At 37.8% G+C, this 72,089-nt stretch overlaps 1 protein-coding gene and 1 long non-coding RNA gene across 2 annotated transcripts; both read left to right on the top strand.

Moving 5' to 3' along the window:
- The first annotated feature begins 33,406 nt into the window (after positions 1–33,406).
- On the top strand, positions 33,407–34,637 carry LOC104089105 (uncharacterized). Its single transcript, XR_004505074.2, has 2 exons — positions 33,407–33,495; positions 33,792–34,637. It is a non-coding gene; the product is annotated as an uncharacterized lncRNA (long non-coding RNA).
- A 6,179-nt stretch (positions 34,638–40,816) lies between these two features.
- LOC138901060 (uncharacterized) lies at positions 40,817–43,258 on the top strand. The gene is made up of 5 exons (XM_070188786.1): positions 40,817–40,924; positions 41,568–41,611; positions 41,968–42,445; positions 42,524–42,715; positions 42,782–43,258. Exons 1-5 carry the CDS (start codon positions 40,817–40,819, stop codon positions 43,256–43,258), a joined length of 1,299 nt encoding a protein of 432 aa, XP_070044887.1.
- The last annotated feature ends 28,831 nt before the right edge of the window (positions 43,259–72,089 follow it).

Genomic DNA, 72,089 nt, shown 5'->3' with positions numbered 1-72,089 from the left:
CTTGTTTGCATCACGTGCATTTGACTTGGGGGACTCAACACAGGGGTTGAGTCCTTCTAGGACAGGTGTACCCCAAATTAAAAGACCATCCTAATGCATCTTACGTGCTACTTGTGTATTTGTTTGTTCGGCTTGCATGTTGACTGACTTCTAGAATAGGGAAAGAAAATCAAGAAAAATAGGAGAGAAAATTGACCCGGTTCCTGAAAATACCGGTATTTTAAAAAAGAGAAGAAAAAAGATCCTGAAACTCTGCCGAATTTTTAAAAGGTTGTCGCAAATGAGTCCAAATTTTCAAAAATGACATTTTCCCCGGTCCTGAAAAATTGGACGAACTACGCGGGTATGATTCTCACCGGATATGAGATACGTAGGTAAACCTCATCGGTTCTGGCCCACAATTTAAAAACAAAGATCCAAAGATATTTTTCTTTACTTCCTTCTTTAGAAAGTCTTTCTTTTAGACCCCGATTTTTAAGAAAATACAAAAATATCTTCCTTTTAATATTTTCTCAAAATCCAAAAATATTTTCATTCTTCTTTCGAAAATTGAAAAGAAAATTCAAGATTCAAAATATTTTTTTTTCTTTAGCATTATTTCTTTCATAAATTCAAAATAAAAGTCCAAAAATCGGGAAAAAAAATTAAGGCTGGAAAATTCTCTCTCTAGAATTTTTTCTCTCAAATTTCCGCCGTCACTGTAGTAGTGAACAGTGCCAAACAGTACCGTGAACAGTGACTTCGTTACTGTTCATCACGGACAAGCTGGAGCTTTAGGCTTCAATGGTCATAATGGCCGGTGACCAGCCATCCTTTCCGGCTAGTCTGCCCTCTCCCAGCGTTGCACAACAACATACAACAACTAATTCCAACCCAGCTCCTCTAGATTACTCTAAGATTTTGAAACCAAATTCTTTAAATCCTCCAGCGATGGCTACTGCTGCAACTTCAATTCAACCCATTCCACTGCGACGAGTAGTGTATTTGAATGGCCAACCAGTGGTTAAATTCACAGAGGCATAAGTAGATCGAATGAATGTGATTGAAGGCCTTCAATATGCTGTTGTTAGCAAGCTTTCATATGGATCTCCAGAGATTCACGAGCTTCGCTAAATAATTCCAACTCAATGTGGTATCAAAGGTGAGTGTAATATCGGATTCCTTAGAGATCGTCATGTGTTAATTAGATTAACTCTATGGCAAGACTTCCTCGATTTCACATCGAAGAGTACGTACTACATCAAATCCAAAGATGGGTATGAATACCAATTGCGTACTCTTATCTATGATGCAAAAAATTTAAGGCGGGTGAGGAAACTCCGATGGTGATGGCGTGGATTTCTTTTCCTGGACTGCTGCCTACCTTTTTTGTAAAGGAAACTCTGTTTTCTTTGGCTACAGTTGTGGGAAGGCCAGTGTGTCTTGACGCGGCAACTACAAACAAAATTAGGCCGAGTTGCGCAAGAGTAAAAGTTCTTGTCGATTTGTTGGCCGAACTACCTAAAAAGGTGCGATTGGATATTGATGATGAAGCTACTGGTGGTGTTTGAATAGAATGGGTGAGAATTTAGTATGACATGCTACCAAAATATTGTAAAGAGTGTAAACTACAAGGACATGATGAAATTGAATGTTGGCATTTGCACCCCGAGCTTATTGAGAATCGAAGCAGCGAGAAAAGGAATGATCTTGCTGAGTCGAACAACTGGAATACTACTGCTGATGAACAAGGAAAACCCAAAAATCACACTACCCCTTTAATGATTCTCACGAGTGAAAAAGTAGTCGGGAACGTAGGTGAACAGTGGAAGGAAGTTCGGGATAATCGGGGAACCAACAAAAATAACAAAACTCAGGTACAAGGGCAAACTAGCAATGCAATCATGCCAGTTAATGCTGGTGTACAGCAGGTGCACACTACTAATAACTTTGCACTGGTGGAGGTCAAAGAAGATCAGACAAACAAGGTTCAAGCAAGGAATAAATTTGCAGTATTAGAGGAGGAACAAAGTGATATAAACGAGAACAACCAACTGGTTTTGGTGGGGGAAAAACCAGTCTTCAGTTTTAAAGATGGTACTACTCCTTCTGGGATTCAGTCCACAATCAACTGGGTTCATAGAAGGTTTGGGACTAGCAAAGAGGAGCTAAAACAACTCAATGAGATCACAAATCAATCTTGTCATGAGATTCCATCTCAAACATTTAAAGATTCTGGGCAGATTGAGGATCTTGATGAGGTAAACTCTACAAAGGTCTTATGGAGCGATGCAGTTGAGGTTAAGGATGATCAGCTGGGAAAAACTAAGACAACAGAACACAAAGTGAAGAAGGACAACAAGCCAAGCTCACCTGGTAATAGGCTGGCGACGCTAGGCCTAAAGCCAGGCTCACCAGGCATTAGGCTGGCGATGCCAGGGCTAAAGCCAGGTTGCCCAGGCGTTCGGCTAGCGATGCCAGGCCTAAAGCCGAGTTCACCTGATGAGGCAGCTACAGTAAACCCCAACCTTAGTGCGACTGGAGAGATTTTGGCCTATGTAGATGGTGTTTTGGTGCATGCATTAGAGAACAAACTTGATAGAGATGTTGATGTGAAGATTAGGGATGATATAGTGGGTTCAGACCAAATTTCAGGCAATGGGAAGGGTGGTGATCTCACTAGAACAGTGCTTTCAGAGCAGACTGCTACAGTAACTCCTAGGCTAGGGAGTATCTATGAGCTACAATTCAAGGAGTATGAGCAGGCTGATGAGCGGCCAATTATTCCAAGAGCATCTGGGGAAATAGAGGAAGTGCTTATGGAATCTTGCACTGATCAAATTATGCAGCTACATCTTAATGTTCCACTTAAGACTCATCTACAACATTTACATGATTTAGTTACACACAATGTGACACCAATTGATGAATACTTATTGAGACAAAATCCAATGGAGGATGAAGGAGATGATGAATCAACTGCAGAAAACTTCAAACAAGTGGCTAGGGAAGGGGATTTATCACCCACAACTAGTGCTAAAGGAGGTAAAAAAAAACTAAAAAGAATCAGAGTAAAGATCCACCACAACCTTCAAGAATAATGCCCAGGAGGGCAGCTTCTCTATCTAAACGATGATGATCAAAACATTAATATGGAACATAAGGTCTGTGAATACACAACGGGCCTTTCCTAGGGTAATCAACATGAATAGGGAGCATAATTTTTGTGTAGTTTCATTGATGGAGCCTTTTCAAAAGAAGGGACTCACTGATAGATATAAAAGGAGGTTGAATATGGAGACTGCTTATGCAAATATTAATAGGCAAATATGGTTGTTCTTCGATACAGTGGTGGAATGGGAGTTAGTGGAGGATACTGAGCAACAGGTGACTATGAGAGTATTTCACCATGACCTGGGGCAGCACATGATGATGACATTTGTTTATGCAAAATGTTCAGCAATGGAGAGGTTGGATTTGTGGGATCACTTGTATTACTTGGAAAGTGATATGGAATTACCATAGTTGGTAGGAGGGGATTTCAATGTGATATTTCATGAAGATGAGAAAATAGGGGGACTTCCAGTACACCCTCCTGAATATGAGGATTTTGTATTTTGTGTAAACTCTTGTGGTTTGTTTGAGCAAGGGTACAAAGGAAGTCCATTCACATAGTGGAATGGGAGATCCAATGCTGAGTGTATATTCAAGAGATTGGATAGGATTTTTGTGAATTTGCCATTTCAGAACATGTTGCCAACTATTGAAGTTGAGCATCTAATCAAAACTGGATCAGATCATGCACCATTGCTAATGACATGTGGGGTGCATACAACCAATTTTGTCAAGCCTTTCAGATTCTTGAACTTTTGGACAAAGCATGCTACATTTATGGATGTGGTGAGGCAGAATTGGGAAGCTGATTTCATAGGGGATCCGTTTTTGATGTTCAAGCAGAATATCAAGAGGGTGAAGGCAACATTCTCAAAATGGAGTAGGGAAACATTTGGTGATATCTTCAAGCAATTGGCTATTTTGGAGGACATTGTTAGGGTGAAGGAGATGTTGTTTGAAGAAGAGCCTACAACTGAGAATAGGATTGTGCTTCAAAAGGCTCAATCTGAATTGAAGAAATACTTGAGTATTGAGGAGCAGTATTGGAAGCAAAAAACTAGGATGACTTGGTTTGCTGAAGGAGATAGGAATACAAGTTTCTTTCACAATCATGTTAATGACAAAAGAAAGAAATTACAACTGAAAAGGATCAAAAGTGGCAGTGGAGTATGGATTGAAGACCAGGAGCAATTGGCTACAGCTGCAGTGGACTTCTATCAAAAACAGATCACAAATGAAGGTGATGCTTCTGAATTTTCCTTGCTCAATAATGTACCTTCAATGGTCACTATGGATCAGAATTTTGAACTTAGCAGATTGCCAACAATTGAAGAAGTAAGGGCAGCAGTTTTTGAGCTTAGTGGGGAGAGTGCTAGTGGTCCTGATGGATTCACTGTCCTATTTTATCAAACATGCTGGGATGTTATAGGTGCTGATATACACAACATGGTGCTACACTTCTATGGAGGGGATGCATTGCCTAAATCCATCACTCACACCAATCTAGTGTTGCTGCCCAAGAAACCTAGAGTTGAGACCTTCTCTGACTTAAGACCTATCAGTTTGAGCAACTTCATTAACAAGGTCATGTCTATGGTGTTACATGACAGATTGGAGAGTTTTTTGCCATCTCTAATAACTCCTAATCAATCCGGATTTGTAAAGGGTAGGAGTATATTTGAGAACATCTTATTGACTCAAGAAATTGTCACTGACATAAGGTTAAGTTGAAAGCCAGCTAATGTGGTGATAAAGCTTGATATGGCTAAGGCCTATGATAGGGTTTCATGGAAGTACTTATTTTATGTGCTAAGGAATATGGGATTTTCTATACACTTCATCAACATGGTGTGGAACTTGATGTCAAATAACTGGTATTCAGTATTGGTGAATGGGCAGTCCTCAGGGTTCTTTAAGTCGACAAGGGGTGTGAAACAAGGGGATCCCCTATCTCCAGCATTGTTCATTTTGTCAGCTGAGGTACTTTCCAGGTCTTTGAATAAGCTCTTTGAAGACAAGTCATTTGTGGGATTTGGAATGCCTGAGTGGTCTAATCCTTTAAACCACTTGGCATATGCTGATGATACGATAATCTTTGCATCTTCTCATCCTCCCTCTTTGAGCAAGATTATGGCAGTGTTGGGGAACTATGAGAAGATATCAGGTCAGATGATCAACAAAGATAAGAGTTCATACTACATGCATTCAAAGGTTGCTAATGGATTGTTTAAGGCAGTTGGAGCTATTATAAGATTTGCAAGAGGTAAATTCTCCTTCACATATCTAGGGTGTCCTATTTTTTACACTAGAAGGAGGAAGGACTATTATGAGGATCTTATCAAGAAGGTGAAGGCTAACTTGCATTCATGGAAAGGAAAGCTGCTATCATTTGGAGGAAAGGCATCACTCATCTCTAGTGTGTTGCAAAGTATGCCAGTTCACATGTTATCAGTCCTTGATCCACCAAACAGCATCCTAGGGCATCTACATAAGACTTTTGCTAGGTTCTTTTGGAGCACAAAGGAAGAAGGGAGAAGCAGACACTGGGCTTCATGGCAAAATCTTTGCCTTCCTAAAGAGGAAGGGGGCCTAGGTTTTAGGTCCTTACATGATGTCTCAAGGGCACTGTTTGCTAAACTATGGTGGAGGTTTAGGACCACAAAATCTTTGTGGTCTAATTTCATATGGAATAAGTATTGCAAGAAGGAGCCACCAACTGTGGTGCATTTTAGGGGAGGGTCTCATGTTTGGAGACAAATGCTGAATGCTAGGGAAGAAGTAGAACATGAGATCGTATGGGAATTGAAGAGTGGAACAACTAATATTTGGCATGAAAATTGGACTGGATTGGGTGCACTTTATCACGTATTACCTGAAGACTTTCCAATCAATAAAGATCTTCAGGAGGTGGCAGAACTGCGGCAAAGGGAAGCATGGGATGATCAGCTGCTAGATCAAACTTTCAATGAGGAAATTGCAGAACATATAAGGCTAAATGTGCATTATGAAGGCAGTGAGGGATATTGGGATAGGCCATACTGGATGCCAACTCCTTCAGGCAAGTTCAGTGTTAGCAGTGCTTGGCAAATATTAAGGCATAGGGCTGATCCTAATCAGGAATTCAAGTTAATGTGGATTAAAGGTTTGCCATTCAAGATATCCTTCTTCTTGTGGAGATTGTGGAGGCAGAAAATAGCCACCGATGACATGTGGAGGAGGCAAGGGCAAATGGTGATGTCTAGGTGTTGGTGTTGTCAGCAGCCCCAAGAGGAATCCATTGAGCATATATTTGTCACAAGTCCTACTGCCTCTAAGGTATGGAACTTGTTCATGGGGGCTGCTGGAATTTCTGTGCAATTGATTCAATTGAAGCAAGATTATAAGGCATTGGTGGTATGCTCAGTGTTGTCCAAAATTAAAGCCACTATTTCAAGCAGTACCAGCTATCATCACTTGGGAGCTTTGGAAGAGAAGAAATGCAGGTAAACATGGTGGTTCAGTGTCCACAAATAGGGTGATTCATGAGATAAATAGGACATTGCATCAACTGGCAAGGGTGAGGTATGCTTGGATCCCTAATATTCCATTGTTATGGCCAGACATGATTCAATACTTTGAAGGATATAAACCTATATTGATCACTACAAGAGTAACATGGCAGCTTCCTTTTCATGGTTGGTACAAATGTAATACTGATGGAGCTTCAAAGGGCAATCCTGGACCTAGCTCCCTAGGCTTTTGTGTGAGGGATGATGAAGGTGATGTGGTGTATGCTAGGGCAGTAGACCTGGGAGTGACAACTAATGTGGTAGCTGAAGCTAAGGCTATTCTTCAAGGGTTGGAATACTGTGTGGAGCATGATCTTCACCCTCTCATATTGGAGACTGATTCATTGGTGATGAAGAAGGCGATAGAAGGGGAATGGGATCCTCCTTGGGTAATTGCACAGGATGTGAAGAAAATTATAGAGATGAAGGACAACTTCAATGTGATCTTTCAACATGTGTTCAGAGAAGGCAACTCAGTGGCGGATTTTATAGCTAACATTGTGTTCTCTTTTGCAGGTACATCTGAGTTTCATTCATTCTCTGAACTGCCTAGTGCAGGGAGGAGGTTGGTCAATCTAGACAAATCTCAATCACCTAACCTTAAGGTTAGGATAGCAAAGAGAAGAACCCCAGACTGATGGCTTCACAGGATTGGACCCTGCACAAACCTGCATGTTTCTTTGTCTCATTCAATATGATATTAAGGTGCTTTCCAATGGTATTAGCATGGTCCCATGCTCATTCTGGGGGTGCTTTGATAGTGTACAGAAAAAATGTGATAAGCAGGTGGGGGATGGTACAATTTATCCTACTTATGATATGTCCAAATGCTAAGGAAAATGCTGAACCCATCATATGGTATTTTAAGAGATTGTTGAATTATTTCTCAGTGGTATTAGCATAATTTCATGCTCAATCTGAGGATGGTTTAGCAATGTTTAGAATGATGTCTACATTAAAGGTTCTAGTAGGGAAGGATCTGAGCTTACAAGATCACAAAAAGGCACAATTTCAAAGCCTGGCCTTTGCCTTGCAAAGCCTGCTTAAAGCCAGCTCATTCCTGGCTTTTGCCTTGCAAAGCCGGCCTAAAGCCAGCTCATGCCTGGCTTTTTCCTTGCAAAGCCTGGCTAAAGCCAGCTCATGCCTAGCTTTTGCCTTGCAAAGCCTGCCTAAAGCCAGCTCAAGCCTGGCTTTTGCCCTGCAAAGCCTGCCTAAAGCTAGCTCAAGCCTGGTTTTTATCTTGCAAAGCCTGCCTAAAGCCAGGCTCCTCTTCTATACATTAATTTTGATGAGTGAGCACATGATTAATACTTGGACAAAATCAGTCCACTGCATATGGAGATCATATAGTAGCTACACTTGGAAGACTATGCTGGCTTCAACTCTGTGGTGGAGATGTTTGGAATTCATTTTAACCTATGGACAATATACCCTGGTGCCTGGTGAGAGATTGATAGGTGTTGCTTGGTATTTGCCAATGATAATTGGATTCACATACACTAATAGGAGAAGGAAGCATTCAACTTATCATATTGTAATAGCTAGTTTATTAGATTTTAGCTTTTCTATCTTTTTAATAGCTAGTAGCTTCATGCAACTTCTATTTTGGTTTGGACATCTTGTAAGCTTTGGACCCATTTATAGTTGCCAAAAAAAAAGTGCTTTGGAAAAAAAAAGTCCAAAAATCCAAAAAATATTTCCTTTCCTCTTTAGAAGTTTTTCTTTCGAAATTCCAGAAAATATAAAGTCGAAATTCAAAAATAATATATATATTTTCTTTCTTCTTAGAAGTCTTTCTTTTCAAAAAATTCTCAAAAAACAAACAAACAAATCAAATTCCAAAAATATTTTCTTTCTTCTTTATAAGTCTTTCTTTCGAAAATTAAAAAAAAAATCAAAATCCAAAAAATGTTAGTTTTTACCTTATTTCTGATCTTCCCGAACTACGCAAGATCTGATTCATATTCCCACATGATACGTAGGCAACCCACTTCAGGTTCGATCGAATGAAAAAAAAAAAGAAAAAAAGAGAAAATAAAGAAACAAAAAAAAAGGAAAAAAAAGAGTGTTTATTCTAACATGCTTGTTGTTTTGAAAAAAAAGCTAGTTAAAGGTGGTTGGTTTGTTGGTTTGCAATGGCGAGTCCAGGATCCTACGGAAATAAAATCATCTTCTCAACCATTGGAACAAACACAACTGTTGTTGGTCTAAGGTCACGGAAAGGCAAATAGGCAAGTTGGCAGTAAAAAATAAAAAAAAATAGAGACAAATGTGGGGTTAACTTTACCAAATTTAAGCAATAGGACATGGACTGCTCGGGATGATTGTCAAAATTTGAGTGTTGAATCCAAAGCAATCAAAACGGTTAAATGCCGTAATAATGCTGATGTGCGAATGTGTGGCTAAGATGTCGCTTAGCAACTGGAAAGTCACTCCTCTTTTAGCCATGGTAGCTTATTGTCTTTTTTTCTTCTTCTTTTTGTGTTATTGGATCCTGCTATCCTTTATTCAATAAAAAGCAGTCAGTCATTTTGTGTCCATTTTTGTGCATAGTTCTTTTCACGCTAGTTCTAGTGATATGACATGCATGCGAAATTTTTGGTCAGATCTTAGAAAACTGATTTAGTCTTGAATTGGATAATTGAGAAAGAGACACTTTTGAAGATGAATAGAGACATTAAACATTTGAAAAATAAGCATGAACCAAGTTTACATGGAACAAAAGTAGTTATGCTCATAATAGTTAAGGATCTCTACCTTTTGAATCATTGAGGAGATCGGGCTTAAGGATAATCGGACGGGTTGAAGTCTGTTTAGCACTAAGAGATAGAAAGTATTTTTCAAAAGAAGGTGTATCCCAGTCAACTTGAAATGGATCAGTTTATTGGCAAAATGCATCTTCTACATCAAGACAAAATCGAAGAAAAGTCACCCAAATCGACCAGGGTCATTTACTGCGAGGAATGTATTGATCATACAACTTTACACTAAAAAAATACCAAAAAGCAACATGTCCATCAATGTCGTAATTGTGAAGGGCTAACATGATTGGCATTCTCGAGGCTGGGAGGCCCTTTTTCTGCTATCCAAATACTTTATACCATTCGTTACCCCTTTCGAGTCTATGTTATTTTCTTTGACCACCCTCTTTTGGAATCAAGTTTAGAGTAAAAAGTCTAAGAAAAAAAAAAGAGAAAAAATGAAAAGAAAAGTCCATGTCCCAAGAGTACAAACTGGGCAACTCTTAGAAAGTTCAAGTGAAAACAAAAGAATAAGAAAAGAACATTCAAAGTCCATGCCCCCAGAAAATAAAAGTTGGGTCAACTTGTTTTGAAAAAAAAAGAGAAGAAAGAAGGAAAAAATGAGAAAAAAAAGAAAGACAAAGAAAAAAGAAAAACAAATATTAGGTCAGATGTTTGAACTAAGTTAGACCTGATTCCTTTAAAAAAGGGATATGTAGGCAGCCTTATACGGTTCGGTCCAACCAAATAAGAATTCAAAAAAAAAAGAAAAAAAATCCCAGTATCAGAAACTGGGGCAAAAATTTTATTTCACTTTTGAAAGAGTCGATTCCAAGAGTTGTAAAGTATACAACCCATCATATTGAGTCTACTTAGAGCCTCCACGCCGACCTATCTTTCCAACCCTATCCAAAAACCTTCCAAATAAAGACATCTCGATATGCGTTCAAGAATGCCAAGAGACGAATGCAAAGAGCAGCAGTTGTCACATGACATAGAACACTGTCAAATTGCTCACAAAAAAAGAAAAAAAAAGAAAACAAAAGAAAAAGAGAGAGTCTTACTAGTGAAAACCCTCACGGACATTGTAAGATGACGGTAAGCAGAGATGTATAAATGAGAGAGACTTGTTGGTGAAAACCCCTCGGGGCACCACTAGTCGAAAGTGAGTCATGAAGTTGATGCAAATGATTGGCACGAGCAAGCCCGACTTCAAAGGTCATAAGAATAGTAAAAGGAAAGATTGGATTAGTTTGATAGATCGTTCATTAAGTCCAAAATGCATGTCATGATCATTAAAGCTAGTTATCGCAAAATAAAAATAAAAATAAAATAAAAAGAAGGAAAAAAACTCTTATTTTCTTCCTAACAGGGGCATTTCTTATTAATATTGTTTCTTTGCATCATTGTGTCCTTCACTCTAAGTTCGTCCTTGTCAAAACAAGCAAGAAAAAATTTTAAAATCTGCTACCAGCTTTTCAGTTGCACAAAGTAAATTTGGCCAGCGCACTTAGTCGTTACTGTCAACATGCCTTGAGGGTTCATGAAAATATTTGCCCCCAAAAGACTCTTGTCAACCTACTGGGCGCAAGCAAAGATAACTGGTGATTCTCTCTGATAGACAAATTGCTCAAAAAGCAAAAAGACATTCAAGACATAGAAAAGGTCACCTAAGAAAAGATCTCAGGTTAGGATAAGGCTGATTGAGCCACAAATACAAATGGTACTGGGTGTGAAATTATTATGGTTGATGTAAAGCAAAAATTCTCTTGAAACTGACTCAAGCTGATTGAGCAAAAGCCAAGTTGCCCAAGACTCAAGGCCGCAAACCGACCACCACTTTTAAAACTGACAAAATTTTCTTTGTTTGAAACAGGAACAAAGCAGTGCAAGGAATTTGGGTTTCAAAAAAAAAAAAAAAAGAAATAAAAAGAAAAAAGAAGAGAAGAGCCGACAAAGATAAGTTTCTCAAATCTTTGCCTTTATTTGTCTTGCTTGTGTGCATAAATGTTGCCATTGCTCTTCACATTTTTCCTCCTAGGATAAAAAGTCCTAGTCTGATGGATTTTATCCCAATAAAAATCTTAGTCTGATGAATTTTTCTCCTAAGATAAAAAACCTAGTCTGATGAATTTTCTCCTAGGATAGAAATCTTAGTCCGATGAATCTTTCTCCTAAGATAACAAAAAAAGACCTAGTTTGATGAACTTTCTCCTAGGATCAAAATCTTAGTCTGATGAATCTTTCTCCTAAGATAGAAAACCTAGTCTGATGAATTTTCTCCTAGGATAAACGTCTTGGTCTGATGAATCTTTCTCCTAAGATGATAAAAAAGATTTAGTCTGATGAATCTTTCTCCTAAGATAAAAAACCTAGTCTGATTAATTTTCTCCTAGGATAGAAATCTTAGTTTGATGAATCTTTTTCCTAAGATAACATAAAAAAGACCTAGTCTGATGAACTTTCTCCTAGGATTGAAGTCTTAGTCTGATGAATCATTCTCCTTAGATAGAAAACCTAGTCTGATGAATTTTCTCCTAGGATAAACGTCTTTGTCTGATGAATCTTTCTCCTAAGATAATAAAATAGAGACCTAGTCTAATGAATTTTCTCCTAGGATTGAAATCTTAATCTGATGAATCTTTCTCCTAAGATTGAAGACCTAGTCTGATGAACTTTCTCCTAGGATAGAAATCTTAGTCTGATAAATCTTTCGTCTAAGATACCAAAAAAAAGAAAAGAGACCTAGTCTGATGAATTTTCTCCTAGGATCAAAATCTTAGTCTAATAAATCTTTCTTCTAAGATAAAACCTAGTCTGATGAATTTTCTCCTAGGATCAAAATCTTAGTCTAATAAATCTTTCTCCTAAGATAAAACCTAGTCTGATGAATTTTCTCCTAGGATAATAAGTTAAAAAAAAAAAAGGGAAGTCTGGATATTTTTTTTTAAAACGGGTCAATTTTCAGTTTTCTTAAGTTATCAATCTTTAGTTTTCTTGAAATCAGGGGTCCCTCCTTAAGAATAGGGTCAGTTTTTAGTTTAGTCAAACTTAATTTATAGTTTTCCGCAAGCTCAATCTCAAATCTAGGAGACACACTTCCTAGTTTGGGTTTTTCAGATTTTTATTTCTTTAGGAGACGTACTTCCTAATTTTAGGTTAAAGATTTTACCCCTAGGAGACGCACTTCCTAGTCTAGGTCTTTCAGGATATACTTTTAGGAGTCTTACTTCCTAAAGTGAGATTTCACCCCTAGGAGACGCACTTCCTAATTTGGTTCATTCAAGTTTCACCCCTAGGAGATGCACTTCCTAGTCTGGGTCATTCAGGTTTTTTTGTTAGCAGACGTATTTGCTAGTCAAAATTTTCTTGGTTTTACTTACAGGAGACGCACATCCTAGTCGAGTCTTCAATTTTACTCTCATTATTTGAACCTTCATCAATAGCATAGGTAGGTTATAGTTCGGCTAATAACTCACAAATCTTCCTAGTGTAAACTGGGGCAGAAAAAGTTTCTTTTGTTGTTTCTGTTTTACTGTAGTGGCAGGCGCCCACCTGGAGAACGAGAAAATTTATTTCAGTGTTAAGTCAACATCAGGCACCCACCTGAAAAATGAGGGAATTCATTTCAGGTTCTAAGTCAGCATCAGGCGCCCACCTAGAGAGTGAGGGAATTCATTTCAAGTGTTAAGTCAACATCAGGCACCCACCTGGAAAATGAGGAAATTCATTTCAAGTTTTTAAGTCAGCAGGCCCCCACCTGGAGAATGAGGGAATTTATTTCAAGTTTTAAGTCATCAGGCGCCCACCTGGAGAACGAAGCAATTTATTTCAAGTTTTAAGTCAACATCAGGTGCCCACCTGAAGAACGAGGGAATTCATTTTAGGTTTTAAGTCAGCATCAGGCGCCCACCTGGAGAATGAGGGAATTCATTTTAGGTTTTAAGTCAGCATCAGGCACCCACCTGGAGAATGAGGGAATTTATTTCAAGTTAGAGAGGCATCAGGAGCCCGCCTGAAGAACAGGGTCAACTTTTAGTTTTCAAGTTCAAGTTAGAGACAACAGGATCCCGCCTTAAGAATAGGGGCAATCTCCAGTTTATCAATTTAAATCAAAAGTAGCGCGAGCCACCTGAAGAACAAGGTTGCAAGCTCAAGTCTACCGCAAGTTCAAGTTTATTTCAAGTGCAAGTAGCAGGGTGCCCGCCTGAAGAATAAGGTCAACTTTCAGTTTATTTCAATTTTCAAGTCATTGGCAGGCGCCCACCTGGAGAATGAGGAAATTCATTTCAAATTTCAAGTCAGTTGTAGGCGCCCACCTGAAGAAAGAGGGAAGTCATTTCAGAATTCAATTCAAGTTAGAAGAACAGAAGCTCGCCTCAAGAATGCAAGTCGACAGTCCGAGATGACCAAAAGAAGAAGTCTCAATCCATAATAAAAGAAAAAAAAGGAAATTCAAAATGCAGAAGCAGATGAAAAGATTTGGGCTGCTCAAGACATAACTGAAGTCGCACGCTTTGCATGTCCCATCTTGATCCGAAAAGACGAAGAAGAATGAACTAGCACCTGCAGCTAGCAAGCATCGAGGTTCAAATCAGAGTCTGCATGAAGAACCAGCCAAGATTCAAGATCAAACTTCAAAGATTCATAGATAGGAATCTTGTAACTCGTAGCTGATAGGCTTAGTTAGTCTTTTTCATTTTGACTTTGGTGTAATAAGGAGCTCAGCAAGCAGAAAACAGCAGCAGCAACAGTGAAATCACAGTTTCTCGGTAGTCCCAGCTACCTAAACTTTCAGAACTACACTGACCTGATTCCTTTATAGCCAAGGATATGTAGGCAACCTCCGAAGTAAGGTTCGATCAAACTTTTCAAAAAATGCTTCCCATGGAGTATCCAAACGGGCAAATTTTTTTCGTAATTGCTCACTTTATCTTTGCCCGAAAACTCTTCATGTTTTCGAGCAAAGAGGGGCAGCTGTGAGCACCTAATTTTTACTCTAATATAAAATTACTCCTAAAAATCCAAAAAATAGCTTTAAATTATTTTTTTATATTTTTACTTAGTTTGCTTTGTACGTATTCATGTTTGATGCATTTTTAAGTTGCATTTTAAATCCTAAAGAAAATACAAAAACATTTTTAATTTTTAAATTTTTTAGATTTTAATTGCATAATCAATTGCATTTGTAAAACACTAAATATCAAAAAATATATTAGTAACTCTACATGCATTGCTTAGCTAAATGAATTAGTTAATTATAAAAAAATAGGTCATTAGGCTAATTTTACAAATTAGTTGGAATTAGGAGTGTTAAATAAATTGATTAGTCTTGCAAAATACAAAGAAAGAAAAGAGAAGGCTATGGGGTCTCATTACAGCTTTGGGCCAGGTGCTTCTAGTGGCTCATTTTCCTTCCATTCGCCCCAGCCCACTACCCGCCGGCCCAATATCCCCCCTTCACTTCTAAAATACACCCTAGTTCCCCTCTCCATCAGAGGAGACCTAATTGGATCCCCTTCCATCTAGAGACAGAGAATCGGCGCCCCTCTCTCTCTTCTTCTATCTTTGGCAAAATCCCAAAGCTCTTGGCATCCTCATTCATTTTTCTCATTTTACATTCTGATTATCTTATCTTCACACATAAGAAATTTGACGTGGGGGATATAAACACAGAGAGGAGGATGACATAAAAGTTTAAGGGGAAGGCAAAAAGTGAATCTGGGTTTTACAAGAGGGAACAGACCAAAACAAAAAAAAAACAAAAACAAACATACAAAGAGGGCGTTTGATGCTTGGATTCAAGGAGCTTTTCATCATTATTTTCTGGGTTTCAATTTGGTTTTCGACCAAATATTAAAGTTTGCTGATGTTTGGTAATCATAGTTGAACTCCATCCTCCTTCGTTTTAGCCTTTATTTGGCAATCACAATACTGTTCACTTCCTGCTAACTAGGTATGTTAATACCACTCTGTAATAATGATTGGTCTTTCTTGAATGATGAATTTTTGGTCTTTCTTTGAGACTCATGGCATGCTAGTTAAATACATATTCACGTGATATGAATAGAACCCTATTTGTTTATGATGCGATTTGGAGGACTATTTGATGAACTTTTTTTTTTTGCTGAAACTTTATTATTGTGTGTTTGTGGGTTCAAAGCTAGGATTTGTTTTAAAATTTTTGAAATCGCAGTGTTGTTGGAGTTTTATGCTGGACTCAAAGTATCTGTACGTATTTGATAAAGATAGAAAGAGGCGATCTATCCATAATTAGTATGAATGTTGAGATTAAGCAAGAACTGATGTGAATTATTTTGTTTAAGACTTGTTAGCTGCGATTCCATGTACTACAATGCTTCGCAGAATAATTAGTAACTCATCGATGTACATGTTTTCTTCATATTAATCCATAATCCACGACCTTGTAATCAATCTTAAATTTAGGAAAGAATGAATAATTCATGAACCTTGTAGCTTGCTTTAGTCGCGATTAATAATAAAATATCGTGACTATGAGTACGACTCCTATGGCATAGTCATGATACATAACCCCAATTCGAGTGTGCATTTCATGCGACTCGATTCTAACTTCAAATAATAATTAAAATTAACATGTTGTAAATCGCGGGTGCGTTTCACGTGGCGCGATTCACAATATGTACAAAAACAAGCGAGTGCGCGACATCGTAGCTTATTTAAATAACCATAATTTTTTAAAATAATTAAAAGCTGTATAGAAGCATTAACACATAAAAAGTTCTAAAACATGTAATAAATCAGATAACTAGGCCAAGTATTAATTGTTAAGCGACTGTGCTAAAACCACGGAACTCGGGAGTGCCTCACACCTTCTCCCGGATTAACAGAATTCCTTACACGGTCTTCTGTGTTCGTGAACCATAAATAGAGTCAATTTCCTCTATTTGGGATTTAAAATAAATTGGTGACTTGGGACACCATAAACTATTCCAAGTGGCGACTCTGAACAAATAAATAATTCCATTTCGATTAATGTCACTTTAATTGAAAAACCTCACCTATCCTTTCGGGAAAAAGTAGGTGTGACATAAAGCATTCTAGCGCATTCATGATTTGTTTCTTTCCTAAGTTTGAGATTATTGTGAAGGCCATGAATTATGGAATTACTTATGGAAGAAGTGTATGATTTTAGATATTTGAATAAATAAACCATCGTATACCAATACTTTACAACCCAACAATTGAAGCCCAAACTCATTAGGGTCCAAATCTTCCAAACTTTAAAGCAAGTTTGAATACCATATTTCCAAAAACATGATTAAGCATATAGCATTTAAAGACTAACTTATATTATTATTTATAAAGTTTAAAAGTAAATAAATAAAATTACATTAAATCAGATAAAATGAATAGAGGGAAGAATAAACCTTTAATGCAAAATTTTCAATTAAATGAGTCTCCAAGAACAGATACAATGACTCAGACGAACGTCAAACAAGCATAAGCGACGAATAACATCAAACCTAGTGAACGGAGCTCCAACGGAATTCTCGACCTCGACTATTGACTCCACTTTTTGGCGTGTAAAAAAGGATGTTATGAATTATTTTTGATGGATTTTGGGTGATGATTTGCTCGATTGTCTGAAAGAAAGACGAAGAAAGAATGACACGAGTAGAAATTCCCTTAGCGTAGAAGAAGAAAAATAATTTCTCTCAATTCCCTTCTCCCTTCGTTTTTTCTCCTTCTCCCTCCTCTCTCCTCACATTTCTCTTCTATTTATAGAAAATAATCGGAATTTGTTCAGATTTTTATTTTATTTTATTATTTTTTAATTAAAAAAAATTCCCACTTCCCATTTTTCTTCTTTTTCTAAAAACAAATAATTCTCCACTTTCCTTTCCTTTTCTTTTTTTAATTTTCCACTTTTTACTTTTCTTTTTCTTTTATTTTTCACTTATTTTACTTTTTTTGTTTTGATTTCCATTTATCTTACTTTTCTTTCTTTCTTTTTTTTAATTTCTACTTTCTTTTACTTTTTTGTAAAAACAATTTCAGCTATACTTTTATTTTTTAATTCCAACTTCTTTTACTTTTCATTTTTTAAATTTTCACATTTTTTTAATTTTATTTTTTTAATTTTTCTCTTTCTTTTACTTTTAAAAATAAATAATTTCCACCTACTTTTACTTTTACCTTTTTTATTCCATATTTTTAATTTTCCTATTATTTTATTCCCATCCAAAAATTAAAAATAATATTTATTTTTTCTTTTTTTTTTAAATTTATTTTATTTAAAAATAAATATAAAAAATAAAAATAATACTAATAGTAATTATTTGATCTTTTAAATTATTTTTAATTCTTACCCTATATAAAAAAAAATGTAACAAAGCTAAAAAAATATATATTAAATTTCTAAAAATAATTACAAAGTATAAGATTCAAATATAGTCAAAACTTAGGTGCTCACAACTGCCCCTCTTTGCTTGGAAACATGAAGAGTTTTTAGGCAAAGACTAGGTGAGCCATGTGACTAATTTTTGACCAAACCGTTATTTAAAAGGAAAAGAAATAAAAGATAGGGTGCAATCGAGTCCTGATTTTGGACAGCCTACATATCCCGGGTTATAGGGGAATCAGGTCGCGTGTAGTTCAAGGAGAATAGTGGAATGATGGGTTGAGGAGTCGAGTAAGATTCCATCGAGGCTCCAGTCTGCGGTCCTACTATTATATCAAAATAAAAAAGAAACTCAACAAGCTTATCAGTTATGAGTTACAAGATTCCTATCTATGAGTTTTTTGAAACTTGATCTTGAGTCTTGACTGATTCTTCATGCAGACTCTCATCTAAACCTTGATGCTCGCTAGCTGTAGGTGCTAGTTCATTATTCTATAGCTTCTTCTAATCAAAATGGGACTCCAATACTCGTGGCTTCAAACATGTCTTGAGCATTCCACATATTTTTAACTAGTTTTGCATTTTGGATTCACCTATTTTTTCTTTTCTTTTATTCTGAATTGAGACTTCTTCTTTTGGTCATCTCGAATCCTATGCCTCAAGGTAAAACCTACTTAGAACAAACAAACGAGCGAAATTTTTTTGCCCCAGTTTGCACTAGGAAAATTTCGTGAGTTATTGTAACAAAAATTAAAACTAATTCTTTATTGAAAGAAATAAAAGGTCGGGAATGGTGTACCTCAAAAATCAATCAGAAACTAGGGAGTGGATACCCTATATTGGAAAAGCGACTAGGGATTGGTTTACCTAGATACTGTTAAGGAAATGCAACCAGGGGATGGCATGTGATGACCCAAAATATTATATTTAAATTTAATAATTAATTTTTATTCTAAGACCTCAAAAAGTACTATTTATTATTACTCGACTTGCATGCGCAGTCCTTAAAATTTTCTGGAAAGTTTTTATGCGAAAAATAAATTAAAATGTGAATTAGAGCTTTAAAACTTAACTGAGTTGACCTTGGTAAATATTTTTAGCAAACAGACTCGGATCAGTATTTTGACAGTTTTGGTAGATCCGTATCATGATTTGGAACTTGGGCGTATGCCCGGAATCAAATTCCAAGGTCCCTAGCCCGATATATGGAATTTTGAAAAAAAATTAAAAGTTTAAATTCAAATAGTGACCGGATGTCGAATTATGTACAAATGACCCCGGAATATAATTTTAATGATTCCAATAGCTCCGTATGGTGATTTTGGATTTAGGAGCGTGATCAAAATTTTATTTGGAAGTCCGTAGTGAAATTAGACTTGAAATGGCTAAAATAGGAATTTAAGTTTGGAAGTTTGACCGGGGAATTGACTTTTTGATATCGGGGTCAGAATTCAGTTCTGAAATTTTAACAGCTCCGTTATGTCATTTATGACTTGTGTACAAAGTTTGAGGTCAATCGGACTTGATTTGATAGGTTTCGACATAGAATGTAGAAGACTCGACTAAGTTCGTATGATGATTTAGGACTTGTTGGTATTTTTGGACGGGGTCCCGAGTACCCCGAGTGCGATACAGATCAAAATCAGAACAATTTTTGGACTTAGGCAAATTCTGAAATTTGCAGCTTCTGGTGTCATCGCACATGCGAAGGGACTGACCGCAAGTGCGGACTCGCAGAAGTGAGCTGTGGCTCGCAGAAGCGGACGAAGGGCTGCCCAGTTGGAGCCGCAGATGTGGCTCATGTTGCGTAGAAGCGCTTGCGCAGAAGCGAGAAGAAGGGCGCAGGTGCGGGCAGGTCCGCAGGTGCGATGGAATTTTCCGCACCTGCGAAAGCGCAGATGCGGTCCAATGATCGCAGAAGCGAAGGCAGCTGGGCTGAGCAATTTTCGCAGATACGGGACCGCAGGTGCGAAAGCACTGACCAGATTACAAAAACAGAGGGGTTCCGATATTTTTGTCATTTGGACATTTTCAACACGGTTTTAGGCGATTTTTCAGAGAGAATTCACGGGAAAACTTGAGGTAAGTTACATGTGATTATTGTTAGTCAATTATATTGGATTATCACTGAATATTTCGAATAGATTATATATTTTTGAGGTGAAATTAGAGGATTTGGGCATAGGGATTTCAAAATGAGAATTTGAGATTTGGAGGTCAAGTTGATGTCGGGTTTTTGTAAAAATGGTATGGTTGGACTCGTAGTTGAATGGGCGTTCATATTTCGTAACTTTTGCCGAATTTCAAGACGTGGGCCCCACGGGTCATTTTTAAGTTAATTTTGAATTTTATTAAAAAATATAGTATTTTCTTATGGAATTGATTCTATAATTTTTATTGACTGTATCGAATTAATTATGACTAGATACGGGTCGATCGGAATCGGAAAATCGAGAAAAAAGCATACTACTTGGTTTAATTGGAGCAAGTCGAGGTAAGTGACTTGTCTAACCTTGTGTGGAGGAAATTTTTCCTAGGATTGATATTAATGTGATTATTGAAATGTGTTGAAAGTCATGTACACGAGGTGACGAATGTGTACACGGGCTAAATGTGAAAGATTATATTTTTAAATTGTGTAGATCATTGTTGCGCATTTATTAAATTATTTTATCTTGTTATATTCTTCATCATTGATCTAAGATATATACCTTAAATTTGTTTGACATTTTCCTGCTAATTGTTATACCTGTTTAGTTAAAACTTGGTTTCTTTTGTTCTGTGCATTATTTGAAGGATGATTTTCTTTAAATAAAATTTTATTAATAAGAAGTATTTGACATTTTAAATTTGATATTGAAGCAACGTATTAAAGATTTTGAAATATTATTTTCCTGAACTATTTATTCTTGAATATTTTGTAAGATTTTTGTACTCATTGTGATGGAGTCGTGAGCTCTTTATTGTAGAAAAATATTATTGATGATTTATTTTGGCATGAGCCGTGAGCTCTTTATTGTGAAAAAATATTGTTGTTGAATTATTTTGGCAAGTTACATTATTTGAGCACTTAAGGTGCAAATTATGATATATTGTGATATTGATACGCATGCGGTGGTATAAGGTCTGGGTATTGAAACGCATGCGGTGAGATAAGAGTGGCTTGATACGCGTGGCTAGTAGGGGGAACTACTAGAAGTCATGCGGTGTGATAAGGATGGCTAAAACGCGGGATACTATTTCGGGAAAAATATTTTCTTTCAAGTAAATTGTGAAGGCTCCCGCGATGAGATAAGAAAATGAGATATTGTGAATTTGTTTATGATTTGGGACTACGAGACGGTACCTCGAGAATGCCCTTGTTGATATTGATTTATGGCCGCAGTTGCCTTGATTATTTGTTGTGATTTTTCTTAAAGTTGAAAGGAAATTCGGTTTTGTTTCCACGAAATATTATTTGAAATTCGGTTTTGTTTTCACGAGATATTATTTGCCTTTATTTTACTTAATTAAATGGTGACACATTACTTGATTCATTTCCAATGTCATTTTATTTTACTATATTGTTAAACATTTTACCATGCCATTATTATATTCCAGTAGGGCCTCACCTGACCTCGTCACTACTCTACCGAGGTTAGGCTTGGCACTTACTGGGTACCACTGTGGTGTACTCATACTATGCTTCTGCACATCTTTTTGTGCAGATCCAGGTACATCTTACCAGCCTAGACATCAGTGAGTTACCTGAGCACGGAGACTTCGAGGTATATCTGTCAGCGTCCGCAGACTCCGGAGTCCCCTTCTATCATTTTTATGTTGCTTCCTTATTTTTCTTTAGACCTTGATATATAGAGACATTGAGAATAAATTCTTAGAATCTTGTGACTTATTTCTACCGGATTTTGGGAGTTGAAAATTATTTGAATTGTAGTTTATTTATTTCAGATATTTATTATTATTCCGCATTGATAGGCTTACCTAGTCTTAGAGACTATGTGCCATCACGACATCCTACGGAGGGAATTTGGGGTCGTGACATGGCACCTTGTATTACGGAAAAGAAATGTAACTAGGGGTTGGTGCCCTGTATTACTGAAATGAAAATGAATCCTCTGGGCGAAAAGGTTCTACCTGGGTTAAATTGCGAAAAATGAGCCTAGCGAAGAGTACTTCTACCCGGAATATGAGCTGGATTCTCCTAGGCGAAAAGTTTCTACTTGGGTTAAGCTATGTAAAACAACCTGAGCGAAGAGTACTTCTACCCAGAACTATGAGCTGGATCCCCCTAGGCGAAAAGATTCTACCTGGGTTAAGCTACGTAAAACAACCTGAGCGAAGAGTATTTCTACCTGGAACTATGAGCTGGATCCCCCTAGGCGAAAAAGGTTCTACCTGGGTTAAGCTACGAAAATAATCTGTAATAGTGATGCATGCTGAAAATAAAAGAAAATAGAGATTTTGCGAAACTCACCTTTGGTGACATTCGTCCTTTAGGAATCGCCATTCTGCACTACTTTGTTCCATGCTGCAAACAAAGAAAAATTGTGAGTTTTAAAAGTGATGGTCGGTTTTTGGCCTTGATGTCTTTGGCAGCTTGGCTTTGTGCCCATCTTCTTTGGATGATGATTTCAACCTATCACTAGATGTTTCGTGAATACCACTTGCATTTCTGACCCCGGAGAGCTTTTGACTTTTCAAACTTTTATATGACGATTGGTCGCGTGGGACTTTAATCTTTTCAATTTTATTTTGCATTTGTAGCATTTCACTTTCGACTTCTTTCCTCTAAAACATTCAATTTCAGAGCATTGGGGAACCTTTGGCTTTTCAAACTTTGCCAAAAAGGTTAGCCACTTCGGACTTAACCTATTCAACTTCATTTTTTCCTTGTAGGCACTTTCAATTTGATTTCCTCCTTATAAGAGTTTTTGATTTCTAAGCATCTGTCGCCATGGCTAGCCGGGGTCGACTTGATGCCCCTACCAAGACCAGGTGCCTCTTGATTATTAGCTTGTATCAAACGAAAGCCTGTAAATCATTCTTGCCATCCCTTCTTTGCCTTAGTTTTTGGAACAGAGTTAGACCGAAGGGGATTCAAAGAACAACAAACAATGGAATGGACAACAAATTTAGAGGTATCCCTTTCGGGGAAAGGAAAGAAGGACTTATCTGGAGTACATGCGGACTTCAATGAACATGATATGCCTTTTGGACTGGATGCCTGATCTGTGTAAACCGTTCGACTCTCAGAAATTCATCACAACTTTTGCCTCGAAACCGAGAAACCTTGCCCAGGACTGTGTCGATGCCAATGGCTGTGAAGATCCTCTTTTCGATCATTAGTGCCCTTTGCGGGTTTTCAACAGCTGACCTCTCTCATTTCTATACTCATTATCGCCTTATAGTGCCCTTTGCGGGTTTTCACTAACAAGACTCTCTTATTTTTATTTTATCTGCTCGACATCGCCCTATGATGCCCGCGAGGGTTTTCATCAATAAGACTCTCTTATTTTATTTCTCTCATTTGGTTGTATCAGATCCAAGTAACTGTATCCTCCAATTCTTGAACATTTTCGTTGATTGATTGAAAGGACTTGAAAAAGATTTGGGTAAAAAGGATTTGGATTGAATTACAACTTTGGAACCTTTAAGGCGAAACCATTGCCGAACTATTGTAACATCTGCCCGAGTTTCAGTTTTTTTTTTTTTTTTTGGAAATTTGGATTTTTATTTTGGTGTGACTGAACCCCAGAGAGAGGCTGCCTACGTATCCTTTCGGAATCAAGTCGAACGTAGTTCAAGAAACTTTATTATTTTATATTCTTTTCTTTTGCTTTTTCTTCTGTTTTGTTTTGTTTTCTCTTTCTTTTTCCTCTTTTTTTTTTTCATTTCATTTTCTTTTTGTCTTTTCTTTTTGTCTTTTTTTTTTTCATTTTTATTTCATTGTTTTTCAATAATAACTTTCAGGTTCCAAAGAAGGTAATAAAAAAAAGGGATCCAGCTCAAAGAGTTTGCAAAGGGTTGAATATTTGGATAGTGAGAAAGAAAGCCTTTTTCATCTCAACCGGAGAATATTAATACTATATAGATGATTAAGCATAGTACCTTTTGACTGCACTTGTGTTGACATTTATTTCACGGACATTTCCTTCGATGTTTCACAGGTACAACACTCTCTTTTGGCAGTACTCTGGTTACTATGGATGGATCTTTCCAATCTGGAGCTAATTTTTCTTTAGTTGTTCCGATTCTTTGTTGTATTTCCTTAAACATATCTTTATTGTATTCTGACTCTTGAATCATTATTTTAAAGTCTGACAATATTTTAGGATCTGGGCATGAAGTCTGCAAGCATGTCATGTCATTAAAATCTGCATTAACAGAACTAAAAAGAGAATAAGAAAAGTAACAAGATTAAGAAAAGAGACATTCCTCGACAACGAATATTAATTTCATTTTATTTTCATTTTTTTTCTTTTGAAGTTTGAAAGATAGAGGGGTTTACATTGGAAAGTAAGACAATAAAGTAAAACATCCGGATCATACCCTGAGATAATCCGAACACAGAAAGGATAGCAAGACTGGCTAACGAGACTCCCGTCTGATGGGGGACTTTCAGGCTTGGCGACCGTTTTTTGGCTTTTCTTCTGTCTCGGCAATGGCTGTAATGGCCTTCAGTGTCGGATAAAATTCCTCATCTTCACAGATCATTCTGACTACTGGCCCATTGGTGTGAGTAGTCAGAGGATTGTTCATCATATTAGGGGCCTCTTTATCCCTAAGTACTATTGCCTTGACCTCGATAAGGTCTTCCACTGCTCTCTTAAGAGTCCAACAGTCTTCAGTATCATGTCCCACTGCTCCAGAGTGGTATTCACATCTAGCATTAGCCCGGTGCGAGAAGGACTCAGGGTTTGGCCGGTTCGGGGCTACTGGCTGCAGTAGACCTAGCCTGACTAGCTTTTGAAACAAGCTCGAATATGATTCACCAACATGGGTGAACTGATTTCATCCGGGGAGGCTCTTTTTCTTTTTCTTTATTTTTTTGTTTTTTGATTTTTTTTCATATCTTGATTTCTTTTTCTTTCTCTTTTTGTTGTTACTCGCTCTTTGTTTTTCTCTGTTATTTTTTGTCACTCTTTTCTTCTTCTTTTTCACTCAATTTTTTTTTCGGTTTATTTTTTCACTCAATTTATTTATGGCTATGATCGAATCCGATGGGGATTGCCTACGTATCATGACGCCTCATGAATCAGATCATTACGTAGTTCAGGAAAGATCAAGATTAAAGTAAACAAACAAACCCTTTTTTCCTTACGAAGAAAGATTTCTAAAGAAGGAAAAAAAATATATTTTTGGATTTTGATTCGATTTTCTTTTTCGAATGAAAGACTTGTAAAAAGAAAGAAAATATTTTTGATTTTAAATTTTTTTTATTTGGGATTTTCTAAGGAAAGACTTCTAAAGAAGGAATTAAATAAAAATATTTTTGAATTTTTAAAAATTGGGGCCGGAACCGATTAGGTTTGTCTACGTATCACACATCCGGTGAGAATTAGACCCGCATTGTTCGGTTGGTTTTTACATAATAGGGAAAACATGATTTTTTTGACTCATTTAGAAATGACTTTTCTTTTTCTCTTTTGTTTTTCAAAATTTCGGCAGATTTTCTAGAATTTTCAAATACCGAGATTTTTGGAAACCGGATGAATTTTCTCCTTCCTACTGCTCACTTCTGGCTTTTCTCAATTTTCTGTATTTATTCTAGTAACCGGTCAACATGCAAATCAGATCAAATAAAATGCACAAATAGCACGTAGGATGTATCATGATGGTCTTTTATTTTTGGGTACACCTGTCCCAGACGGACCCAACCCCTGTGTTGAGTCCCTAAAGTCAAATGCAAGTGATGCAAACAAACGTTCCTACTAGGGATCCGGCATGAGGCTATTTTACTCTAGGTTTAAATTCTGGAGGGGGGGGAAGTATTTTATACCTGGCTTACCCAAGCGGACAGCTCGAGCCGAGGTGGGGGCAACATACCGGGAGTACGAAAATCTACCCGGCCTAGTTACTGATCCAGCCTCGTTCTATTTGGGATAACCTCTAACAGAATAGTGGGGCACGCGCACGTGTGCACCACAAATTAAGAAGACTCGGAAGAGAGGCGTAAGAAGGCAGTTTATATAGTTCAAATAATATCAAAGTGGTAAATGAGCGTCAATTAGCACATTAGGCCCACAAACATAGTAATATCGACAATTAAGAAAGCCAAGTATAGATCACATTACAAGCTCGAATTCTGAACCCTGAACCAGAAGTTATGGGTTATTTTCCCCAGCAGAGTCGCCAGAGCTGTCACACCTCCTTTTTCCCTCACAAAAGATATATGTATGGATTGTTGTGGGTTAAAGAGTTTTTCCAATTAAAGTGACAAATTTGAATAGGGATTATTTTATTTACAGAGTCGCCACTTAGAATTGATTTTTTGGGTGTTCCAAGTCACCTTTTATTTGAATCCCTAGTCAAAGGAAGGTTTGACTCTATTATTATTGGTCTGCGAAAATAAAGTCCGGGTAATAAATTCTAAGAAATTCTATTGACCGGGGAGAAGGTGTAAGACATTCCCCGAGTCCCGTGGTTCTAGTACGGTCTCTTTATTGACTACAACTTGGCGTGAATTAATTTTAGATAAACTGTGATTTAATTTTAGATAAACTGTGAATTAATTGAAGCCTAAACTGATTAGGGTCCAAATCTTCCCAACTTTAAATCAAGTTTTAATACCATATTTCCAAAAATATGATTAAGCATATAGCATTTAAAGACTAACTTACATTATTATTTATAAAGTTTAAAGGCAAATAAATAAAATTACATTAAATAAGATAAAAAGAATAGAGGAAAGAATAAACCTTTAATGCAAAATTTTCAATTAAATGAGTCTCCAAGAACACGTACAATAACTCAGACGAACGCCGAACAAGCATAAGAGACGAATAACATCAAACCTAGTGAACGGAGCTCCAACAGAATCCTCGACCTCGACTATTGACTCCACTTTTTGGCGTGTAAAAAAGGATGTTATGAAGTATTTTTGTTGGGTTTTGGGTGATGATTTGCTGGATTGTTTGAAAGAAAGACGAAGAAAGAATGACACGAGTAGAAATTCCCTTAGCGTAGAAGAAGAAAAAATAATTTCTCTCAATTCCCTTCTCCCTTCTTTTTTTCTCCTTCTCTCCCCTCTCTCCTCACATTTCTATTCTATTTATAGAAAATAAATTCGGATTTTTTTTCAGATTTTTATTTTATTTTATTATTTTTTAATTAAAAAGAATTCCCACTTCCCATTTTTCTTCGTTTTTTAAAAAAACAATTCCCCATTTTCCTTTACTTTTCTTTTTTTAATTTTTCACTTTTTACTTTACTTTTTCTTTTTATTTTCTACTTATTTTACTTTTCTTTTGTTTTAATTTCCACTTATCTTACTTTTTTTTTTAATTTCTACTTTCTTTTACTTTTAAAAAAAAAAAATCAGATACCTTTAATTTTATTTTTTAATTCCAACTTCTTTTACTTTTCATTTTTTAAATTTTCACATTTTTTTACTTTTATTTTTTTAATTTTCTACTTTCTTTTACTTTTTTAAAAAAAATAATTTTCACCTACTTTTACTTTTACTTTTTTTATTCTATACTTTTAATATTTCTATTATTTTATTCCCATCCGAAAATATAATTTTTTTTTATTTTTTCGGTTTCTTTAAATTTATTTATTTAAAAATAAATATAAAAAATAAAAATAATACTAATAGTAATTATTTGATCTTTTAAATTATTTTTAATTCTTACCCTATATAAAAAAAAATGTAACAAAGCTAAAAAAATATATATTAAATTTCTAAAAATAATTACAAAGTAGAAAGTTATAAAAATTTAAATATAGTCAAAAATTAGGTGCTTACAACTATTAGTAGGAACACTCTTTATTTCATTATCTCAGACAACGAGGTGGAGAGTGTTGCTGGAGTAGCTTTTGGGGGCGGAACATATAACGTTGGAGACGAATTCGGGGACGAGTATAATGGTATACTTGGTTTAGAGCCCAGTGAGGCATCAATATTGACACAAATAGGTTCATCGGCCATATCATAAACTTTAATAATTCATCTAGTCACCTCATCATAGGTGATGAAGCAAGGTTAGATAGGGATCCCACACCCTATGAGATTTATATTAGTTCATATTATATGATGCTAGATGGGATTAGTATTGGAGGAAAACTTGCAGTAAACAGAAAGTTATTTTCTTCTCAACCTAGGGATGGAGGCAGAATTACATTTGACAAGAGGTCGCCAACAACCTATTTGCATATTATTGAGTGCAAAAAATGAAAAGCTAAATGAAAGTTTGGAACTTGCGGCTGGTTGCAAACAGGTATATTGACGATGATTATTATTATTTTATATGAGCATGCATTAGAGGATGTAGAAGATTTTCGCGACGTGACATTTCACTTTAACGAAGATGTCACAATTATAGGTATATCAGCAATGCAAGACCGTAATTTCGAGTTTGATGTACATAGACGACGGATGTGCATTTGACAGTGTCTTGCAGTCAACATCCTCTATGTACATTTGTTTTTAATTATCATACTCGAAATTGTGGTCTTGCATTGCTGGTATACCTACAATTGTAGGATCTTCTAATTAATGTTCTACAAAAGACGAATGTGGCAATATTGACTGAATAGTCATGCAAAAATACTCAAACAGAGCATTTGTTCCCAAGGATAAATCAGCACATTCACTAAAGTTAAATGTGACACCGAGAAAATATTTTACATCCTTTCAGACATGCGCGTAAAAGCATAATTACTTACTGTCGGTATATCCTATCTGAAACCTATTGCAAGTTTCCAGCTTTCATATAGATTTTATTTTTTGCACTCAATAGCTTAAAAGTTGTTTTATGCAAATAGGTTACTTGAGTACACCCCTTGTCAAATGTAACTCCACCTCTATCCGTAAGTTGAGAAAAATACAACGTTTTATCTACTACAAGTTTTCCTCTGATGCTAATCCTATTTAGCATAATGATATGAACTATTATAAATCTTAAGGTGTGTGAGATCCCTGCTAACCTTGGTTTATCATATATGATGAGGTGACTATAGTTAATGAAGTATGAAAATCCAGACCCTGTTTGTGTCAACACTCGAACACTAATATCTTATTGGGACCTAAACTAGTTATACCACTAAACTTGTCCCCGAAGTTGCCTCCAACATTATATGTTGCGCACTGAAAAGCTATATCAGGAACACTCTCAACTTCGTTGACGGAGGTAATGAAATGAAGAGTTTCCCTGCTCAGTGGCGGATCCAGGATTTTAAGGTCGTGGGTGCTTTATTTTTTAACGTAAAGTTACTATCGATCACATAGCATAAGTGCACAACTATTTGAACACGACAATAAAAAAGTTAAACAAGAGAATTACACTTAATATTATCATTAAAAAGAGACTTCCAGTCACAAGCCACAACTGTACTGGACTTTTTATATTATGAAAAAGATAATATAATAGCATTATTGCTTACACTTGCAAATATTTTACGCTCTATATATCAAATTAAACAGTTAGATAAAATTTCAAGAAGGGCTTGGAGTCTTTTGGAAGCTAGTTTTTTCTATTATTATCTATAATCAACCAGATAAAGGAAAAGCAAAAAGAAGAACTAAATCAAGAAGCCAGCAATGAAGTCTGTCAAGAAAAGGAAAAAAAAAGGGACTAGTTTGGGGGAAAACATGTCGTATGTGCTGAAAGAAACGACAATAAGACCTAAACTATAAAGAGTAAAATGCACATAAAATTAGTGTAGAATGAAAATTCGAACCCTAGCTACCCGCGTCAACAAGCTCTCAGAACCCGTCCTTTGCCAAAGCAACCATCAAAAATTTTGTTTGCTGGGTGCTTTCTTATTACATTTATAGACTTCGTCATATTTTCTATATAATTATGCATACTCTGCGTCGGGGTTAGTGGGTGCTCAAGCACCCGCAAGGCTCTATGTAGATCCGCCCGTCCCAACTAATAGTACTCTACACCAAGTGTAATATGAGTATCCTGATGTGTATACACGCTCAAATCTTTCACCATATTATGCGTTGAGTGCGCGACATGTCCAAGAGCGTCCAAGTACTTCAAAATATTTTGATAATTTATCAGGATGGGAAATTTCTTTTTGATCTTTAGATTTAACACATGGGTAACACTGAATTCAAAATATATTGATATCGATGTCTATCAGTACCAGTTGGTAAACAAACAACTCACCAATTGAAATGTTAATAATGAAACCATGATTAGGTCCGTGCGAAAAGGCACTTCGTGGGTTATCGATGTCATATTGCTAGTGAAATTTTGTTTAGGTTCAGAATGCGCAAGCTTTGCTTGAATGGTTATTGCGAGAGAATTGAAAAAATAATAAACAGTGTAAAAATGGAAAGGAACACAAGTACAATAATGTTTGTCATCATTTTAGATTTTTTGTGTGATTTCTTTAACAAGCGAAATTTTCTCTAGCCTTCAAGGAGACATTCCTCGTTTACAAGGAATTAAATGGTTAAAGGATTTTTCATTTGAAGTGACGGTTTTGAATAGGAATTATTTTATTTGCTTAAGAGTTGCTATTTGAAATTGGATTTAAGTGTTTCAAGTCACCTTATTTAATCCCTAATAAAAAAAATTAACTCTATTTTTATTGGTTCGTAAGAACATAAGACTAAATAAGGAATTATATTAATTGAGGGGAAAATATGAGACACCCCTTGTCCCCTGATTTTTGCATGATCACTTTTATTGACTTAAATTAATTCTTGGATATTCTTATGCTTTATTGGTTGTGATTAGTCTATTACAACTTGATTGTTATTAAAAGTATTTTGGACAAGGCACGCGTACATGTCCTTGCCCTTTCTTTTTATTTGATGTCATGATCATTCCACACAAATGTATTCATGACCACAATAAAATTATTTAGTTTGGTCAAGTCGCGTAATGGAGTGTTATTTTTACATCATACCTTTTTACAATTTTGAATTTAAGAAAATTACTTTTTTAAATTTCTTATGTGTAAAAGACAGATCTCTTACGTGTAAAAATAAATCTCACATGTGTAAAAAAGAGGTAGGATCATAAAACTAAAAATAAGTTTGTAAAGAGCCAAAAAAACCAATTGACCCCGCAATGGATACCGGCCCATCTTTAATTAAATGTCATAATCATGCCACGAAAACCTATCCGTGATCATAATAAAATTATTATTAATTTGAGGAAATGGCTAACGTTCTCGGAATTGAAATATTCATTTATTTATGGACTTTAAAAAAAAAGGGGCCAGCTTGTCGCTTTATTGAATTGGGCATGGCATATATAATTCATTAAAGAATTAACCCAAATAGCTACACACCTACTCTTTTTAACTAAAAATAGTCGGCGGATATATAATATATGTATAACTCATGTATACTATATGTTCAATTGTGTATAATCAATGTATAATTTATGTATACGGGCTATAAAAAATAAACGTTGAATCTGACTGGCTATTTGTGTAACAATCCTTAATTCATTTGACCCATTATTAATTACCGGAAACTAGTAGAAAGACACCAAGTAGCCGCTTTAAAGGGTTGTTATTTAAGAATTAGCAATGCGTCCCGAATTTCAATTTTTCAGTTCAAATTTTCGAATAAAAAAGTCCTTAATTGTCCTGAAATTGAGATTTTTAGATTAAGATTTTAGAACAAAATAAGCATTGGCTAATCTCTAATTAACATGCCTAAAAATAGCTATTTGTGCACTTGCTCCTAGAAAACAAAGCACTCTAGGGCCCAACTGGCTTAACTAATGGACAATGGTCCAAAATGTATCTCTGTTTCCTATTTTCAACTTTCATTAAACAAACTAAAATAATAGTGTTAAACTTAAAACCACATGCTCATGAAGCAAAATAATAGATTCAAAACAGAACACCAAATAAATGAACCAAAACATCACGCCATTTTCACAAAGGAGCACAGAAAGCACAATAGAAACAAATCTTCCAAATAACTTAAACAAAATCAAATAGTAAGAGAATAAGAATAAAGAAAGAAATGGACCTTTATTTCTTTTAACCATAGTGGTTTGATTACATGTTGCTTGACCGAAACAGGAGCTACGAACGGAGCCTCGACTTTGACCCGAAAACCTCTGTCTCGACTCAGAAACTTTAGCTATTTTTCTAGTAGTTAATTTGTGCTTGTGTTTGTCAATACAAAGAAGAGAGGAAGAGTGTAGGTAATAAATGTAGCGCGCACATTTTTATAGCCAAGAAGTGGGTCGAAAGGTTTTTTTTGCATGTCAAGCATAATTTAATTAAAATCATAATTCAATTATGCAATTCTAAATTACAGTTGGTTATTGTCTAGCCACTTTACTATGGATTACAATTATATAAAAAGATGATTAAATTACTGAATATCATGATCATCATGTGCAACTTTATTAGGGTTATGTATTTTTTGTAGTTTGGCTTCGTATTTGAAGAGTAACATAATTCTAGATCCTCACAATGTGATTGGTTGCTGTTTTTGTTTTCTTATCTTTTTCTTTTTAAAGGTAAGTAAAAACAATTGCAAGATACCAATATAATCTTCGTCGTTTTATAATCCTCCTGACTACGTGTACGACCAATCTATTCTAGACAATATTGAAATTTATAGAAAAAAGAGAAAAAAGTACATACTCCTTATAAAAGTAAAAAGAAAAATTATCTATTTTTTAACAATAGAAATATTTTAAAACTTTGAATTAATCTACTCAAATCTTCACTTGGTAAATAATATTTTTTATAATAAGATCCAAGATAATGCATTATATATAGGTGGTTAAAATCTTATTAACTTGAAATCTTCTTATTAATGTAATATTAATACTCTGTATTATGTTTTGTAGATAATTATATTACAGATAAAAAGAAAGAAAGAAAAGAAATTAATGTTAATATTAATATTATGTTTTGTAAAATAATTACACTATAGACATAATGAAGGGGGTGGGGGATGACCCTTATTAAATTTAGCATCCTTGGATGTAATGATAATATTATATGGCCATGTTTTATATTACTTTCTTAGTTGTATAAATATTATGCGCATAAGGAATTTTTCTAGCTTAAATTATGGGCACGTAATTGATGAATTTCAAGTTATAGTTTTTTCCCTTAAGGTAATGATTCCCAAATTTTTATTGCTTTAACTATGATTGCTTCATTCCACGGCTCATCGATTCTTTTCATACAAGTGGTGGATACTGGAATGGTATTATCCAAGTTTCTAGATTTTGAGATTCATCTTATACTATAGTGGTTTATTAAATCTTCCACTGCAAAACGTATTTTAAAGTAAATGTTATCTTACTAATTATGATGGCTTGAAATTCTTACGAGTTTGGCCTTGCCCATATGACTGAATTGTATGTTTATTGATTCGGAAAACTCTAGAAAGTTTTTGTTGACTCCTTTGAACTATAGTTCCTTATCGTTTACCTTAATTTGAATTATTTGTGTTCAATTTTCAAATTTTGTTTCTATGTATACAGATTGTTATGATGGACACGACTCCAATGGAAATATTACCATCAAGTGGGATATCAAGACTTGGAGTCCAGATGGATACATTGTGAGCTTTTTCCGCGTTTACCAATATGTATTATTGCCAGACATCATTCAAGGATTTAAATTTGACCCCTCACTCCTCAAAGATAAATCGTATGGATATCTTTTCCTTTTTAACTTTTACTGAAATAGAACATGACACTTTTTTCTCAAAAGTCATGACCTCCCCATCAATTTGCATTTGTGCAAACATAGAAACTCGGGTTTCTTTTTTCTGATGATAACAACTTCATTACTAGCTTAAGTTATCATCTAGAGTTTATTGGAGTTTTGTTTGACACAAAGAGTGTTTTTTTATAGGATGTTGTTTCCATCTACAATTTCCAGAAGTATCCTATTCAAGCACTAGGATGGCAACTGGGTTGGACATGGACCAAATACGAAATAATTTGAAGTGTGCTTGGAGATCTAGCTAGTGAGAAAGGTGATTGTTCATGGTTCAAAGGGAAAAACCCATATTGCTGCAAGAGGAACCCAACGTTTGTGGACATGACTCCACAAACACCTCCCGAGCAACAAATTGAAAATTGTTGCAAATGTGGCGTAATTAAATCATGGCTTCAAGATCCAGGGAACGCTTTGAGCGCCTTCCAGCTGAAAGTTGGTCATGCTGGACCAGTAAATGGAGAGTGAGTAAGCCAAAGAGTTTTAGTCTCAAGGCACTGAGACTTGCATATATGTGCAGAGATGCAAACAAAGGTGGAACCGATCAAAAATATATTGAGTAAATTACAAACCGTAATTAAGCTAATTGGTTGCATTCTTTTTTCCCCTATTAATCTTATTATTATTATTTCGTCTTTGTTCCTTTATGTATCTCAAGACACTAATGGTATAATCATGTTATATTTTTGTTTCCTCAGTGACATGGAGAGTCAGTTGTATCTACTTCCCTTTTCTCTACGCCACATCCGGAGGCAAGTCCACATGTGCCAAATCCAGAAGCAAGTCCACATGTTACTACCCTCAGTGACGTTGAGCTCACACTGGTTCACACTCTGATATGTGTTTTGGTGGCTGTTATAGTGTAACTTTTCATTCTTTTAGTGCACATGATATTTTATATCTAGTTCAGTTGTATTTTGATATTTTATCATTATTCTGCGTATTGCTTCTATAGGTTATGGGCAAATTTTTATTTCTCCATCGAAGTTTTGAATTGACTTGGTTAATCAAATTAGGAAAATTGTGGTGTAGACAACCTGGATATATATTGTCTACCAAACTGCGAAATATATTTGATTTTGACATATGATTAGTTTTCTGGAATTGCATCATCTCAATGGAATAGAAAAAGGGATCACCACATGGTTCTTTAACTTGCTAATCTTACTGATTATCGGTCAAAAATAGAATGAAGAGAGATATATATTAATGGGAAGAGGAAATCGAGAAGAATTAGGTTTAGAGTTGTTTCGATTAATTCCTAAACTGCTATGGATTGCACGTGTTTATGGATTGAACAAGATTCAAGCCAAGAAATTGTTGGATTTGCCAGCGGATGGTCTTGAATTTGAAAATGAGAATATAGAGATTGTTGTCTTTGATAGTAATACATACTCCTATTAAAGAAGGAAATTTATCACTTAAGAGTCATGTGAGATTAAAGTCTCATGCAGGTAAATGAGGAAATTTATAACTTAGGAGTCGTGTGAGATGAAAGTCTCATGCAATTCATGAGGAAATCCTCCTTTTGACTCGACCCCCCCCCCCCCCCCACACACACAACAATTTATGCTTTTCTTTTTGTTACTTCAAATGCAGTTGTTTCAGCTTCAGCAACTCGGATTTTATATATTCCTTTCTCTAGATTTTCTGATGTTCTATCTTAATGTTAACTCTTTGTGTCTAAACTTGACTTCATTTGACTCGATTCATATTCATCGGTTTGACTCGATTTAGATGAACACATAATGTTACAGTTCTCACTTACTATTGTCGTTCTCTTAGATTTTGTAATACGAACATATTGTTACCATTTTTTCCAACTATTACTACAATGCTCCTAATTTTTATTATTCGTAACTTGCCCTTTCACAAAAGAATTGCCGGATAATTTTACAAAATGGTGTGCAAAAAAAAAATGCATCCTTACTTGTAAGAGAAAATTTAATTTCACCCCTATAAATTAAGAAAATAATAACTAGATCCTCTGAGGTGAGAAAGGAGACGGGGGAGTAAAAAAACATTATCCATTGCATCCATGGCCAAGATGAGAAGAGGCGGATGTAACGCTGTGACATTAGGTTTATCTGATTCAATACTTTTTTCAAGGTTTGACTCGATTTATCAGTTCGACATGGTTTGTCGGTTTTCTTTATACAACTTTAGTCTGAACCCATAATTTAAAAAATACAGTGATGTCAATGCTAGGGCATTAAAGGTTGAATCCAAAGAGTTTAAATTAGCTTTGAAAATGAGGACTCATTGCTAGAGTTTTCGAAACATAAATTTACCCTCGATTTGACGGATATGACACATGGGTATCACTGAATCCAAAATATATTAATACACATGCCTATCAGTACCATCATGTAGACAAAAAACTAACCAATTGAAATATTAATAACGAAACCATGATTAGGTCGGTTCGAAAAGGCACTTCGTGGGCCATCAATGTCATATTGCTAGTGAAATTTTGTTTAGGTTCAGAATGCGCAAGCTTTTCTTGAATGGTTATAGCGAGAGAACTGAAAAAATAATAAACAGTGTAAAAATAGAAAAGGAACACACGTACAATAATGTTTGTCATCATTTTGGATTTTTTGTTTGAATTCTTTAACAAGGGAATTTTTCTCTGGCCTTCAAGGAGATTCCTCGTTTACAAGGAATTAAATGGTTAAAGGATTTTTCATTTGAAGTGACGGTTTTGAATAGGAATTATTTTATTTGCTTAAGAATTGCTATTTGAAATTGGGTTTAAGTATTTCAAGTCACCCTATTTAATCTCTAATAAAAAAATTGAATTTATTTTTATTTGTCCGTGAGAAATGTTAACTAACTTTAACTCCACTAGAACAAGGAGCCAAAATGTATCAATTACAAAACTGTAATACAATACTCTCAAGTACTCCTACTACGACTATTTGATTTAAAAGTTACTTTAACTTGTAAATCAAATACTCACTCCAACTCAGTAATTGTTTGTAATAGTTGATTAAAACTCAATTTACTAAAACACTTTCACTAGACTGATTCAGGAAGAATATAATGCTAGTACTCGACTACATTGAACAATATATAATTCTTCAGTTAATATGTGAAGGATCAAATCAAAAGTCCAAATTAGATAGTATTTAAACGCCTGGACGTTGGGATCTTCTAGGAGTACTATGCATAGTCAGCTTCTCCTTTGATAGGACTCTTACTGTTCCAAGGACTCCACAAGTTTTGGGACTCTTGTCTCAAACTGAATTATTCGTATCTTCTTAGGCAACAACACTTATCACATATAGCAACTTTCTTCCACCAAACTCGGACCTGGTAACTTTGAGATAAAGTTACTGTCTTGCACAGACGTACAATCATCAACCAAAAGAGCTGGTCCTTTACCCTAAGGAGATGGTTCTAAGAACAGTTAAGCAGCTACATTGAGGACCTAGTTATTTGAATTATTGCATTTAAATAAACTTTCCATAATTGAAACTTTCTTCCTTGGCTTCTTGGCACTTCTTGACTCCTTAATGATTTTTTCATCATCATCCTTTCTTTTACTCCTTTTAAGAGGAGTCCTGGCATAAGAAGCCACTTCTTTCCTTATTGGAACTGTTAACTTTGTTGCTTTCACAAGAGTCTTTCTGGGTTTCTTCCTTACCTCAGACAATGGCAAGTCATCTTCATCACTGCTAACCTCTTCATCTCCAGTGAAAAGAGTTAACAAAGGCCCAAGTTCTCGAGTCCTTTTCTCTTCACTAGTTTCTTCTGAATGGGGTATGACAGTATTCCCAATGGTCATAAAGCCTTCAGATTCCTCACTCATATTCCCATTCTCTTCCTCACTTTCTTCATTCACTCTCACTTAATTTTTCTTGATCCTCACCCTCGCTCTCAGAATTACGTTCTTCTTCACTATTATTTTCTTCTTCTGCAGAATCATTTACTTGTTCACCTATCATATCATCCGTATCACTCCCCTTTTCTTCTACAGAATCTCCCTCATTCTCACTCTTTTCTTCTTCATTAGATATGTCTTGAGCATTATGCTTCTCATGATTGTCCACAACTCCTTCATCCTTTTCACCCCCATTATCATCCTCATCCTCCGTCCAACTAAATGAAAGATCATCAGATGCCTTCTTTTGTACTGGTTCTTTACCTCTTTTCCCCTCAACCAGAGGCACCACAATAGTGGTATCTACCTCTTTCCCCAGATTGTTTGCATCATTTTCTACAGTGAATTTCTCCACTTGTGGTTTCTCATTTGTGTGTGGGAGAGTGTCTAAGGGTGCAACATCTATAGCAGATATGAAAACATATAATTTTGAAGGAGGGATTTTTACATGACTAGTAGTGACTGGAAATGATTCCCATGAACTTCCTTGACCACTATGTCTACTTGAGTAGTAGCATCCGACACTACCTTGACATTCTTGACAGATTTTCTTGGAGTATCATTGACCTTGGTTGACTTAGAGGTATTTTCGCAATAGGCATAGATACATTGGTGGTTGGTTTTGGAAGTGGGGGTGTAGTGGAGGTGGGGATAGTGAGAGTAGCAAGAATAGGGAATGATGATGTAGGTACAGTGGAGGATATCGAAGGAGTTTCTTATAAGTAGTTCTATCCTTGATCTCTTCACTTGGTTTGTTCCTTCATGAGTAGTTTGGAGTGCATCTCATATCTTCTTTGCGTTAGAGCACATAGAGATTCTACTGTACTCATCAGGACCAAGTCTACAGATAAGGACTTTCTTAGCCTTTGCATTCTTCTCCATCATTCTGAAATCTGCTGCCACAAATTCAGAAGGGTCCTTAGGAACTGTTTCATTTTGTGCATTTTGTTTAGTAGGAGTAAATGGACCTTTCTTCAATATGGTCCATAATTCATAGTATTCAGCTGTCAGGAAGTCTTTCATTCTTGCTTTCCACCAACTGTAATATTTTCTATTGAACATGGGTGGTCTGGTAGTTGATTGTGCTTCATTAATTCCACATAGAACACTCATCTTACCTCCAAGATCTCTCTAGGTTCTAGCCGTGTGTGTGAGAGAACCTACTCTGATACCAATTGTTAGTTTAAGTGGCCGTATAATTTACTAAAGAACTTGCTTATTTACCATGTTCCTTAAACTTTAAGTAAAGTAAGCGTAAAGTAAACACATCGATTTTTACATGAAAAATTTTCCGGCTTAAAAGGCACAAAAACCACGTCCTACTACGTAGGATTTTCAGCTTCAACTCTACTAGAACAATGAGCCAAAATGTATCAATTACAAGACTGTAATTCAATACTTTTCAGTACTCCTACAACGACTATTTGATTTACAAGTTACTCTAACTTGAAAAGCAAATACTCACTCCAACTCAATAATTGTTTTTGACACTTGATTACAGCTCAATTTCCTAAAATACATTCACTAGACTGACTCAAGAATAACACAATACTGGTACTCGACTAGAGTGGACAACAAATAATTCTCCAATTGATGTGTGAAGGAACAAATCAAAAGTCCAAAGTATATAGTATTTAAACGCCTGGACTTTGGGATCTTCTAGGAGTCCTATGCATAGTCAACCTTTCCTTTGATAGAACTCCTACTGTTCCAAGGACTCCACAAGTTTTGGGACTCTTGTCTCAAACTGAATTATTCATATCTTCTTGGGCAACAACCCTTATCACATGTAGTAGCCTTCTTCCACCAAACTCGGACCTGGATAACTTTGAGATAAAGTTACTGTCTTGCACAGACGTACAATCATCAACCAGAAGAGCTGGTCCTTTACCCTGAGGAGGTGGTTCTTAGAACAGTTAAGCAGCTACGTTGAGGACCTGGTTCTTTGAATCATTGCATTTAAACAAACTTTGTTAATCATCAAAATCTTGATACTCAACAACTTTTTTGGCTATCTTAATTTTGACCTTGTTCGTGACAGTTCGATTCACCACCTCGTAATTTCCACCTCCACTTTCCCCTTCCACCTATGTGTAATATTTTTTTTTATTTATAAAAAAGAGAGATATGAATTCATCTTTTAAGAAACTAATTAATAATATACTAAGTGTTTACTCGAAAAATGGATAGAGTTAAATTTGTACGTAATTCTAAGGATATGTGATGTAGTATGACACAAATCATTGGGATAAATAGAAATATCAAATATGGATTGCAAAGAATGCAAAATAAACAAGGTTGGAGAGAAGATGATTTTTAGGACTAAACATAATGAATCAATTAATGAAGCTTAAAAGAATAATCCTTGAATATAGGAGAGTATGGTGCTTGAATTACAATGTAAGCAAAAAAACAATTGCCCTCTACAGAAATGTAGCCATCCTCTTTATAGTGGAGGATCCTACTTTAGATATATTTAAAAATACATAGTAGAGAATCCATGATAAATCAACTTTTCCCTAATTTCCGCTGAGATTCTTTCCCTTAGTGTGTTTGTAACGGCTCTTATCTGTGAGCTCGAGCTCGATCGGCCTCAGTGCTGGTCGTTAGTGCTTGTGGAGCTCGATATGGACTCGGGATCAGGTGATGATTCGGACTTGGTCCCGGTTGGCCTCTGCCCCTTAAGCTCGAAATCATTTCATCATAGTTCGATTCGGACCCGAGCTCGATGATGACTTCGAACTCGGTGATTGACCTATACCTAAATTCCGAAGCTTGTTTGTACCATCTTCGAAACCCATCTCGATATTACGAAGTCTTTCTTCGATCCATTATGTTTAGACCTCGATCAATCGTACGAAGGCCAGAATCTATTTTGACCGTATATAGATAGTCCCCTCGTTTATCGGGAAGGATGTGGTGATAAAAAATATGATTTTTTAATGGCTCGATTAGATTATAAGCTGACGTTTACATTGGGCTCGATCATGACGCACGTGATAACTGTACCATCGATTTAGTTTTTCAAGGCATTTAATGCATGTCAGACGGTGGTCGACCACCGCTGATACTGAACCGCCATTGCTTTAATCTATAAATAGCCCTTCCTTTTACCATTTATCACTTTTACATCTTCAATCTTCCAAATTTCCCAAGTTGTTTTTTGTATCAACTGAGTTTATTCACAAATATGTGATTCCTCTTTGCAAAAGCCCTTCTTCAAAATTACCAAATCTTTGTTACTTTCTTCTATTCTCGACCTTTAAATTTGAAAATGGCGAAAATATCACAAACTATTCCTCAAAAAGAGAAAGCTTCATCTTCACAGTCTGCCGCCGACGAAACACCGGTAGAGCCACGGCTTGAGGAGTACGTTCCTGAGGTGTGTGTTCTTACCTCTGATTTTAAGGTCGATAAAGTCTCATCGGTTCCCGGCCGATGCGAGCCAGTATCGAAGTACATGTGTTCGATAACCGAGAGGCACCTTAAATAGATATAGAAAGATTGTAATTGGGAGAATAAATAAATAATAATCCCTTCTTCTGACAAAGATATCACCACTTACGTGAAAGGGATTTTAAGTGTGTATACTTACCCTTTCATGTTAGGTCCCCTCGACTCTGTTATTATTGACTTCTGCCGATAATACCAAATAACCCTAGGCCAGGTCCATCCTTCTTTTTGGCGGATCGTTATTTTGATTCGATACTTTGTGAACAAAATCAAGGGGATGTCGTTCGCCCTCGACCACCTCATCCGATTATACTATCCTCGCCTTTTTCGAGGAGGGTTAATAAAACTTCAGCGTCGGGCTACCAAGGCTCTTTTCTCGAGCATAGACGAGGACATGGATCGAGGCTGGATGGGCAGGTTCGTTCGAGTAAGGACTTTGGACCTGATTCCGACTAAAAAGATGCCTTTTCCCGAGGAGTGGAATATAAAACGTAAGTGTAATTCTGTTGTTACTTATTTATATTTTGCCTTTCTATTTTTTTGTCATTGATATTCCTCTTTTTGTGATGCAGCGGTTCACTAAATGCCTAGAGCAGTTCCCGATCTCAAGAACTGGGTACGAGCTCTGGCTTTGACCTCCACATACGCCGAGCGCTCATGGCGTGATTTGTCAAAGGGCCGATAGGAGGCCAAAAATCATGGTAAGCCCCTTCCTCATACCTTTTGGTAGTTCGAACGAGATTCTTTCTATATACTTCAATGAATCTTTCCATATGTATGTGTGGGCAAATATGCAGTTTTTAGGCCCTCGTCCATTGAGGAAGAGGCTTCGGCCCTTGTCCCAAAGCCGGTGAAAGATAATAAGAGGAAAAGAGCCTCCGCTCCCTAAGATCCAAAATAAAAGAAGAGGACGGCTCGTAAGCCGAACAAGAATACCATTCCTTTGATCGTAGAATCAGTTCTATGTCTAAGGGATGAAGACGAAGAAGAAAAAGAAAATGATGGGTCGGCGCTGGCGGCCAGAATGAAGAAGACCACCGACGTTCCACAGGCAGCTAGATCAATGGTGGTTCATAAGGCTCTGCCTCGGTTTGAGGATATATCAGAGAAAGATTCCGGCGGAGTCCCCGAGTTGTTGGAGATCGAAGATGCTTCCCATCAAATCCAACGAATGGGGGATATGTCTGATGGGGCTCTCCCCGAATGTCTTCGAACCGAAGAGAATGCTCCAAGTGATTCACTTGGGGTAGTAGAAATCGAAGACTCGCCCACCTTCCCTTCTTTTTTTGCAGAGGTGATTCAGGAAGCCCAAGCTTTTGGGGCCCTCGAATTAAACATGCCTCATGATGGAAGGGATCCTTTTCGTGACCTGTTTACCGGTGTCGAGGATGCTACCGGTACAAGTGATGCATCAGATCTTTTTTACGGAGTGCAGCAGGCTTTGAATCAGGTAAGCCTTAAATTATTTTGTTGGCATTACCTTTATGTTTGCTTTTCTTTTCTAACTTCATTTCTTCTTTCTTTGCAGGCCGCAACAGTTCATCGAGAAGCATGTTCTCAGTCCCGAACCGAGCTGCATCGAAATGATGCCGATCTTCAACGGGTTACGGAGGAGAGGAACTCCCTTAAACTCCTCTTAGGGAAAATGGGAGAGGAAATAAAAGACATCCGGGCTGAGTTGTCCAAGGCTAACCAAGATCAGGCCGACTTGTCCGAGCAGGTAATGATACTTTTAAAAGCCTATGGGCTCAATACCAGAATGATGGCTAATATTTCGGTCTCATAGCCGCAGCAGAAAATTGAGATGATCGGGAAACTCCGTGAGGAGGTTGATGTGATAAAAGCGGAGTCTTTGAAGTGGAAAGAAGGTATGGACTGCTTTGCTGCACAGAAAGAAGCTGCTCGAGACCAATTATCATCGACCAAAAACCAACTTCAAAGTATGAAGGAGAAAGGCTCGGTTCAAGCAAGAAGAATAAAGGAGCTCGAGGCTCGGTTGGCCTCTGGACTTGCCAAGGCCGAATATGATGCTAAAAAGGCAAAGGCCGATGCGGATACACTCGTGGCCATCTATCAGGACGATGCTGAAGCTACCCAAGTCCAAGCAAGAGAGGCAGCCAAGACCGCCGATACTCGAGCACATTGGGTCGTTGAACTTGCTAAGTGCCTATTCTGGAGGGAGACCCCCGAGGAGATCCATGCTCGAGGTTTCGACCTTGCTGAAGATATAAAAATGGCAAAAGAACTCGAAGCCGACGCCTAAGCCTTGGCTTCTGATGACGACGATGATGATAATGATGATGATGATGAGAGTAAGAGCGGGTCAGAGAATGGGGGGGAGCCCGGTGGAGGTAGCCAAGAAACATAACCCTTAATTTTTATGTTGCAATCAATCATGTAAACAATCTTGTATATATATATATATATATATATCTTTTTGTTTTACCGACTTGCTTATGTTTTGTTTCATGCCTTGTGAAGATTTTATTCATGTCTTATGAATGTTTTCATAAGGATTTAGGCAATTTGATAGAATTTGGACTTTGTAGCCTTTATAACCGAGTGGGCGCTTACTCAAGCTTGAAATAAGGTAGCCCATAGGCTTAGTAATCGAGTTGAGTGATTGTTTGAACTTAAAGTATGATGCAGTCCTTAGGCTTATTAGTTGAGTGAGTGATTCGAACTCGAAGTAATATAGCCCGTAGGCGTAATAGTCGAATGAGTGCTTGAACGAACTCAAAATAAAAATAGCCCGTAGGCTTAGTAGTCGAGTGAATGATTCGAACTCGAAGTAATGTAGCCCGTAGGCTTAATAGTCGAGTGAATGTTTAGAACTCGAAGTAATGTAGCCCGTAGGCTTAATGGTCGAGTGAATGATTCGAACTCGAAGTAATGTAGCTCGTAGGTGTAATAGTCGAGTGAATGTTTTCGAACTCGAAGTAATGTAGCCCGTAGGCTTAGTAGTCGAGTGAATGTTTCGAACTCTAAGTAATGTAGCCCGTAAGCGTAATGGTCGAGTGAGTGTTTGCTAGAACTCGGAATAAGAATAGCCCGTATGCTTATTAGTCGAGTGAATGTTTCGAACTCTAAGTAATGTAGCCCGTAGGCGTAATAGTCGAGTGAGTGCTTGCTTGAACATGGAATAAGAGTAGCCTATAGGCTCATTAGTTGAGTGAATGTTTCGAACTTGAAGTAATGTAGCCCGTAGGCTTAATGGTCTAGTGAATGATTCGAACTCGAAGTAATGTATCACGTAGGCGTAATAGTCGAGTGAATATTTTCGAACTCGAAGTAATGTAGCTCGTAGGCTTATTAGTCGAGTGAATGTTTCGAACTCGAAGTAATGTAGCTCGTAGGCGTAATGGTCGAGTGAGTGCTTGCTCGAACTCAGAATAAGAGTAGCATGTAGGCTTATTAGTTGAGTGAATGATTCGAACTCAAAGTAACGTAGCCCGTAGGCGTAATAGTTGAGTGAGTGCTTGCTCGAACTCGGAATAAGAATAGCCCGTAGGCTTATTAGTCGAGTGAATATTTTGAATTTGAAATAATATAGCCCGTAGGTGTAATGGTCGAGTGAGTGCTTGCTCGAACTTGGAATAAGAGTAGCCCGTAGGCGTAATAGTCGAGTGAGTGCTTGCTCGAACTCAATCCCGTTTGCATAATAAATATTGAAATAGAGGAATTTTTCTTGGATACAAGATATCGGTAAAGAAGAGAACTTTCTTTGCAAGTCATTATACATGTGTTCATGTTTTGTGTCAGGGATCAGGCCAACTACATGAGCATGGTTCGTTTTGACCATTTGGCTCTTACACCTTTTCCTATTGGAACCATGTTGTTACGAAATAAATTTCTTGCATCAGAACTTGATATATTTGAGGGCTAATGCCCCCCAGTATTTGAGGTCGATTGTAAAGAAGCCTCGGATACTCTCGAATTGTTTCTAAGTATAGCACGATTATTGGTTGCCTCATTAAAAACATTGCTGAAAAACCCATTTGGGATAAAACCGGTCTAAGGAAAAAAGAGTACAACGCGTGCTTTCAGACCTAGGGCTTCGTATTAAAGGATCCATCCTAGCTCTTGATCGGACTCCTGTAGGGGTTAGTTTCGAAATGTAAACAAATGTGGGAGGGTCGTACCTTAGCAGTAGTATCGTTTTAGGTGCGGCACATTCCAATTGCTTGATAGTTGTTTGCCTTTTATAATACCGAGCTTGTATGATCCTTTTCCGACGTTTTTGAGAACCTGATACGGTCCTTCCCAGTTCGGTCCTAGTTTTCCTTCGTTTGGATTTCGGGTACCGAGGGTGACTTTTCTTAGCACTAAGTCCCCGAGTTTAAAATGGAGAAGCTTGGTTCTTCGATTATAGTATCTTTCGATTCGCTGCTTTTGGGCGGCCAATTGGACGAGAGCAGCTTCTCATTTTTCATCCGATAATTCAAGGCTAGTGTTCATAACCTCATTATTTGACTCTTCTATTGTATATTGAAACCTAGCACTAGGTTCCCCGACTTCGACTGGAATCAAGGCTTCAGAGCCATATACTAAGGATAACGGGGTTGCCCCCGTATTAGATTTTGATGTTGTTCGATATGCCCAAAGGACTTCGGGTAGGATTTCTCTCCATTTTCCTTTAGCATTGTTGTGCCTCTTCTTTAGGTTTTGAATGATAGTTTTGTTCGTTGATTCGGCATGTCCGTTTAGTTTTGTTCGTTGATTCGGCATGTCTGTTCCCACTGGGGTGATACGATGTTGATAATATCCTTTTTATTTTGTGGTCTTCGAAGAATTTTGTCACTTTGCTGCCGACAAAGTATTTCCCTTTGTCACACACTATTTTGGTGGGTATCCCAAATCGACATTCGATATGATCCCAGATAAAGTCTATAACCTCTTTCTCTCTTACTTTCACGAATGCCTGTGCTTCAACCCATTTATAGAAATAGTCAGTCATAAATAAAATAAACTTAGCTTTACCTGGGGCCGATGGCAGAGGACCGACGATATCCATTCGCCATTTCATGAATGGACATGGGGATAAGACTGAGTGAAGTTGCTCTCCGGGCTGATGGATCATTGGTGCAAACCTTTGACATTTGTCACATTTCGAACAAACTCCTTTGCATCTTTGCCCATATCGATCCAATAATACCCTGTCTTGATTATTTTTCGGACTAATGAATCAATACCGGAGTGATTTCCACAAGTGCCCTTGTGCACCTCACGTAGGATGTAATAGGTGTCTCCTAGACCTAAGCATACTGCCAATGGTCCATCGAATATCCTTCGGTATAGCGTTCCATCTGCAGTTAATGTGAATCGAGCAGCTTTGGTTCGTAGGGCCCTCGAATTTTTAGGGTCCAATGAGAGCTTTCCATTTTTTAAGTATTCAATATACTTATTCCTCCAATCCCAGGTTAAGCTCGTAGAATTTATCTCGGTATGACCTTCTTCGATCACGGATATCGAGAGTTGAACGATAGTCCCCGAGCTTATCTCGCCTTCCTCGACCGATGATCCCAAATTTACAAGTGCATCAGCCTTACAATTTTGCTCTCGTGGAACATGCTGTAAAGTCCATTCTTTGAAATGGTGCAAAGTGACCTGCAGTTTGTCCAAATACCTTTGCATTCTATCTTCTCGAACTTCGAAGGTTTTGTTTACTTTATTTACCACCAGCAAAGAGTCACACTTGGCTACAATGACTTTTTCTCCCAAGATTTTAGCTAGCACGAGACCTGCAATCATGGCCTCATACTCGGCCTCGTTGTTAGTCAACCTGGTAGTTTTGATAGATTGCCTAATAGTGTTACCCGTGGGTGGCTTTAAAGCGATGCCTAGTCCGGACCCCTTCACGTTTGAATCCCCGTCCGTAAAAAGGGTCCATACCCCTGATGACGTACCCAATTTCAATAAGAGTTCTTTTTCGACTTCGGGTACGAGGGTCAGCGTGAAATCGGCCATGAAGACCGCTACAATTTGAGACTTGTTGGCCGTACGGGGTTGATATTCGATATCGTACCCACTGAGTTCGACGGCCCATTTGGCCAATCGGTCTAATAGTTCGATCTTGTGCAAAATATTACGAAGCAGGTAAGTGGTTAATACGCATATGGGGTGACATTAAAAGTACGGTCTAAACTTTCTAGAGGCGCTTATTAGTGCAAGTGCCAATTTTTCTAGGTGCGGATATCTAGTTTCTGCTTCTCGTAAGGCTCAACTCACAAAATAAATGGAAAATTACGTACCTTGCTCTTCTCGAACTAGTACACCGCTTACCGTAATTTTCGATACTGCCAAGTACAAGAAAGGTTTTTCGTCTGTTTTTGGAGTATAAAGCAGTGGTGGGCTCGATAGATACCGTTTCAATTCCTCTAATGTCTGTTGGCATTCCGGGGTCCAAGCGAAAATCGTTCTTCTTTTTGAGTAGAGAGAAAAACTTATGACTTCGATTTGACGACCTCGAAGTGAATCGGCCTAAGGCTACAATCTGTCCCGTTAGCCTCTGTACGGCTTTCACGCTGTCCATGATGGTGATGTCTTCGATGGCCTTGATTTTATTGGGATTAATCTCGATCCCCCGATTTGTTACCATGAACCCAAGGAATTTGCCCGAACCGGCCCCGAAAGCACATTTCTCGAGTTGAGCTTCATGTTGTATTTTCTTAAAATCTCGAATGTTTCCTGCAAATGGGTCAAATGGTCCTCTGCGTGCAAGGACTTAACTAGTATGTCATCAATATAAACTTCCATTGATTTACCTATTTGTTCCTCGAACATCTTATTTACTAGGCGTTGGTAAGTAGCTCCTGTATTTTTTTAGCCCGAATGGCATCACATTATAACAATATGTTCCTTACTTGGTGACAAATGAAGTCTTTTCCTGGTCTTCTGGGTTCATTTGGATCTGATTATATCCGGAATAGGCATCGAGAAAAGTAAGGATCTTGTGGCCGGTCGTGGCATCGATCATGCGATCGATGTTGGGCAGCAGTAAGGAATCTTTGGGGCATGCTTTGTTCAAATCCTTATAATCTACACACATTCTAAGTTTGTTCCCTTTTTTAGGCACTACAACTACATTGGCTAACAATTCAGGATATTTCACCTCCCGAATGGACCCTATTTTGAGAAGTTTGGTTACCTCGTCCTTTATGAATGTGTGCTTTACCTCGGACTGGGGTCTTCTCTTTTGCTTCACCGATCTGAACCTAGGGTCCAAGCTTAGCCGATGTGTTGTTATATCCGGTGGGATCCCTGTTATATCCAAATGGGACCAGGCAAAACAATCTACGTTATCGATAAGAAATTGAATAAGTTTTTTCCTGAGTTCGGGGGTTAACCCCGTTCCTAGGTATACCTTCCATTCGGGACAGTGCTCGATTAGTGTGACTTGATCCAACTCCTCAATCATTGATTTGGTAGCGTCAAAATCATCGGGAACCACGAAGGATCGAGGGATCCTTTGATCATCATCTTCATCGATCTTCTGATTATCTAGTTGGGTTAAAGCTGATGTCTGTGATTGCTATTTGATATCTCGTTCCCCTTTTTAGCCCGATCCCTTTATTGGCGAAGATGAGGATATTGGATTCGCTTCCTCGACATCAAATATTTCTCTTGCGTCCGGTTATTCTCCGTACACTGTTTTTGACTCCCCTCGATGTTGGGAATTTAAGGACATGGAGTAGGGTCATAGCTACAACTCCCATGTTGTGGATTCATGGCCTTCCAAAAAGGGCGTTGTACCTCATGTCGCCTTCGATTACGTGGAACATCATTTCCTGGAATGTCCCGGCCACATTTATCGGTAGAATTATCTCTCCTTTGGTGGTTTCACATGCCATATTGAATCTGTTTAGTACTAAGGTTGCGGGTACGACCTGGTCCTGTAGATCGAGTTGTTCTACCACCTTCAATCTAATGATGTTGGCCGAGCTACCTGGATCAATTAACACACGCTTAACTTTAGTTTTATTCAAAAGTACGGATATTACCAGTGCATCATTATGAGGTTGTATGACTCATTTTGCATCTTCATCATTGAAGGACAAAGTTCCTATGGGTGCGTAATCCTGAGTTCGAGATCATTTTTCTCTCACAATCGATGTCTTAGTGCGTTTAAGCACCGGTGCCTGAGGGGTCTCGGCGCCACCAATGATCATGTGAATGACGTGCTGTGGTTCTTCTTGTTCGTTTTGCTTGCCGAAATCCCTGTTTATAAAATGGTTCTTCGCCCTATCGCTTAAAAATTCTCTAAGGTGCCCTTTGTTGAATAACCGAGCTACCTCCTCTCTTAGTTGCTTGCAATCTTCCGTTCTGTGGCCATGGGTGCCATGATATTCGCACATTTTATTAGTATTCCTCTGGGCAGGATCGGTCTGCATGGGTCGAGGCTATTTAGTGTCTTTGATGTGTTCGATAGCCGACACAATGGCGGATGCATCAATGCTGAAGTTATACTCCGATAACCGAGGCGCTTCCTTGGATCCGGCAGGCTTGTCGAACCTACTTCTGTTCATCATCCCTCGGGACCCTTGACCTCGATCATTTCATTTGTTATTTTGTCCAGGGTTATGTCTCGATTCACTGATTCTGTGGTTTCCATTGTACGGTCGGTATCGATCCCTGATCGGACCTTGTTCTCGATTAATATCCCTTTAATCAGCGGGTTCAGACTCCAACTGATCATCTTCGACCCTAATTTTTGATTGGTGCCGATTGTGCACGTCGGCCCATGTGATGGCTGGGTATTTGATCAGGTTATGCTTCAACCGTCATGAAGCCGTCGAACTTCGTTCGTTCAAACCTTGAGTGAAAGCCTGAACAACCCAATCGTCTGTGACTGGTGGCAGATCCATTCGTTCCATTTGAAAACGAGATGCGAACTTCCTCAGCATCTCGTTATCCTTTTGTCTTACCTTGAAAAGGTCTGATTTACTTATTGTGACTTATATGGTGCCGACGTGTGCTTTTACAAAAGAATCTGCTAACATGGAAAATAAGTCGATGGAATTCGGTGGTAGGTTGTGATACCAAATCACTGCTCCCTTCGAGAGGGTCTCTCCGAATGTTTTTAACAACACAGATTCGATTTCATCATCTTCTAAATTATTGCCCTTGATGGAACACATGTAAGAAGTGACGTGTTCGTTGGGGTCACTCGTTCGGTTATATTTGGAAATTTCGGGCATACGAAAATTTTTGGGGATTGGTTTTGGGGCTGCGCTTGAGGGAAAAGATTTTTGCACGAATATTTTGGAATCCAATCCTTTTATCATTGGTGGAGCTCCCGGGATCTGATCGACCCTAGATTTATATGTTTTTACTTTTTTATCGTTGGCTTCGACTCGCTTTGTGAGCTCCTCGAGTATTTTAGCAATTTCGGGAGTAGTCCTCGATTCTTGCTCATTTGACCTCACTATGGCTGTCTCCATTCTGTGGGCGATTTCTCGAGGTGGATTGGGCTCCGGCCTACTCGGTAGCTGGGTTTGGCTCTGCAACTAAGCTATTGCTACCTGTGGAGCTTGCAACATTTCAAAAATCATACGCAAGATGACACCGTTTTCCTCAACGTTATGGGTATCTCGAGCTGCAGACCGAGTGCCACCATGAATGCTATTTTCAGGTTCAGAATGTAGGTTCGCCTCAATGACCACATGCGATTTGATATCTATCGGCACTTCGATTCGAGCTCCAACGACGTTGACAAGTGGTCTTTCGGTACTAGGTGTCAATTTGTTGTTTTCATCTTGGAAACCGGTTTCGTTCTCGATAGGTGAGGCCATTTGATTGGTAGTTAGTCGTTGCTAATCCAAAATCCAAGATACTTTCGGAAACAAGCGCAAAACGGTGTGTTTTTGTAGATTCGTATCAAATAACCACTGTTACCTTAGCCCCACGGTGGGCGCCAAACTGTTTACCCGAAAAACGGATAGAGTTGAATTTATACGTAGTTCTAAGGATATGTGATGTAGCATGATATAAATCGTTGGGATAAATAGAAATATCAAATATGGATTGCAAAGAATGCAAAATAAACAAGGTTGGAGAGAAGATAATTTTTAGGACTAAGCACAATGAATTAATTAATGATGCTTAAAAGAATAATCCTTGAATATAGGAGAGTATGGTGATTGAATTACAATGTAAGCAAAAAACACTGCCCTCTACAAAAATGTAGACATCCTCTTTATAGTGGAGGATCCTACTTTAGATATAATTAAAAATATATAGTAGAGAATCCATGATAAATTACCTTTTCCCTAATTTTCGCCGAGATTCTCTCCCTTAGTGTGTTTGCCACCGCTCATGTCTATGAGCTCGAGCTCGATCGGCCTCGGTCCCGGTTGGCCTCTGCCCCTTAAGCTCGAAATCATCTCATCATAGATCGATTCGGACCCGAGCTCGATGATGACTTCGAACTCGGTGTTTGACCTATACCTGGAATCCGAAGCTTGTTTGTGCCATCTTCGGAACCCATCTCGATATTACGAAGTCTTTTTTTGATCTATTATGTTTCGACCTTGATCAATCGTACGAAGGGCGAAATCTATTTCGACCGTATACACTAAGTTTAACCAATCATTTTCGCCAAGCTATGTAAATAAGACTAGCACTTTAATTAAGCTTTTCGAAGCTCGAATATTATACCATAAGATTACCAACCAAACATCTGAAAGTATGTGAGAAAATGTTCTATTTTTCTTGACATATATCTTTTACAAAAAAAATAAATAATAATAACGTAAAGAACGTGGTAATTAACACATTTGAATTTAAGAATGTTGAGGCAACCTCCATTATTGCACATAAAGAACGTGTTATCGGTTTGATCTGTTACAGATTACTTCGATTCGCTTATTTTAATTTTTTTTTGGTTATATAGCTATGGAAATAAAACGATCAGAGGATCAAAATGGTTTGTTTCTGCTCTAGTTCTTTTAATCTTATATATGATAAGAATTAAATAACGACAACATATTCGTTTCTTAGCATAAGTGTTGGTTATTTAAAAATTGAAGTAGAAAAATCCTAGACAAATCCCTAATGAGCATTACTCCTAGTACAAAAGAGAAAAGGTGTTTGTATTGTTATTTGTACTCTACTTTAAACCCTATGTATGTGATATTGGTTTCTCGCACTAGATAATAATTGTCATGGGAATTAGAAATTATAAGCACCTCATCCTGTGTTCTCGTGATCACAATATCTATTGTTGCAGTTTGTTGTTCCTCTTCTGAATTAGAAGATTATGAAAAAGTTGATTAAGGGATTAAACGATGATGTGCGTGGTTTGGATTTCGTCCCCAGTCCTTTGTACATTGTTCGCATATTATAGTTCAAGCTGAACGTAAGAACAGATTCGTCGTAAACGTAGTCAGGAGGATCAACTGCAGGCAGCTCGGAATTCCTCTCCATTCGTTGAATTGTTCGTCGGTTGTTCCTTATTTTCGCTTACACAATGAAAAAAGAGAAAACAAAGTACAAACTCTTTATAAAAGTAGAAAACAATATTGTCTATATTTTTTAACAATAAAAATATTTTAGAACTTTGAATTAAGCTACTTAAATCTTCACATTGGTAAATAATATTTTTACAATAAGATCCAAGGTAACGCATTACATATACGTGGTTAAAATCTAATCAACTTGAATTTTCTTACCAATGTAAATATTAATACTCCATATTATATTTTGTATGACAACTATATTACAGATAAAAAGGAAGTAAAAAATAAACTAACGTTAATATTAATATTATGTTTTGTACAATAACTACACCATAGACAAAAAGAAAGGAAAAAAAATACGCTTTATTAAAATTTAGCTTTGGGTAAACATGTCTCCCGCACTTCTATTGAGCATACGTTTATTACAGATAAAAATAGTTCTCATTTTCCATTGATAGTATTATACCTTGACAAATCATTTTCTGGAGTATTTTCGTGTGCTTGTTTGAGTATAATGTATGTGACGTGAAATAGAATATTAAGGTAGCATCTCAGTGATATTTTTGGGTATTTAAAATTTACAGCAATGTCATCATTTTGGTTAAAGCAGGTGATAATGAGTTGGGAGAGAAAAGACTGTTATTTTGAAAATATATTCATCTTCTCTGTTCTTTGGATGTTATTATGTTTTTTAATTCTTTTTTTAGAGAGCTTTTTCTAGCTTAAATTATGGGCACATAATTGATGAATTTCAAGCTATAGTTTTTTTCCTTAAGGTAGTGATTCATGAATATTTAGCGATTAATTGTGCGGTCATAGATTCTTTGCTTACAAGTGGTGGATACCGGAATGATATTATCCAAGTTTATAGATTTTGAGATTCATCTTCTAAGTTAATCGATTTGAAGTTGATATCCTGAATAAGCAAGTTGTCTGGTATACTATAAGTTAATAAGGTTTGGGCATAACTATCTTTTTTATATTCGTGTAAGCCATTTTTCGGGAGTACGCATGAGACAACTTTTGTAGGATATATAGGATTGGTAGTGTTTGAGTGTATTATTTGATTTTAGCTGGTCTGAGCTCTCTACCTCTAAGATTGCATATTTTTATCCAGATAAGAGTCATATTTGTCTTTCATTGCTATTGTGTTGTAGGAGTTTTGAGTTTCTGTATAATTTTGGTCTGAGTATTGCACAAAGTTAGTTGCAAATTGCATTCTTGTTGGCCGCAAGTTGGAAGTCAGAAAGGGGGTGACTGAAAAAGGGAGGTGGTTTATTTTTCTAGGTGTTTATTAAATCTTCCACTGCAAAACATATTTAAAGTAAATGTTATCTTACCAATGGTGTATATGGAAGTTATGATAGCTTGAAATTCTTATGACTTTGGCCTTGCCCATATGACTGAATTGTATGTTTATTGATTCGGTAAACTCTAGAAGCTATTTTTGACTTCTTTGAACTATAGTTCCTTGTCGTTTACCTTAATCTGGGTTGTCTGCGTTCAATTTTCTTATGTTGTTTCTATGTATGCAGATGGTTATGATGCACAAGACTCCAATGGAAATTCAGATATAACTGGGAACACCAACTCTGGTCCTCATTGCAAGCTTCTTAATCAAGGTCAGTCCGAAATATTAGAATCGGTCTACAAAATTTGTCCGCTTTAAGGTACAACCCTAGACCAGCCCCGCAAGCAGGCAGCTCCCTCCTGTTTGCTCAGGTTTACTGTACAATTTTGCTTGTACTATTTGGTTTATGTTGCTTCATTGTGTAATACCCGGACATACCCATAAAGTATTGCATTCTATTTTATGTATGTTTTCAGTTTTCAGATTTTATTTCTATGTATGCAGATTGTTATGATGGACACGACTCCAATGAAAATATTACCATCAAGTGGGACATCAAGACTTAGACTCCAGATGGATACATTTGTGCAAACATAGAAGTTCATATTTATTTTCTGATGATAACAATTTCACTAGTCGCTTAAGTTATCATCTAGAGATTATTGGAGCTTTGTTTGACCCAAAGAATACTTTTTTCTACAGGTTGATTTTTGCATTTATAATTTTCAGAAGTATCCTATTCAAGCACCAAGATGGCAAATTAGTTGGACATGGGCCAAACACGAAATAGTTTGGAGGGTGCTTGGAGGTCTAACTACCAAGAAAGGAGATTATTCACGGTTCGAAGGGACACCCAACATTGCTGCAAGAGGGACCCAATGTTTGTGGACATGACTACACATACACCTCCCGCACAACAAATTGAAGATTGTTGCAATAGTGACGTAATCAAATCATGGCTTCAAGATCCCGGGAACGCTTTGAGCGCCTTCCAGCTGAAAGTTGGTCATGCTGGAACCAATAAACGGAGAGTAAGGAAGCCAAAGAGCTTTAGCCTCAAGGCACCGAGATTTGCATATATGTGTAGATATGCAAAAAAAGTGGTACCGAATAAGAAAGTAATGAGTAAGTTACAAACTGTTATTAAGTTAATTGGTTGCATTCTTTTTTTCCTCTATTAAGCTTATTACTATCATTTCGTCTCTGTTCCTTTTTTTTTTCTCTCAAGACACTAATGGTATACTTATGTTGTATTTTTTTTTTCTTAGTGACATGGAGAGTTACTTATATCTACTCCCATTTCCTTTTCTCTACGCCACCTCCGGAGGCAAGTACACTTTTGCCAAACCCAGAAGCAAGTCCACAAGTTAATGCCATCGGCGACGGTGAGCTCACACTGGTTCACACTCTGATAGGAATTTTTGTGGCTATTATAGTGTAGTGTTCATGATATTTTAGATCTAGTTTAGTTGTATCTTGATGTTGTATCATTATTTTGCGTAATGTTTCTATAGGTTATGAGCGAATTTTATTTCTCCATTGAAATTTTGAATTGACTTGGTTTATCAAATTAGGAAAATTGTAGTGTAGACAATTTAGATCTATTTTGTCTACCAAACTGCAAAAGATCTTTGATTTTGGCATATTATTAGCTTTCTGGAATTGCATCATCTCACAATAGAATAGAAAAAGGAATCACCACCATGATTCTTTAACCTGCTAATCTTGCTGATTATCTGTTATGAAATATAATGAAGATAGATAATAATTAATGGGAGGAGGAAATCGAATAGAATTGGGTTTAGTATTGTTTCGATTATTTCCTAAACTATCTATAGATTGCACATTGTTTACTCTAAAATTTAAGTAACAATTAAACTTATTTAGTGGTTTTAAGGATACGTGATTTTATCCAACACCAATTGACAAACAAGGAATTGAATAAATAATCTGAATACTAAAATAAATCAAACCAGTATTCTAGCAGCGCTTTCGACCTCGATTCGGGATGGTCTCGAGGTTGGGTAAGAAGAACACTAAAGAGCAGAAGATAAACAATGATGAACTATAATGGATAGTAAGTAAAATAGAGAGCAGCTTTGTATATCTTTATCAGTGAATCAATGCCCCTTACAAATAAATAGGGTCCCTCTTTATATAGTATAGGAATCCTAAATAAGGTACAATTCTAATAACAAAAACAGATCCCATGATTGGCGTCAATAACCGCTTGATTCGATATGTTCCGGGATTTCCGCCGAGATCTTCGGTCGGTTGCTAATATTTCGCCATTCCGTTATTATGCTTTACTCGAAGTCGGTCATGCTCGGTATAGATGTTCAGCGAGCACTTCGATCTTCATGCTCCATACTCTGCCATTGAGCTCGAGCCTGGTCTATCATGAGCTTACTCTCGAGGAAGCTCCTCGTGCCTATGAAATCTGACATGCTCGATTTTGACCGTATACAGTTAGTCCCAGCGTTCCTTGGAATAAAATGATAAGAAACGGTTTGAGCCTTGATTTACCGAAACCTTGATCATAACGTCGTCCTTATGATATAAGTGATGGATATGATCGAAATGTCCCATCAGTTCAGTTCCCCAAATTATTAATGTTTGTCAGTTAGCGGTCGGCCACTAACGCCACCGAACCTTCGTCGTGAACCTATAAATACTTGCTCTTTCATTGAATCAAACTTTTCTTTGCTCTAATCAATCCTCTAAGTATTCTCACTCTTTTCGTCTCCTACCTTTCGCCGTCTGTAGAGCCACCGTCGTTAGCACTGAAACTACCAGTTTTTCATCTTTCTTCGCTCTTCTTTACTTATACAAATGGCAAAAACCTCAAAGACTTTACCGCATAAGGAGAAGTCTACTTGCTCCTCTTCCCGGCCTTGCCGCCAGACCCGCTTCCCCATGAATATGTTCCCGTCCCGTATACTCTAAAATCCGACTTCAAGGTCGAAAACCCTTCATTGATCCCTGGCCGATGTGAGCATGTGTCGATGTACATGTGCTCAATATTGAAGATCTACCTCGAGGCCGTGAAGAGGGACTGCAACTGGGGTCCCGAGGTCGTGATGCAAATTCCTGCTCCCGAAGAGAGCATCACCGCTTATGTGGAGGGGTTCTTAAGTGTTTACACTTACCCTTCATATTGGGTCCCCTCGATCCAGTGATTATTGATCTCTGTAAATAATATCAGGTCACCCTTGGCCAAATCCACCCCTCTCTATGGTGCATAGTAATCATGTTGCGCTTCTTCTCTAGCAAGGCCGAGGGGATAGAGTTCACTCTAAATCACCTCATGCTATTGTACCGGCCTCAAATCTACCGAGGACTAAACAGGCTCCAACACCAGGCAACGAAGGCCTTGATCTTGAGCATCGATGAGGATAAGGATCGGGGTTGGATGAGCCGTTTTATACGGGTGAGGACCTGCGACATTATCCCGGAAGAGAAGATGTCGTTCCCTGAAGAGTGGAACTTCAACCGTAAGTGATCTTTTAAACTTTGTCCTTCGTATCTTCTTCGACTTCACCTGACATCCCCTTTCAACATGCAGCTGTTCTTTGGATGCCTCAAGCGGTACCTGACCTTGAAGATTGGGTTCGGAAGTTAGCCTCAACTTCCACATATGCCGAACGCGCATGGCGTGATTTGGCAAAGGGCAGATGGGAGACCAAGGACCATGGTAAGGATCTCCTTATTCATGTTCTGAAACACTATTTATACTCCATTCGTCACTAATTTTCTTTCATGCAGGCCTGATTAAGGATGCCATTTTGAGGCCTTCAAGTGGCGAGGAAGAAACCAAGTCCCCGGTTCCGAAGCCGAGGGAAGACAAGAAGAGGAAAACTGCCTCGTAGTCCGAGGACCCCAAGCCCAATCCTCGAAGGTTAAGGAGGAAAGTAATCGCTCTCACGATGGACTCGGTCCAAAAACTAAGAGACAAAGAAGAAGAATAATAAGAATAAGAAGAAGAAGGAGAAGAAGAAGAGGAAAATGCCTCGGCACTGACAGTTCGACCTAGGAAAGCCGTCGAGGTCACCAAACCTTCTGAGTCGACGGCGGCTGCTAAAATCAAGCCTCGTGTCGAGGAGGCTTCCAAAAAGAAATCGGGTGAGGGTCCCGAATTACCAGAGGTCGAGGCCATTTCTCGGCCATCTGCAATTACATCGGACGGGGCCGGTTCTGAGACCCCGAAGATCGATTAGAGCGTTCCGAGCGACTTGCTCGGGAACATGACAACATGTGACTTGCCTTCTCTTCCGACATTTTCTGAGGAGGCACTAAGGGAAGCTTGAGAGTTGACGACCCATGATATAGACGGAGGCTCTAGTGTAGGGGATCCCTTTCGGGATTACTTTACTGGAGTCGATGATGCCTCTGATATCGGTGACGCCTCTATTCTTTTAGAAGAGGCCGAACGTCTCTTATCTCGGATAAGAATTAGTTTACTGCACTTTCTTTTATTTACTCTTTTTTCTCTAAATCTAACTTGTATTTTCCTTTTTTGTATAGGCCTTCGCCAAGTTTCGAGCTGACCTCAGCCAGTGTGAAACTGAGAACCAAAAGGTCTCGGAGGAGAGGAACGCTCTGAAGCTTCTTTGCGGCCAAAAAGACGAAACTATAAAGGACGTTCAAGCGGATTTGGCCAAGGTTCATGAGGAAGAAGCCGAGTTAGAAAAGCAGGTGAGAATCCTTTTGATAAAGTACGGACTCGACCCAACTATGGAGGCTAATGCTTCATTATCTCAGCTGCAGCAAAAGGTTGAAAGGATCGAGCTACTTTGGGGAGAAGTCGATCAGGTAAAAGCTGATTGTGATCGGTGGAAGGAGAATATGGATCGCCTGGCTGCGGAAAAAGAAACTACCTCGGCCAGACTGTCATCGACCGAGGTTCAACTTTAAGGCGTCAAAGAGAAAAGTTTGGCCCAAGCTAAGAAGATTGAGGAGCTTAAAACCGGGCATGCTAAGGCCAATGCGGAGATCGAGAAGACAAAAGTCATGGCGGACAAGTCCATTGCCATGTACCAGGCCGATGATGAGGCTGCTCAAATACAGCTAAGGGAGGCTTCTGACTGAGAGCAATGGATCATTGACTCGGCAAAGTGTCAATCCCGGATTGAAACCCTCGAGGAAATCCATACTCGAGGTTTTTACCTCTCCGAGGAGATAGCCTGAGCCAAGGTGCTTGAGCTGAAGCCAGGCAGCTTGCCTCCTTTGACGACGAAGACGATGATGAAGAAGGCAGTCGAGGTGGATCCGATGAAGGAGAAGTTTCTCCCGAAGAAGAGGTCGAAACCGGCCGTAGTTAGGACTTAGTTTATCTTTTTGTAAGACCTTGATCGGTCTCTTTTACATAACTGTTTCTATGAATATATAATAGAAAAATTTCTTTTGAATGTCTTCTCAATTTTATGTTCAAACGTGTTTTGTGCTCTTTCCTTATGAAAGTTTTATTGTTGCAGCCTCCGTAATCGAGTGAACACTAGTTCGAACTTAGAACAAAACCCTTAGGTTTTTTAGACACGCAAGGGCGAGTCCCTGAGCTCAATAATATATTCGAGATTTCGGATGGCTTGATCGATGCCATGACTGCACTATTTTTATAACTGAGTTTGAGTATGTTTTGAACTTAGAATAGAATAAATTCTTAGGTTTTTTTAATCAAATAATGGGTAATTTTCGAACTTACAGTAACATACCCCTTAAGATTTTATGGAGGATCCTTGAGCTAAGTTCAAATCAACTTTATTTGAACTCGGAATAGTGGAACCCTTAGGTCCGAGTCGAGTGAGAACAAATTCTCGAACTCTAAATGTATTGGTCCTTAGGCTCTTTTAGGTTGGGCCCATATGGCCTCTAAAAGACGACTATTATTTCCGCCTTTCGGCTTATTACCCATTGGGTTTTTTGAGGGTCCGATGTCGGTTGAAACACTTTTACTTTTTGTGCCTTAGCACATTTGTGTTAAAGATAATTTGATACCTCTTAAGGTTTTTCGAGGGCTGATTTTATCGAAGCCCTTTTGATTATTTGCCAAGGGTAGCCTTTTTAATTGATTTTTCAGAGAATTTGTAAGGCCTATCATTATTGCGGAATTCAGACGTATCCGAGCCGCGTTATTTAGACTGTAGCCTTTAGTTTGGCCGTAGCCTTTAGTTTGGCCGTAGCCTTCGGGTACGCCTCTTGGGCTTATTTCCCACTAACATTTCGAACTTGTTTGAAATGTCAGTCCCCGAGAATGGTGGCCTTGGCCTATAGATCGAGGGGTGCCTCTTTTAGGTCTTATGCATTTGTGTTTAAATAACTCGAATATGCCTATCATCGATGGTAGTCCCCGAGTGTATATTGCACTTTGGCTCTTGAGTCGTTTCTCGCAATATCATAAGCATGAAGTTTGTATAGTAGATAATTTTCTTTGAGACACAAAATGTTTAAATGAAGAGAGAATGCTTCTTTGAATAGTTTATACATGCGCACATGTTTTGCCATCGGGGCTCGACTAATTTATATGAACACGGTTCACTTGACCGTTTGATCTATTACAAAGCTTCCCTATTGAGGCCCTTTGACATGAAGTACTATTCTCGAGAATACAACATCCGAGGGTGATGCCCTCCAGTATTCGAGGTTAATTGCAAAGAAGCCTTGGATACCATTGAATTGTCCTCAGGTAGCACATAATTGTTGCCTCGTTAAAAACCTCGCCGGGAAAACCCAATTGGGATAAAAACCGATCTAAGGGAAAAAGAGTGCAACACATACTTTAAAACCTGAGGTCTCAATGTCTTTGGTTGAACTCCTACAATGAGTTAGTGCTGAATATATATAAACGAAAGAAGGGAGAAAGTCATACCTTAACAATAATATCGTTTGAGAAGTGATATGTTCCAGTTGTTTGGTAATGGTTCGTCGTCCATCGTTCCGAGTTTATAGGACCATTTTCTGACTATATCGAGGACTTGATAGGGTCCTTCCCAATTCGGGCCGAGCTTCCTTTCATTAGGATCTCGAGTGTTGATGGTGACCTTCTTTAGGACTAAGTTCCCGATCCTGAAGTGGCAAAGGTTGGTTCTTTTATTGTAGTACCTTTCGATTCGTTGCTTTTGTGCAGCCATTCGAACAAGTGTCGCTTCTCATTTTTCATCTAATAATTCGAGGCTAGTTTTCATAGCCTCGCGGTTCGATTCCTCCGATGCATGTCGAAACCTTGCACTGGGTACTCCGACTGGAATTAAGGCTTCGGAGCCATACACTAAGGAAAACGGAGTTGCCCCTGTACTGGACTTCGATGTTGTTCGATATGCCCAAAGGACTTTGGGCAGAATTTCTCTCCATTTCCCTTTAACTTCGTTCAACCTTTTCTTCAGGTTTTGGATGATAGTCTTGTTCGTCGATTCGGCCTGTCCGTTCCCACTAGGGTGATACGGTGTTGACAATATCCTTTTTATTTTATGGTCTTCGAGAAATTTTGTCACTTTACTGTCGATAAATTTCTTACCATTGTCGTATACTATTTCTGCGGGTATCCCAAATTGACACACGATGTGATCCCAAATGAAGTCTATAACCTCTTTTTCTCTCACTTTCTCGAACACCTGTTCTTCAACCCATTTAGAGAAATAGTCAGTCATAAATAAAATGAACTTAGCTTTACCTGGCGCCGATGGAAGGGGCCCGACGATATCCATCCCCCATTTCATGAATGGCCATGAAGATAGGACTGAATGAAGTTGTTCTCCGGGCTGATGGATCATCAGAGCAAAAGTTCGACATTTATCACATTTTCGAACAAACTCCTTAGTATCCTTTTCCATGCTATCCCAATAGTATCCTGCTTTAATGATTTTGTGAATCAGTGATTCGGCGCCGGAGTGGTTCCCATAAGTGCCTTCATGGACCTCTCGTAAAACATAATCGATGCCTCCTGGCCCTAAGCACACTGCCAATGGTCCATCGAATGTTCTTCTGTATAATGTTTCATCTTCAGCCAATGTGAATCGAGCAGCTTTGGTTCGTAAGGTCCTCGACTCTTTAGGATCCGATGGGAGCTTTCCATTCTTCAAGTATTCAATATATTTATTCCTCCAATCCTAGGTTAAGCTTGTAGAGTTTACCTCAGCATGGCCTTTCTCGATCACGGATCTCGAGAGTTGAACGACAGTCCCCGAGCTGATCTCATCTTCCTCGACCGACGACCCTAAGCTTGCAAGTGCATCAGCCTCACTATTTTGTTTTCGAGGTACATGCTGTAATGTCCATTCCTTGAAACGGTGCAAAGTTACCTGTAGCTTTTGCAAATACCTTTGCATTCTATCCTCTCGAACTTCGAAGGTTTTATTTACTTTGTTCACCATCAGTAAAGAGTCACACTTGGCTTCAATGACTTCTGTCCCCAGTCTTTTATCTAGCTCGAAACCTACAATCATGGCCTCGTACTCGGCCTCATTATTAGTCAACCTAGAAGTTTTGATAGATTGCCTAATAGTGCTACCTGTGGGCGGCTTCAAAACGATGCCTAGCCCGGACCCCTTCACATTTGAAGCACCGTCTGTGAAAAGGGTCCATACCTCCGATGACGTACCCAATTTTAACAAGAGTTCCTTTTCAACTTCAGGTACGAGGGTTGGTGTGAAATCGGCCACAAAGTCCGCTAAAATTTGAGACTTGATGGCCGTACGGAGTTGATATTATATGTCGTACCCACTGAGTTCGACGACCCATTTGGCCAATCGGCCCGACAGTTCGAGTTTGTGCAAAATATTATGAAGTGGGTAAGTGGTTAATACGCATACGGGGTGACATTGAAAGTATGGTCTTAACTTTCTAGAGGCGATTATCAGTGCAAGTGCCAATTTTTCTAAGTGTGAATATCTAGTTTTTGCTTCTCCTAAGGTTCAACTTACATAATAAAGGGAAAATTGCGTACCTTGCTCTTCCCGAACTAAGACACCACTTACCGCGATTTTTGATACTGCCAAGTATAAGTAAAGTTTCTCATCTGCATTTGGAGTGTGAAGCAGTGGTGGGATCGATAGGTATCACTTCAACTCTTCCAATGCCTGTTGGCATTCCGGTGTCCAGGCAAAATCGCTCTTCTTTTTGAGTAAAGAGAAAAATCTGTGGCTTTGATCCGATGACCTCGAAATGAATCGGCCTAAGGCAGTTATCCGTCCAATTAGCCTCTGTATGGCCTTTACACTATCCACAATGGCGATGTCTTCGATGGCCTTGATTTTATCGGGGTTGATCTCGATCCCCCGATTTGATACCATGAAGCCAAGGAATTTGCCCGAACCAACCCCGAAATCACATTTCTCGGGGTTGAGCTTCATGTTGGATTTCCTTAAAATCTAGAACGTTTCCTGCAAATGAGCCAAATGGTCCTCTGCGCGCATGGAATTAACTAGTATGTCATCAATATAAACCTCCATTGATTTACCTATTTGTTTTTCGAACATTTTATTCACTAGGCATTGGTAAGTAGCTCATGTATTTTTTAGCCCGAAGGGCATTACATTATAACTATATATTCCATACTTGGTGATAAATGAAGTCTTTTCTTGGTCTTCCGGGTTCATTTGGATTTGATTGTACCTAGAATAGGCATCAAGAAAAGTAAGGATCTCGTGGCCGGCCGTGGCATCGATCATGTGGTCGATGTTAGGCAGTGGAAAAGAATATTTGGGGCACGCCTTGTTTAAATCCTTATAATCTATACACATTCTAAGTTTGTCCCCTTTTTTAGGGACTGCAACTACATTGGCTAACCATTCGGGATATTTCACCTCCCGAATGGATCCTATTTTTAGAAGTTTAGTTACCTCGTCCTTTATGAATGCGTGCTTTACTTCGGACTGGGGTCTTCTCTTTTGCTTCACCGGTTTGAATCTAGGGTCCAGGCTTAGCCGATATGTCGTTACCTCTGGTGGAATCCCTGTCATGTCTAAATGGGACCAAGCAAAATAATCTATATTATCAACAAGAAATTGGATAAGTGTTTTCTTGAGTTCGGGGGTTAATCCCGTTCCTAGGTATACCTTTCGCTCGGGCAGGTACTCGATCAATATAACCTGTTCCAGCTCTTCGACCGTTGATTTGGTGGCGTCAGTATCTTTGGGAACAACAAAAGTTTAAGGGGTCAGAAAATCCTCATCTTCTTCTTCTATCTCTCGCTTCCCTGATTCGGTCAAGGCTGGTGGCTGTGATTGCTATTTGAATTCCTGTTTATCTTTGATGCTCGACCTTTTCGAGGTTGATAGTGTCGATATCGGGGTCACCTCATTGACCGCAAACATTTCCTTTGCAGCATGCTTCTCCCCGTATACTATTTTTACACCATCCGACGTCGGGAATTTTATCATTTAGTGGAGAGTTGAAGGGAGTGTCCTCATATTGTGGATCCAAGGACTTCTGAGCAGGGCATTGTACCTCATGTCGCCCTCGATTTCGTGGAACTTGATATCTTGAATGGCTCCAGCCACGTTCACTGGTAGAATAATCTCCACTTTAGTTGTTTCACTGGCCATATTGAAGCCGTTTAAGACTCGAGTTGCGGGTACGATTTGACTTTATAGGCCGAGCTGCTCCACGACCCTCGATCGGATGATATTTGCCGAGCTATCTGGATCCACTAAAACACGCTTAACTTGAACTTTATTTAATAAGATAGAAATTACCAGAGCATCATTGTGGGGATGAGAAATGCCTTCTGTTTCTTCGTTGTTGAATGATAAAGTGCCTCCGGGCACATAATCTCGGGTTCGTTTTTCCCTGGTGATTGAAACCTTAGTGCGTTTGAATATGGGTTCCTGTGGGATGTCGACCCCACCGACGATTATATGAATGACATGTTGGGGTTCCTCCTGTTCATTTTTCTTGTTGACATCCCTTTCTCCGAAATGATTCTTGGCTCAATCGCTGAGGAACTCCCGAAGGTGACCCTCATTGAATAGATGGGCTACCTCCTCCCTTAATTGCCTGTAATCCTCGGTCTTGTGACCATGCGTGCCATGATACTAGCACATCAAATTTGGGTTTCTTTGGGAAGGATCGGTTTGTATAGGTTTGGGCCACCTAGTATCTCTGATCCTTCCGATTGCCGAAATAATGCCCGATGCATCGATGCTAAAGTTATATTCTGATAACCGAGGTGCCTATGTGGGATCGGCATACTTGTCGAAACCACTTTTGCTCGTAAGTCCCCGAGAATTCTGTCCTTGGTCACTTCTTCGATCGTTCCGGGCGGAATTGCATCCTGAACCATTGTTCCTTCGATCTGCGGTATATGGTTGATATCAGTCCCTGTTCGACCTTGGCTCCCTGTCGACGTCCCTCTGGTTTTTAACTGTCAACCTGTTTGGATATACTGAACCGGAAGGGGCTCCTAATTGGTCATCCTCGACCCTGATCTTCGACTGATATCAATTGTGTACATCTGCCCAAGTTATAGCTGGATACTCGATCAAATTTTGTTTTAATTGCCGTGATGCTATCTAACTCTGTTCGTTCAACCCTTGGGTGGAAGCTTGAACAGCCCAATCATCTGTGACCGGTGGCAACTCCATGCGCTCCATTTGAAATCGGGACACGAACTCTATTAGCATTTCATTATCCCTTTGTATTACCTTGAAAAGGTCCAATTTCCTCGTTGCGACCTTTATGGCTCCGGCATATGCCTTTACGAAAGAATTTGCTAACATGGCAAATAAATCGATGGAATTTGGTGGCAGGTTGTGATACCAAATCATTGCTCCCTTCGAAAGAGTCTCTCCAAATTTTTTCAACAGCACGGATTCGATTTCATCATCCTCTAAATCGTTACCCTTGATGGCGCATGTATATGAAGTAACATGCTCGTTGGGATCAGTAGTCCCATTGTATTTGGGTATGTCTGGCATACGAAACTTCTTTGGAATAGGCTTCGGAGCCGCACTTAGAGGAAACGGCTTTTGTACAAACTTCTTCGAATCCATCCCTCTCAAGATTGGCGGTGCCCCTGGTATCTGATCAACTCGAGAGTTGTATGTCTCCGCTTTCTTATCGTTGGCTTCGATTCTCTTCTCCCCTGATTCAATTCTTTTGGTGAGCTCCTCAAGCATTTTTATTATCGTAATGTCTACGATTTGTTACCATTCGACCTTTCCGGTACTGGCTCGGTACGACTAGTAATTTTCGGCTCGACCCTATTCAGATCTCTGTGTTGATTTTGTAACTGAGCAATAGCGGCTTGCTGAGCCTGAAGCATCTCGAATATGAATTGGCCTTCGTCTCCTCTTTCCTGTGTTCCTTGGCCACTAGATCGGCCTTCTCTACATACACTCCCATCGTGATCTGCGCCTAGGTCCGTGTTTAGAGCAACGTGATAACTAACATCGACTGGGTTGGCAACCGGTGCTGCCCTGAGATTAGCCTGTGGCACCTCGATTCCTGGAGCGATTACATTTTCGTTTTCATCGTGGAATCCGAGGCCATTGTTACCGTGTGTGGATGCGTTTTGTGAGTTTGACATGTTTTAACCTGAAAGCAAAGGCACTCAACAAGAACAAGCGTAAAATAGTGTGTTTTACCAGAATCAATACTGAACAATCACTATTATCCTTAGCCCCACGGTGGGCGCCAAACTGTTTACCCTAAAATTCGAGTAATAATTAAACTTATTTAGTGGTTTTAAGGATACATGATTTTATCCAATATCAATTGACAAACAAGGAATTGAATAAATAATCTGAATAATAAAATAAATCAAACCAGTGTTCTAGCAGCGCTTTCGACCTCGATTCGAGATGGTCTCGAGGTTGGGTAAGAAGAATAGTAAAGAGCGGAAGATAAACAATGATGAACAGTAATGGATAGTAAGTAAAATAGAGAGCAGCGTTTTTGTATATCTTTATCAGTGAATCAATGCCCCTTACAAATGAATAGGGCCTCTCTTTATATAGTAGAGGAATCTTAAACAAGGTACAATTCTAATAACGGAAACAGATCCCATGATTGGCGTCAATAACCGCTTGATTCGATCTGTTCTGGGATTTTCGCCGAGATCTTCGGTCGGTTGATAATATTTCGCCATTCCGTTATTATGACTTACTCGAAGTCGGTCATGCTCGGTCTCGATCTTCAGCGAGCACTTTGATCTTCATGCTCCATACTCTGCCATTGAGCTCCAGCCTGGTCTATCATGAGCTTACTCTCGAGACAGCTCCTTGTGTCTACGAAATCTGACATGTCCGATTTTGACCATATACACACATGTTTATGGATCGAACAAGATTCAAGCCAAGAAATGGTTGGATTTGGTGACGGTGTGAAAGTTGGTCTTGAATATTGAGAATGAGAATGTAGAGATTGTTGTCTTTGGTAGAAGGTAATGCTATTAAATGAGGAAATTTATTACTTAGGAGTCGTGTGAGATGAAAGTCTCGTGCAATTTATGAGGAAATCCTCTTTTTGACTTTAACCTCTCCCCCCATTCCAATTTATGTTTTTCTTTTTGTTGCTTCAAATAAAGTTGTTTCATCTTCAACTACTCAGACTTTCTCTATTCCTTTCTCTAGACTTCCTGATGTTCTAACTTAATGTTAACTCTTTGTGTCTAAACTTGATTTCATTTGACTTCGATTCATATTCACCGATTTGACTCGAGTTAGATGAACATATAATGTTACAGTTTTTACTTACAACAACAACTACTACTACTACTATGCTCTTAACTTTTATTATTCATAATTTGCCCCTTCACAAAAGCGCTGCTGAAGGATTTTGCAAAATGGTGTCCAAGAAAAAAATGCATCCTTACTTTTAAGAGAAAATTTTGTTTCATCCCCCCCCCCCCCTCCTTAATTTAAGAAAATAATAACTAGATCCTCCGAGGTGGGAAGGGAGACAGGGGAGTAAAATAACATTATCCTTTAAATCAATGGCCAAGATGAGAAGAGACGGATGTAACATTGTGACATTAGGTTTATCCGATTCAATACTGTTTTTCATAGGTTTGACTCAATTTATCGGTTCAATGTGGTTTGTTGGTTTTCTTTGTGCACCTTTAGTGTGAATTCATAATTTTAAAAATACAATAAGGTTAATGCTAGGCGCCTTAAAGGTTGAATCCAAAGAGATTAAAATTTGGATCTGGCCTTGAAAATGAGAACTCATTACTGGAATTGTCAAAATATAAATTTACCCTCGATTTTACGGATATGATATTTTTTTAGACAATGCAATAGTTATTCAATAGAATATATTTCAGTTAACTTATGAAATTATCAGGACCAGAAATCGATAGGCCCTGAGAATCTTAGTGGTTCACTTTGTTGGCTATCTTAATTTTGATCTTGTTGGCGACAGTTCGATTCGCCACCTCGTAATTTCCTTCTCCACTTTCACCACTAGAAATTCGGCAAAAACCGACCACGGTCGACCGATCAATTTTGCTCGGTCAAAAAACCGGCAAAAAAATCGACCAAAGTTGGTCTGTTTTTCAAAATAATTATTTTACGAAACCGACCAACTTTGGAAGGTTTTCTATGGCGCAAAAATACGGGAAACTATTTTTGAGTCCCGCAAAATTTATTTTTCAAGAAACCGACCAACTTTGGTCAGTTTTTTTATTTAAAATAAATTAAAATTAATATTAAAAAAATCGATCAAAATCGGTCGGTTAATTCGGCCGGTCATTTTAAAAAATCGACCAAATTCGGTTGGTAATTTTATTTTTTAATAAAACTGACCAACTTTGGTTGGTTATTTTCGTGCGAAAATACAATTAAAGAATATAAATAAAATAAAAGATAGTTTAAAAATAAAATGCACTAATGGTCTAGTGGTAGAATAGTATCTTGTCACAGTACAGACCCCGGTTTGATTCCCAGATGGTGCATTTTTTAATTACATAATTAAAATATCGACCAACTTTGGTCGATTTTTTCAGCAATTTTTTTTTTTGAATTTAATCGACCTTCTGACCAACTTTAGTCGGTATGCCATTTCGACCTTCAAAATACCGACCACTCGTTAATGGTCACGTTATGGACGGTTATTGGCTATTACCGACAAACTTTGGTTGGTTATTTTAGACGGTTTTTCCCGAAATTTTAGTAGTGTTTCCCCTTCCACTTATGTGTAATCTTAAAAAAAAAAAAAAGGAAGAAAAAGAGATAGGCATTCATCTTTTAAGAATGTAATTAATAATATACTAAGTTTAAACAATCATTCTCGCAAAGTTATGTAAATACGACTAGCATTTTAATTAGCTTTTTGAAGCTCGAATATTATACCCTAAGATTACCAACCAAACATCTGAAAGTATGTGAGAAAATATTCTATTTTTCTTGACATATATTTTTTACAAAAAAAAGAAAGAAAGAATATTAATAACGTAAAGAACGTGGTAATTAACACATTTGTATCGGTTTGATATGTTACAGATTACTTCGATATCGTTTATTTTAATTTTTTTTTTCTTTTTTTGTTATTCTCGCATGGACATACATCGATCACATGATCAAAATAGTCAGATCCAAGCTAATCAGAGGGAGACAAATCATAGAGCTAAGCAGGAGGAAAATATTCAAGTAAAAAGTAATGAAAATGTTTATCTGTAAAAAATTGATAGAAGCAATAATCCCACCCAAGACAAGAGCAGTACCAAGATACCACAGAAGCTGACAAAAAGGCAGGAGAAGTAAACTCCTATCTTTTTTTTATACAAAAAAAATATATTGGGATATCACATATAAATTGCCATTTACGTATCTGGGAAGCCTTGTCTTTATTGGGAGAAAGAAAAACAGCCATTTCAATGATTTGGTAGCTATGATATGACATTGTTTTAGAAAATGCAAAAAGTTATTCAATAGAACATATTTCAGTTAACTTATGAAATTATGGAATCGATAGGCCCGGAAAATATTAGTGGTTCACTTTGTTGGCTATCTTAATTTTGACCTTGTTGATGACAATTCGATTCACCACCTCGTAATTTCCTCCTCCACTTTCCCCTTCAACTTTAAAAAAAAAAAAGAAAAAAAAAAGAGTGTGAGAGATAGGCATTCATCTTTTAAGAATCTAATTAATGATATACTAGGTTTAAACAATCATTTTCGCAAAGTTATGTAAATATGACTAGCATTTTAATTAGGTTTTTGAAGCTCGAATATTATACCCTAAGATTATTACCATCCAAACATCTGAAAGTATGTGAGAAAATATTCTATTATTCGTGAAATATTTTTTTTACAAATAAATAAATAATAATAATAACATAAAGAACATGGCAATTAACACATTTGTATCGGTTTGATCTGTTACAGATTAATTCGATATTGTTTATTTTAATTTTTTTTGGCAAAATGCATAGTTTACCCATCAACCTTTTAGTCAAATCCCTGTTACACACCCAATAAATAGGGGGTAAAGCTTTACACATCCAACCTTTCCTAAGTGTGTCTAAGACCCCCCAAGTTGACCAGGCCTTTTAATAATTCATAGGGTATATTACACGCGCTTGGCTTATCTTTGACCATTATAACACCTGACCCATCTGTCTAATAACCCTATTATATTACCCATGCCGACCCAACCCACTCCGATTATAAAAGCCTAACTGCAAATAACCCCAAAACAAATCCCCCATTTCTCGAGTCTTCTTTTTTCTTCCATTGAAGGCCTTAAAAGAGATCCGTCCAATGCATGTGGATATGATCTGCATCGGGTAATTTTACCACTAACAAGCGGTTGATTTCATGTTCTTCAGGTGAGGTATGCACATTTTATCCGTCCAGTGCATGTGGGTTTTGGTTTTTATTAATTATCTTTAGCCGATTTAGGGTTTCGTACTTTTATGAAGGGGAATAGTTTGTCATTCTCAATGTTACTTTCTGTTTGTCAATTTTTCTGCTTTTTAAGAGTGTTTTATTGTTGGTTGTATTCGCCTCTTTGTAAATGGTGTATAAAGTTGAGGTTTTTCTAGTTTTATGTTGTTACACCTGATTTTAATATTGTGAATTGCTTTGGCTTTATGTATAGCTTTTTGTTTCTTTATTCATTACTGTTGTGGCTTTATGTGTAGCCTTTTATTTCTTGCCTTTCTTACTCATTACTGCTTTGGCTTTATGTATAGCTAGTCAAGTCTTTATTTATTATTGTTTTACCCCATTTTGCAGGAAAAATATCTTTTAAACTTATTATATTAAAATAGTATCATGATGGGGTGTTAGTTTCGGGTACGTTTGCTCGTTATGTGGGGGTAGTCAACCATTGACCTTAGATGTATATGTGGATATGTTATCATATTTTGAGCTTATGGACTATACTAAGCAAATAGGGTTAAAAAATATTGCTGAGCTGTATATTTGTCCCATGGACAAAACTAAAAAATTGGTAAATGTATTAACTGATAAGGATATATTAGACATTTCAAATGAATTGGAGGATGGGGATACCCTAGATATTTATATCACACATGCTTCCCCTTTAATGATTGTTGACATAAATGCTACTGGGCCAGGGGTTGGTAGGACAAATATTGAGGGTGATAAAGTCACTATAAACTTAGAAGAGCAAGAGGGAGAACCTGTTGAAGAGGGGAAAACAGAGGAAGATGATGAAGGTGAGCTTGATGATGAGAATGACTCAGATTTTGATAATTAATCTGAGTCTGAGAGTGACGGAGTTGATGTAGATGTTCACGATGATAATCAATATGGTTCTGATGTACATGAAGAGTTTCGGGAGTGCGGGGAAGTGTTGAGGAACCATGGGAGGAGAAGGAGTGAAAGGCCTAAAGATAAGGGTAACATAAATCTAGGAGATGCTGGTATAGACAGTAGGTTTGATGAGTTGAGGGCTGAGAACAATGAAAATAAGTATGAAGGGCAAGTTGGGGCTGATGAACCATGTTTTGGTTCTTTTGATGCTGAAAATTTTGCTTCAGATGAGGAAAATGAGTATGATGAAGAACACAAGAGAAATATTGATGCAAAGAAAATAAAAAAGAGGTTGATATTTGATCCAACTGTCAAGAAAGTAACATGGGAGTTGGGCCTTATTTTTGAAAGTGTTAGTGAGTTTAGATGGGTTGTATCCAGATATGCTATCTAGAAAGGAGTTCAAATTATAAAGATCATTTGATGAACCTAGCAGGTTGAGTGTAAGATGCAAGGGTGGTTGTCCAAGGAATCTGTTTGCTAGCACAGAGCAGATCCAACAATTTCAAAGTGAAGAGGTATTGTCCTGTCTATAAGTATTATAGGACTAACAAGAACAAGCTTTACAAATCT

The sequence above is a fragment of the Nicotiana tomentosiformis genome, chromosome 11, assembly GCF_000390325.3.
Source record: "Nicotiana tomentosiformis chromosome 11, ASM39032v3, whole genome shotgun sequence".
NCBI lineage: Eukaryota > Viridiplantae > Streptophyta > Magnoliopsida > Solanales > Solanaceae > Nicotiana > Nicotiana tomentosiformis.
Note: the sequence above shows the minus strand (reverse complement) of the source record. Positions and strands in the feature narration are given on the sequence as shown.

What these genes read in the sequence shown, in the direction of transcription:
- LOC138901060 (XM_070188786.1), top strand. Translation starts at nt 40,817, where the DNA reads ATGGCGAAAATATCACAAACTATTCCTCAAAAAGAGAAAGCTTCATCT. An exon ending in TGCAGCAGGCTTTGAATCAG is followed by an intron (nt 42,446 to 42,523) that starts GTAAGCCTTAAA and finishes CTTTCTTTGCAG; the next exon opens with GCCGCAACAGTTCATCGAGA. An exon ending in AGGCCGACTTGTCCGAGCAG is followed by an intron (nt 42,716 to 42,781) that starts GTAATGATACTT and finishes TCGGTCTCATAG; the next exon opens with CCGCAGCAGAAAATTGAGAT.